A 72089-nucleotide genomic window follows, 5' to 3' on the forward strand; every position below is an offset into this window, starting at 1 on the left:
TACATGGTGAACCCTAACATATTTTTTTTGTCATTACTCTCAGCAAGCCGCTGGTTAGCATCCTTAGATAGTTCATCAAGGATTGAGACACCCTCCTCCGAAGTTTTCTTCATTAATGGACCTCCACATGCAGTACTCAGAGTTCATCCCGAGGAGGGTGTTAGTCCATCCCAAAAGTCCTGGAGTTGCATCCACAATTTGATTCCATTATGCTGACACCTTCTCACTATCTCCTTGAATCTTTCCCAAGCTTCAAAAAATGTTTTAGTGTCCTATTGGCAGAAGTTGTGGATTTCTCTTCTAAATTTTCCTGTTTTTGTAGCTGATAAGTATTGTCAAGAAACGTTTTCGTCATATCTTCCCATATCCTGATCGATCCAATTGGTAAGCTTTGAAGCCAGTGCTTCACGTCATCCTTCAGTAGAAAAGGGGAATGCATTTAAGTAGATAGTGTCTTTGGACACTCTATTATATTGAAAGGCATTCATGATTTACTCAAAGTCCATCAAGTGAATGTTCGGATCTTCATTCACCTTCCCTCTAAAGGAACAATTGTTCTGGATGATTTGAAGCAAGCCTTGATTCAACTCGAAATTGTTTGCTGCTATGGGTGGAGGTCTGGAACTTGACAGTCCCTGATTATAGACTAGTTTGGCATAGTCAACTAATGATCTCTCATGCTTGGAGCTGTATTTCCAAACTGGTCTTCAACCAGGGGTCAATTTAGATTGAATCTTCGACCCCCATCCTTTTTGACAGTCTCATCAGCAACTCTAAGGGTTGTTTCAACCGCTACCCGTGCAGCTTGTTCTCTATATTGTGCTGCCTCTCTTGCAGCTAAGTCTAATCTATCATCATTATTCTTTGCCATGTGTTCTTGAGTTGAAGGTTGCCCCAAGAAATTTTTGGTGAATCCTCTTTTTTTTCTTAGTTGTCGTAGGTGTTTCTCCTACTCTGGTTCATAAGGTATCACTTCCTTTAAAGAAGATCGAGTCATACACCAAAGAGGTTAGACATGTATCCTGTACACAAATGAGAAAACATGAAGGATACCAAGTGAGAAAATTATGTCTTCTTGCCTTAGTTGCTTCTTAAATCTTTCGTAGGTCAGAAGTCCCTTAAAAACGTGTTATTAGTATATTTATATCGTGTAGAAGTAGGCGCGTACAAACCTACCCTTTCCAAGACGAACTAGGATAATACTCTAGGAAAAATGCACTGGCACGCCTCCCCCAGGTTGCACTATGCAGCGCGCCAGTAGGGATTTACAGAGACAAGTTTTTTGACAGACTTATCCCAATTGCACAGCCGCGCGTGCCTAGCGACGCCCCATGTGGCTCAGTAGTGCTTTATTCTTAAAGTAACTTTTTTCTTCTACTTTTTGATATCCAGACTTAGTCCTCGACCCTCGAACGCGATCCCGATTTAATTTCTTGGGCTTTTACTAATACTTCAAATCTCCAATTATTTAATTTAGCTCAAAATTATTTTTAAACTCGGAATCACTTGCTGCAAGGCATAAAATACGTAATAAGTGTAATTTACTAGTAGTTAAGCTCAAACACAAGTAAAATGCAGTAATTAGAGTGCAAGTTAAGGCTAAAACACGAGTTTCTAGCCAACCATCACTTCTTCACCTTTATTCGCCCAAACTCTTTCGTGCTAGTATATTTGTTCTTGCTGCAAGAAGTAAGAGAGTAGTTGTCAGTCTTGAGGATGAACATGACAGATGATGGTGCAACTGGTATGTGGTCGTTTTAACTCATGAGTTGGTAGGGGAGGAGATTATGTCTTTCCCTAAGAAATGAAACTTTAAACGTAAGTACATGCCGATGTTCCTCCATTTTGTTTCGTTTTAGTTAGAGCTTTACTTTTTCCCTCACACATATTTTTTGTAGCTATCATGAAAGTCATTGGTGAGATTTCAGACTTTCGTGAATAGGTTGCACTAATGCTATCTTCTGCTCCCATGGATCTAAGAACTTGAAAGTTTCTTTCCAAGAAATTTAGATGGGAGGTATAAAATCACGATAAATTTCTTTTTCACCATATGTATTCTTTGTATTTGCCTTCATCATTTTATATTAAAAAAATTCTAGCCATTTGAGCAGTGGAGTTGGGATCGGGTATGAAGATTTCTTTATTCTCGAGGTTTAGAGACGAGATGTTCTTGCTGGCGGACTATTCCTTGGTTAGGACTGTAAGGATATGTAAGGAATTGGTTAGCAAATGGTATATGTAATGGGTAGGTTGCTATAGACTTTTGGAAGGTTGTATACCTGTTTGGGAATGATCGGAATTGGTTTGGGAGATATTTGTAAGCCTAATGAGAATGTGTATTCTATATCAGATCGGGTTTTCTTATTCTTACGTAATTGCTACCATGGGTATATCATCGAACAAAATAGATGTTATTTATGCCCTGGTTTATGTTATATGTTTCTCTCTTATTTTATAATGGGTTATGAGGTTGCATGATTATTCGCATGCATGTTGTAATCCTGTTTAGGCCTTATGGTGATGTGGGCGAGATGACCCTCGTGATGTTGATTCGCTTATTTCACCCTATCTGTGCTAGCCTCCTCTTAATATTGTGTTATATCTATTCACCTTTCCACAATTATATTTGTGCACTCTATTGTGTTTGATGTTGATGCACATGTGTTTAGTGAGCATGAGCACCATGGCTCGAAGGGTATCTCTATGTGGATTGATATATTTTGGATCGGGTTGCGTGCTATAATGGAGCTATGTGGGATATCCTTCCTTGTGTTTATTTCGTGTTTTATTTTTCCTTGTGGGATGAGCTCATGAAATTATGTTTTGGTTGTTATATAAGTTGTACTTGTTGGATAGTCCTCGTACCTTGCTTTCTTTCCATATTTGGATATATTTAAGTTATTGCTTGTTTGGTGTACAGACCGTGTTGTGTGAGGACCTATGTAATTTTTGGTGTAACTTGTCGGCTAGGCTGCTTGAATTGGATGAGATGAGGTTTTTGGACCTGAGATTTGCACTATCGTATTGGGATAAGAAATGTTTGGAATAATGATACCATATTTTCGCTCAGAATTTGTCAATTGTCCTTGTCGGACGAGAGAGCTTCTTGACTGATTTATTTCATGAGTAGTTACAAGTTTTTACATGTTTCTTTTATCATTGGTAGCATTGTGAAGGTCCGTAACAAGATTTTATTTGATCTGAAGCATATTATCAGTATCGGATTTGGAGATGAGCAGCTATTGTGTCAGAAGTTATTGGTGTGAGTATATGGGTTATGTGTCACATCATGTCATTTATCTTAGCAGTGTATTGACGACTTGATGCATCTTGTTGTGATTGATACAATGTGTACATACAAGGATAAGAACTTATAATGGATTCCGGTTGTTGGAAACGAGATTCTAAGATTTTTAGATTGAGGTTGAATTAATGATCTTCAATTAGGTTATTTCGTTAGGCTTATATGGATTAGAGTGATGTGGAATCACTCATGGATATGTGTATGGTGAGTTCATGCAGTGATTTGATAGCCTTGGAATGACTCTTGTCACGTTCTAAGACGAACGTATGTTTAAGTGGGGGAGAATGTAACGACCCGACCAGTCATTTTGAATATTTGCATTCAATCTGGCAGTTTGAGGTTATGAGTATCTTTGTATAGTTTATTATACTTATTGTATCGCCGGCTTCAGTTTTCAAGTGGTTCGGGATTGATTTAGACGGATGATTCCCACTAGAGAAGCTTGAAGTTGAAAGAGTTAACCAAATTAACTTTTGCATATTTGACATCAGATCGGAGTTTTTATTGTTCTAGTGGATCTGGATTGTGGTTTTGGATTTGAACGTATGCCCCAATTTATATTTGGATGTTTCTAGAAGGTTTTGGCTCTAATTGGCAAAAATTAGCAATTTGAAGGTTTGGGAAGTTCATAAGTTTGACCGGGAGTTGACTTCGATGTTATTGGTTTCGGATTATTGTTCCGAAAGTTGAAATATGTTTGTTATGTCATTTGGAACTTGTGTTAAAATTCGAGGACATTTCGAGTTGATTTGAGATGGTTCAGCACGCGATTTGGAAGTTAAAAGTTCAATAGTTCATTGATTTGATTTGGGGTGCGATTCGTAATTTTAATATTGTTATGCGTGACTTAAGGACTTGAGTAGATCCGTATTATATTTAGGGACTTGTTAATATATTGAGGTGGGGTCTCGAGGAGCTCAGGTAGGTTTCGAATGGGTTTCGGCCCATTTTGGACCATGTTAGTTCTTCTGGTTTCTGCTGATTTCTGGTGCTTCATTTCTTCTTTGCATTCGCGTCCCTGTCTTCGTGTTTGCGAAGTGTTAGTGGTTATCTCCTTCGCATTCGCGTAGTGTTGAGCTGGGCAGGTCATGATGGATTCCTCTTCGCGTTCATGCTGGTGTCTCCGCATTCGCGATTGTCTGGTAGTTGTGCTCTTCGCGTTTGCGAGGGTTATTTTGCGAACACGTAGCATTATTTTGTGGCAGAGTAATTTGTTCATCGCAAACGCGAGGTTTATTCCGCGTTCGCGAAAGGTATCCCTGTTCAGTGATTATAAAGTACTCTATTTTAAAGGTTTTGGTCATTTTATTACATTTTGAGTTATGAAGCTCGGATTTGGGCGGTTTTAAGAGGATTTTCACCACGTGGATTGGGGTAAGTATTTTGACTCAGTTTTGATTATATTACACGATTCCATCTTCGATTTTGAACTTTAATTTGATGAATATAAAAGAGAAATTGGAAGGGGGGAGAGGTTTGTCAAAATCTTTCTAAATTGAATATTTGAGATATGAACATTGATTTGGAGTCGTATTTGAGGGAAATTAGTATGGTTGGACTCGTATTCGAATGGATTGTCGGAATTTGTGAGTTTGGTTGGATTTTTGGGTGCGGGCCCGAGTTGACTTTGAGTATTTGATTAAAGATTCGATCTTTATCGTTTGGGTTTGCTTCCTATGGCATTATTTGATGATTTTGAGTTGCTTTTGGCTAGTTTCGAGCCGTTTGGTGGTCGACTTGTGTGGGATGACGCTTCTAGTGTATCAATTTGGCTTGTTTAAGGTAAGTGTCTTTCCTAGATTTGTTGAGAGAATTTTTCCTACTAAATGATATTGTTTGCTACATGCGGGAGTGATACATATACGAGGCGATGAGTGTATATGCATGTTCCAGGATTTCCTATGCTCGAAAAGGGGAAATTATATGCTTTCTTTGTGCTTTGATGAATCAGGTGATTCTTTGACTTATACTTTATTTAATTCCATGACTAGGGTTGTATTGTGGTCCGGGCCAAACGGGCCTAAACGGTCCTGGGCTTGAAGCGGGTTGGGCTGAGGCGGTCCCGGGCCAAACGGTCCCAATGTGTGGAACCGGCCCACGGTGGTCCAAAGCCCACATGGTCCCGGGCTAAATGGGCCGAGCCCGCGGTATATATGTATTATATATATATATATATATATATATATATATATATATATATATATAGTTTATATGTATTAGATATATAATATATATACTATATCAAATTTAAACACAAAATAAATTGCAAAGAAATATTCAAGGGAATGTCTTATATATTTTACTATTACGACATTAACAAAGAATGACAATATCTTTCTTAGTCTTCCTCCCCCAATGGAATGAGCACAACAAGGTACTAATACCACCATTAAAAGGAAAAAAAAACTAAGGAAGATGTGCCAAAATACAAGTTACATGTTAGTCTATGTATTATCTCTAACAAATCTCATAAATCCTTCAAGGTCCGGAGGAATTTCCGTTGGTGGTGGTGGAAAAGAAGCTTGTTCATCACCGCTTCCGGGCAAAGGAGCATCCTGCGCAAGTTCCGCTAGCATTTCTTTATAAGTTTCATCTATGTCCGGTTGTGATTCTGCAAGTCCAAAATTGCTTCTTTCCGAGCGGATCCAATCTCTGAAGAGTACTAATTTTTCCAAGCTCTCCCTCATAGAAGTTCTATGATCACCGATTTGAAGTCTCGCTTGACTGAATGCGCTCTCCGATGCCACTGTTGAAGCTTGAACACTTAAAATATCTCGAGCCATCTTTGAAAGAACCAGGTAGTGTTTTTCTTTGTCCTTCCACATTTCCAAAACATCGAAGGAGCCGTCAGGATTCTCTAATTCAAGTCCCTGCGACAAATAAACTTGAAGCTCATTTAGTTGTGAACTATCACCAAAATTATCACCTTGAGAACCCCTGAACTCCGTCCAAGAACTAAGGGCTTTTAGGCCCGCAGTTCTTTTAGATGCTTGCGAACTAGACGAAGTAGGAGTTGGAACATTTGGTCTAGCTTAATCTAAGGCAAGTTGATAAGCATTATAAATTGTTTGAGCATTTATTTTAATTGAGGCTTTTGCATCTCCAAGTGTAGCAAATTCCTCAGTTGAAAGTGATAAAGCGTTATAAATTTTTGAATACCGAAAGTGAGGACCTCCTAATTTTATTGTAGGATTTAACAATGCAGCAACACCAAAAATAGGGGGGATAGGGAAAAAATATTTTTTAAACTTAGCTTTCATAGAATTAATAGTTTCTTGATAAATTACTCCACCCTCTGAAAATTGAGTAAATAAATCTACAAGTGCTGCAATATAAACTAAATAGTTAGAAATAGTAGGATAATATTGGCCAGATAATTCATTTGTAGCAATATGAAATTGTTCTAAAAAGTCTACAAGCATTTTAACATTACTCCAATCTTGATTTGTAAGGTGCTCATCATCATCATCATCACCATCACCTACACGAGCATTATACGTTGCGCTTATTGGGTTCCTATATTCATATGCAACAACTAAACTTTCATACATGTAATTCCATCTAGTCGGACAAGGTTTAGGAACCTTTCTTTCTCTAAGGCCAAATTCATCACAATTTTTAAAATAGTCTCTAAGTCTACTTCTACGGTTTGAATAAAAAAGCCAATTAAGAGCCATTTTAACCTTTTCAATTTCTACATTTAAAACTTTCATACCAGCACCGATGATTAAATGGTAAATATGACAAATACATCTAACATGAAAAATATTACTAAATGCAGGATTTAGTGTAGTTGTAAGCAACCCTATAGCGTTAGTATTACTAGAAGCATTATCCATTGAAACCGACATAATTTTATCTCTAATGCAAAAATATCTACAAATATTTGCAACTGTATTCGCAATAAACTTACCTATGTGGCGTGAATTTATTATTCTATAAGCAATAATGCGCTTTTGCATTATCCACTCCTCATCTATCCAATGACTTGTAATAGTTAGATAATCACAGTCATTACCACTTCTACCAATATCAGTAGTAATAGCAATGCGACAATCTATATGAGTAAATAAATAGCGCAAATATTGTTCATATTCATGTTTATATTTATAAATATCGCTCTTTACGGTTGTGCGAGGCCATCCTTTATAAGTAGGATTAAAAATTCTTCTAATATAATGCACAAAATGAGGGTTAGAAGGAAAACTATAGGGTAAGCACATAACAGTAACCATTTTTGCCAATTCTTCACGATCTTTATTTGGATCATAATATAAAATGTCACCGGTAACAGTGTTAATTCCCGGTTGAACTAGATTTGACCCTTGTACTAGGGTTAACCATACTATCTACACTTGTCCCCTCTTGCGCAGCTTTCATTCGTAAAAATCTAGCTTTATCTCTAGGGTGCTTCAATATGTGTCTAGTCAAACTACCCGTGCCGCTACGGTCTCCAGTAAATTTATGAACTAGTTGAGACCCACAAGTTTTACACTTAGCCTTATTTTGTTCTCTTAGTTGAGTAAAAAAGTGCCAAACAAGAGATGTTTCAGGCCGTTTAGCAGGTTGTCTATTAAAAGTAGGGGTTACTACAGGAGGGTCAGGCGGGGCATCATTTGGGTTATTAACAGGACTAGTAGGTGTATCATCTAAATCCGGTTGCGTTTCATCTAAATCATCATTTTCCTCATCATTTTCAAAGATAGTTTCATTAGGATAAAGAGCATTCATAACTTCTTCATTTAATTGTTGACCCGGTGCAACATCATGGCAAAATTGACTATCGAAAAATTAAAAATAAGGGTTATCACTATCAAGAATAACAGGTGGAGGAGGACGGGTAACAGGTCTGGGTTGGGGAGCCGGGGGAAGAGTAGTAGCTTGGCTACTAGATTCCCCAATTTTAGATTTTCCCTTACCTTTACCACCAAAAAAAATTTCAAAGAAAATGTCATATTAATTATAATTATACTAAATAAAACTAACAAAACTATAATATTAAAACTTAAGAGTTGGAACGAGTTTACCGAATTGACGAACAACTTCTTGAAAATTGAATATCGTTGAAGACTTGAATACTTCAATTCACCAACTTCACAATTTTTCACGAAATTGCAATAATAAAGTAAGCAATTATAGAAGAAAATTAGAGAGATATTGATGAATTTGTGAGTAAAAATGAAAGAATGGGCAGGTATTTATAGTTGAGAATTGGAAAAAAATGTAATTATAAAAAGTTTGGGGTTAAAGCAAAGTTTGGAGGCCAAATAGCTATTTTTTAAAGTGCATAACGGACCAATTTTGAAGCCCAACGGTCAGATTTCAAAATCTAGCCGTTGGGCATTTTTGAAAAAAAGAATTTTTAAAAAAAAAAAAATAGCCGTTGGGCCCGATTGAACCGGCCCAGGCCCGCCTGCCGGTCCCGAGTTTAACGGTCCCGGGCTCATGGGCTATTTGTGTTGAACCGGTCTGCCGCGGTCTTTTGCACCACTTAAGCCCAGGCCTACTTGAACCGACCCATTAGGCTCGTTTGGCCCGCGGTCCTAGGCCGGTCCCGGGCCCAGACCGGCCCACAGTACAACCTTATCCATGACTAATAAACTCAATTAACTATGTTATAAATCATGTTAGAACATGTAACATCGTAAAAATAATTTAATGTATTGTTTTCAGACTGTTTACTTTCTTAATTGATCGTAGTATCATGAACACCCATTTATACATGTTATTGTCTTGCTACCTGATATTCTTTATCCGTAATATATGTAAGGATTGGGGATTAGGGCTATGTTTGGCATGATGATTATTTCCGTGCGGTTGATATGATGCTGGCACGATGAATATTTTCATGCGGTTTGAAATGAGATTGGTTTGTTGGTTATTACCGTGCAAAAAGAAAGGAAGTTGGATTTTTGTTATGATTACTCATTCATTAAGCACTTACATGTCCTTTACTTTGGTTTCTATTAGTGTTTGCTCTTTCGTAGGATACCTTCCATTTGGGTTCCTTATGTAGTTATCACTATATTTTCTCTTTGGTCCCTACTGTATAGCTATGTCTTTACCTTGTCTGTTACTGTTGCACTTGCAATTTCACTTAATTTACTTCTATTACATGTCCTCTTCGAATTCATAATTTTGCTTGTTGTTAGCCTATACTAGTTACATGCTCCTAATTGTCACGTGATTTACTTGTTAAATGCCTTAACTTGCTACATGTTTTCACTCACTACATGTTTTAGCTTACTATATATCTCCAGTTACTATATACTCTTCTTACCATATGCCTTCACCGATTAAATTCATTTTCTTGCTACATGATTTCATATATTGAATGCCTTAATTTAATCCTTGTTCTTACTTACCATACGCCTTCACTGATTAAATGTTTTTACTTGCTACGTGCTTCTACCTGCTACATGCTTTCATATATTGAATGCCTTCATTTGATCCATGTTCTTACTTGATAAACATCTTTGCTCGTTTCATGTATTATTACTCTCAATTGCTTAACCGGATTGGGTGACTTGTGGATTGGTTGTATGATATACCTTGTGGAAGCCTTGTCGTCATATATGGTGGATTAGTTTTTGATATTGGACTGCTCATTCTATCTTTTTGAGTTGTATTACCTAGTCGGATACTGTATATTTGTTTTCTTAGTGTTACGTTGTGAACTTTTCCCGTGTTTGGTTGTTGTTGTGGTTTCATATGATATTGTTGATATTGTGAATCGGGTTGCATAACGCAACGATATTGAAATAAATTGGTATTTTTAATCAGGTTGTACGCTACAACGATATTGAAATGAATTGATATTGTGAATTAGGTTGCACGCCGCAACGGAACTGAAAAATGATATTATGGTAATTCTAGTCTTTGAATCTTACTATCGTGTGGTGTTATGAGACTAAGGAGTGATGATATTCTGGGGCCCTCTATCATTTGTATTCTTTTTTCATTCATTGCGTGATTATGTGTGTATCTTTTCTCGTATTTGCTCTTTCTGCGTATCATCTGCACATGTACAAATATAAGTAGGTATCTTTTAACTAAAATTCTCGTCACTATTTCACCGAGGTTAGTTAAGATACTTACTGAGTACATGGGGTCGGGTGTACTCATGCTACATTTCTGCATCTTGTGTGCAGATCTTGAAGTGATGTAGTTGTGGAAGACGAAGTTGTGCATTGAAGACGTACCCGCGTTCCAGATTCGAGTTGCTTTTTATTCATGGTAGCTTAAGATATAAGTTCTGTCTATGTAAACTTCAAACAATTATTGTATTTATTCTTCCAAATTATAGTGGCTACTTGTGCCACCGGTTCTTGGGGTAATTGTATTATATTGGGTTATAGTTTCTATTATATACATTGTTGATTTCTCAATTTAGTTGTAATTTATATTATTTGACTTAACTTGCGAGTTGTGTTAGGTGCGATCACGACTAGATAGATTTTGGATAGTACATCTATCTTTTCTTTTAATTCCCTTTTACTGTTTATTGCTTTTCTTAATCAGAAATATCCAACAAATATCAAAGAGAGTAACAAGAATCTAATTCTCCTTTGACTACTGCTTTATCGAAATCCAGTTATTCCAAAATTCAGGAACTCCGTCACCTTCTCCATCGCCGGCTAAGCCGCCGTTAATGCCACCTCAATTTCCTCCACAGAGTTCCTCTGATCCCGCAGGCGGCTCTGCTTCTTATAAAAGAAAATCACCTGCTCAATGTGCACTGGCAAGAACAGCTAGCTTGTCACCAAATAATGTTCAAGAATTAAGTGACGCTTTTAATAACAATGGAGAATCTCCTAATGCCTTGAGGTTAAAGAAAATGAAGGATGGAATGAGAGAAATGATGCAATGGTGTGATGTTATGATTCAAGAAGAGAGACAGAGAGAGAAGCAGAAGCAGCACCGTGTGAGGAAGCCGTGTGGGTGGAGAGAAAAAGAAATTGTCTGATTCTGCATTTCAAAGTGTCCATCTGGTAAAGGCTATCAGTTTCTTATGTGGAAATAAGTGCTACTACATATTGTCAACTTTCTGAAAACCTTTCTACTCAATTGCCTTGGTGGTTTAGATGATGATTGCGTCAAAAAAGCACAAACAGTATCAGAATCACTTATCATTAGTAAGAACTAGTTAGGCGCCATTCAATTCAGAAATATTTTAGAGGTGTCAATTGACCTATGTGATAAAAGATATTCTACAGTTTTTTTGGTCAATGTATGAACTTGTTTCATTCCTTTTTACATTTGTGATTTCAGGATTTGTGGATATGCTTGCATAAAGAAAAACTGCTGTTGTAGTAAGAAAAATGTAACAGAGTTCTTAAGGAAGTACCATACACTTAAACATAGTACCAAACTAGTTTAAGTGATTTGGTATAAACACCACGTGTGCCAAACTAGTGCAGAACTTGGTTCAAGAAATTAAAGGAAGAGGGAAAAGAACAAAAGGCAGATCAATTTTTGCAAGAAGAATCTAGAGAGGCTAGAGGTTTGGAGACAGGCCCTTGAGTCTAAAGGCTTCAGGTTGAGCAGGACGAAGACGGAATACCTCGAGTGCAAATTTGGGGCCGAGCCGACGGAAGCTGGAGTGGAAGTGAGGCTTGACTCTCAAGGCATTCCTACGAGGAGTAGTTTCAAGTACCTTGAGTCAGTTATTCAGGGGAGCGGGGAGATCGACGAGGATGTCACACACCGTATAGGGGTGGGGTGGATGAAGTGGAGGTTAGCGTCGGGAGTCCTGTGTGACAAAAAGTGTCAACGTTACTAAAAGGTAAGTTTCATAGAGCAGTGGTTAGGCCTGCCATGTTGTATGAGACCGAGTGTTGGCCGGTTAAGAACTCACACATCCAGAAGATGAAAGTAGCAGAGATGAGGATGTTGAAGTGGATGTGCGGGCATACAAGGATGGATAAGATTAAGAATGGAGGACAAGATGCGGGAAGCAAGACTCAGATGATTCGGGCACATTCAGAGGAGGAGCACTGAGGCACCGGTGAGGAGGTGTGAACGACTGGCTGTGGTGGGCACGAGGAGAGGTAGAGGGAGACCTAAGGAGTATTGAGGAGAGGTGATCAGGCAGGACATGGCGCGACTTAGGATTACTAAGGACATGGCCCTTGACAGGGAAGTGTGGAGGTCGAGCATTAGGGTTGTAGGCTAGGGGGAAGTTGTGAGTATTTCTACAGCGCACTAGGGTGAGACTAGCCAGTTAGGAATTAGTCTTAGGATGCTACTGGTTAGCTACTGATGCAGGGCTTTATCTGCTGGATATTATTATATCTTCCATCTTTTTCGTACTTTCTATATTTCTTATATTGCTTGTTATTTTATTATGAGTCTATTGACAGTACTAATATATCGTCTCTTGTTGCTTTCTTGAGCCGAGGGTCTCCTGGAAACCACCTCTCTGCCCCTCGGGGTAGGGTAAAGGCCTGCGTACATATTACCCTCCCCAGACCTCACTTGTGGGATTATACTGGGTTGTTGTTGTTGTTGTTGTAATCTTTTTTTTGACAAGTAATTTGCAAGAAGAATCTATTAGAAGAAACATCCCTTGTCTGACTTTCAATGCACCATAAAAGAAAACAGACAAACAAAAACAAAAACAAAAAAAAAAAAAAAAAAAAAAAAAAAAAAAACAAGAATATGAAACCATTAAACAAAAAAACAAAAAAACAAAAACAAAAAAAGAGCCCGGGCGTCTCATTCTACTTTCTATTCCTACCTACATCTTTCAATGCAAATGTTGCTATCACTTTCTCACGTTCCACTCCCACCCTTTAAAGCGCGCTAAGTAAGGCATGCTTGGAGTTCCTTTCTAAAGTCAAGCTTTGACCAATATGCTAGAACCTAGCTACAGAATTTCACAGTTCATCCTTAACATCATCAATGGTGCTCTCTGGGCTTGAACTGGCGTCAGACTCTGTAGGTTTCTGTGTTGAGGCCGGCTTTTGAATCTTGAAGGGGATAGATGCGTTCTTTTTCAGGAATTTGTAGAAGGCCACCACTGTACGGTCTGTGTCAACAGTAATCTGTAGAACAGGATGATCATTTAAAGATGAATCATCCATCGTTTTTAAGAAGCGAAATGGAATGGAACATATACTAAACAATTTTGGAAGCACTTTAATTTATACTCACTGGATCAAAGCTCTTGTTGCCAGCTGGGAAAAACAGAAGTGTTGGGAATCCATCAGACTGCAATAAATCAAATAATCATTAACCCAATGTTCGAACAACCACAATAACCCCCTCCCATCGCACCTTTCAAAGGATAATTGAAAAGAATAAACAATTGACACTCTTTTCCTCCAATAGCTTGACTCTTTTCGAAGACCAAACATGTGAAGTTTTTATGCATGGTGGTGAAACTTAAACTTAGGACCTATGCATAATATTAAATAATGTGACCATATTATCTAAGTGTTTAAGTTGTTAGCGACTTAGCGGCCACACTTTTAGTTACTTACGTCATCAACGAACCCTTAGTTTTGTAGAAATTTTCTTTCTTACAGATAAATGTTGGTATACACACGAAAGGATGCAGTATAACTTGAGCATGCTCGCAAACATATCCATTCAACAAACCAACTATGTACTGGGATATAGAATCTGGCACATTCCGTGCGGGACACGAGTACATAACTGAAGTCAAAACATGAAGTCGCAAAATGTACCTTGGCTCGGGGGTGCTCATTTGTGGTACCATCCATCTTGGCAATAACAAGGGAGTCGATGCCTCTTAAATGCTTGCCAAGCTTGTTGTATATGGGTTCTAGTGATTGACAATGCCCACACCAAGGAGCATATATCTGTTTTGAATCACAAATCAAAATTCTCCATTAGACATCCAGAACAACCTCAAAAGTTTTGGATGTTGCACATCCAGTTATTTGCATCATTGAATAATACATGCACTCATTCAAAACAAGACGACTAGTACCTCAAGAAGAACATCTTTTGACTCATCCAGAACAATTTCGTCAAAGTTATTGCCAACCACAACTTTGACATCCCCGTCATTCTGCATGAATGATCAAAGGGTTTGAGAAAACAAAGCTCAATCTGAAGCTTAATGTTGGAAAGTAGTGAAAAGAACTAGAAGACTTACGGTCTCAGGGATTGGGTCAGATTTATAAAAGGGCTTTAGGTTGTCTTCCAAAAACTTCTCCCCGAATGACTGCAAAACAAATAACAAAAGAATACATACAGGATTAGATAGAAAGTCGAGGATTAGCTGAGAAAAACCTTGCTAACCTAAGGTGATCTCTCAAAAAGGAGCAAAATCCAAAGCTCCAAAAATGAATTCCACTGCACCCCTCCCTCCCATCAATGCCAAGCTTTACCATTCACCAACAAAGATTTCAACGGCCAAAAAATTTAATTGTTTCAAGAGTATTATTTTCAAGAGTATTATCCAACTCGTCGAGGCTAACATCATAAAATCAAATTTTCAAGTTGATGAACTGTTTTACTCTATGTAACTTTGAGAAGGAAAGGCCTATCACTCCAACTTTCTGATTTATTCAATCTACTTTCTCCCCTCCGAACCCCTCATTTATAGTTTTATTTCAAAAGAAAACAATATGTATAACTGATTCATAAACACATTTGATCTAATTTGACACATGGGGAAGTAACATCCAGAATTTGTCACACGGTTTATCCAAAAGTTTGGTTCTAAAGTTAGCAGTGAACAAACCCTGACACTGTCCAAGGTTATTTCACCTTCCAGTACAAACTTCCTCCCATCCTCATTTCCTGTATATGCAAGAACCTGCACCAATTCTCGAGTTAGATGCTAGGAAGTTTATGGAAGTTCGAAAACAAAATCTTCTGCAAAATGAGTAAACTAAAAACATCTTACTCTTGGGGCATCACCGCTAACACCAAAGTACTCTGAAACGGGTTTTCCAACATCTTCATTGTCGATTTCAACATACACAGAGATAAGCTGCAAGGTTTTTGGAAAAAAAAAAAAAACAGGAAAGACTTTTGAGTCAGAGAATTGGCAAAAGCACACTATGCAGACAGCTTCTTTATAAAGTGACTGGCTGCCCTAAATAAAGGCTTTTCTTTCTTCTGAGCATGTTTCCAAGTATCAGAAATCCCTTTTTCTCTTTCTTTGTATACATGAGACATTCATAAATGCCCATAATAGTGCATATCTGAAAGAGGTGGTAAGATTCTCACCTTTCCTTTAAAAGCTTTCACAGCCTCTTGAAATATTGGCAGAAACTTGTCTGAATCTTTGGAAGTGGCAAAAAGTATCAACTGTGAATAAGAAAGAGAACATGTAAAACAAAAGAAAGAAAAACCATCCAAGATCAGCCTTCTATTGTTAGCTTAATGATCACCTGCTTCTTAATGGGATTTTCGAATATCTCTGAGGCACTTTCCCGAGTAAAATAGGTGACAAGAGGAAGTTTATTCTGAAAAACAAACTCAGCTATTGCTGACTTTGTGAACTCACCGCCTGCAAGAAAGCATGACATTGGTAAATACTTCTCTATTGAAATGATTAATGCTACATAACTGCATTAGCCAGACTAACCGAAGTGGTTGATATTTTCGGCTTCCTTCTTAAGTATGACAAGAGCTGGACGTTTGGCTTGAGAATCAATGTGGAAGAGCTTTGCCACATCTGGACTGGTAGTCTGATAGAAGTTGACATCATCTTCTAGTGCAGCAGCTGCAGCAAGCTCTTCACTTTTATCACCCTGCAAACATGTAAAATGATTTTTTTAAAGAAATTACCACACATATATGCTACAACAGTATGCTAAGAAATGCTGCCAATTACGAAAAAATAGAACTCAACTGCCATACATTTCTTTTTATTTTGCTGGTGTTCCATTTTTATCCTTACGAATTATAATTCATGTTTTTCCCTCTAGCTGGGTTTTCCCCATAAAATTAAAATTGAGAAAGTGGTATTATAATCTTCACTTGCATTATCACAGTATCACCTATATAACTGGAAAAGACATCCCAACTTTTTATATCACTGTATTACATGCCAAAAGTCGCTAAATTCGGCTTCCACATATGTTCTTTTTACTCTTTGGTATAAATCTTCTTTTGGTCCCTTTAGCTAGGTTTTGAATCCCCAACAAATCAAAATTAAGAAACCCACATCCACCTTTGTTACCAGTGATATATCTAGTAGAGTATATAGCAGGTGGATATGATGAGATATCAGCAAATTCCTCCAAAAAAACCTAAAGTCGAGGAATTCAATCAATTCTAAAGTTAGTTCGCAAGCTACAGCTACTACTCTCTCCATCTATAAGATTTTGATGATTGAATCTAAAAGCAACTTTAGATTGGGTAAGAGAAGTAATACTGTACTAATTAATCACCATAATCTGAATTGCGTTTAGGTCCCATCATGCTCAATAACGAAAAGAAAACCAGCCTGGATAGAGGAATTACCACTAAATCATTCAAATAAGCCAACACTACTTTTTTCTCATCTTTCAAGATACGTTCTGCCTCCTCTGCCGTCGTTATATTTGATAGAGCAGGTCCAGTCTTCTTTTTTATCCATGAAACAATAGCATCCCTGCAATGAAAAACAAATGAAAATCCACTTCGGAGTACAACAAAGTAGAAAGAATGTTAAGATAACAATACTGACCGTATGGAAGGAAAGAATTTTACTTTTATATGTTGTCAAAATTTATTTACACAATTAGGTCACTTAAAAGTAATTACAACTAACTGTTTATATCAAGTTAAAGTAAGTACAACTAACTGTTTATATGAAGCACCAATTTGTAACTTGGAAATTATGGTAAACAACATGATACAACGAGTCAAATTACATGTATGTTGTAAAAATCTTCAAAATTCTAAGCAAAGCCAATGCTTAGAATACGTATTAAATGAGATTAATCAACACTTTCGACCATATAGTAATTTAATAGGTTTCCAAGTTCTTTCAACGAGTTCAGGACCACCAGTCAAGAGCACATCAGCAGTTCATTTCAGCACTCACCAATACTTCCAATGAATTTACAAATGAAACTAGACATTGTACAAATTTAAGATCCACTCTCACAATAAGTTACATTGTAAGAAAAATTTAAAGAATATAAATAGAAGTACAAGTCACTAGCAAGAGTAATAGATAGCAAAGAGGAACATGTTAATTCACCAAGCAAGCCGAAAATTGAGAAGCCACACACACAAACACGCAAATTCAAACACGACAGAATCAAGTGAAAAACCAACTTACTTGTTTCTTTCACCATTGTAAGGCTTGTGAAGGCCATCAGTGAAGAAGAAAACAGCGGGATAGCCTTGAACATCATACTTCTGAGCCAGCTCAGCTTCCTCAGTGGCATCCACTTTAGCAAGCATCACATTCTCTCCTTTCAGCTCCGTCGCGGCCGCAGCATACTCCGGCGCGAGTGCCTGGCAGTGACCACACCACGGCGCGTAGAACTCAACCATAACATGTTTATTCCTCGCAATAAACTCACTGAAATTCCCTTCCTTCAGTACTGCAACATCCTTCTCATCCACTGCCGGCGGCTCGTACGCGTCGTATCCTTGATCCGAAGCATCAGAATCATCCTCAAGATCGTCGTAGTTCTCAAAATCGTGGCGGTCGCCGTACGGATTGGAATCTGAATGAGCATCAGCAGCAGAATCCTCTTCTTCGAGGAAACTGAGATCTTCTTCTTCTTCAATTTTTTCGCTGTCTAAAGACGACGCCGTTTTGAGGAAAATGAGATTGAGTAGAAGAATCGAGAGAATTAGATATTTCTTCATCGCCATTTTGGTGAAGAAAGTTGAAACTGAACAAGAAGAGAAGTAAAGAGGGAAAGTCTTCAGTTGTGTACTTGTATAAGACTGGTAAACTATACGAGTTGTACGTTATTCTTATGTCATTGTACGTTGATCAAGAATTGCCGATCCCACATTATTACACCGAGATTTTTGCGCTGATGAGGTCACACCGAACGTAGGCACGTGTCACAATTGGGTTGGGTCTTGTGAAATAATTGACTAATAGGGATTTGACACATCAGAAAAATGAGGTGGTGAATTAAATTGTTGACTTTTGACTCTTTGGATATAGTACAAGTGAGATGCGATCGACGAGTAAAATATTGACACTATGACTAGGAGAGATCTATATGCCATATCATGTTTGACATTTTAATGTGCCAGTTCTTTTTTCTTTTCTTTTTTATGTCTTTATTCAATATAATTTTAGGGAAAAAATTGTGTTAATTTTCCATTTAAAGATCAATGGAAAAGGAATATTCCAAGAAAAAAAATACAAGAATTGATTAGTCAAGCATCAAGGATTAAGGAGTCCGGAACCAAAATGTTATTTTTTTGGACTCAAACTACATAAATAGGTGGTAAAAAAAATGACTTTTTTATATATAGCGTCATAATACCTGGCGCTATATACTAACAGTAACGGAACCGTTAAGGTATAGCGCCAGGTATTGTGGCGCTATACTGTAAAAGCTGACATGGCCAGGTATAGCGCCACAATACCTGGCGCTATATGTCACACCTCCTTTTTGCGCGCCCGCCCCGAGGGGTAAGATGCGCGAGTGGAGTTTTTCCAATTTAAGTGACAATATTCGAAATTGGATTATTTATTTAATTCAGAGTCGCCACTTGGGAAAGGTTTGGTTTTTGGTGTCCCAAGTCACCGGTTTATCTTGAATCCCAAATCGAGGAAATTTTCGACTTTTCCAAATGAAGTCTGCGAACCAGAAATTCTAAGTAAGGAATTCTGTTGACCCGAGGGAAGGTGTTAGGCACCCTCGAATCCCGTGGTTCTAGCACGGTCGCTTAAATTGTTATAATGGCTAAATGTCTGATTTAAATACATGTTGTGGCTTATGTGCTTTTATTAAGATTTAAACCGCTTTTATTATTATCATTTATTTTTATGGAATTGCAACGTCATGAAAATGCATCTCGAACCACGTCACAATCAATGCACCCGTAGTTGTTAACACATTTCGACTCTGTTGAGACTTGGATTTGGGTCACATCAATGTGCATCCGAATTTAAGAATATAATTTACTTAAACCGTGCCTAAAGAGTCTAACGCGTTATTATATTGTAGAAAGCCATGAAATTTATTAAATGGCCTATCTTGAGTTCTAAATAATTATCATGGTTATTTATGGAGGGCCCCACAATTTTTGCATTTTTTATTTGGCGAGGCTCAACTCTATTTTTAGAAAGGATATCCTAAAGTGGCTACATTTCTAATGCATTTGTCTCTAAAACTAGAAGAAAAGGTACGTGTTAATTCAACTATAGGCTTTTGCCTAATTCGGATTCTTATCAATTTCTGATTGATTATTTACAAAGTGGAGGGATGTCATAACTTATGAAACATACTTTAATTGGACAAAAAAAATTACACTCGAGATTGACCCAACATTATACTTGTGTCCACACGTTTCTTGAATTGAAATTTACTAGACTGATTGGGGCTGAATTAAAGGAATTAACTACTAGGCATTGTCACTAATGGGATTTGAATATAATATTATGTACTGCCTAACGAGTTATGATAAAAGAAAACTAAAATGAACAAAGAACATTTGTGTAAGGTGGAAATATTCTATTCTATGCATGTCGTTCAGTTGAACGGGAATCCAGTCAAAATCTATACTAATTCTCCATGCCCTCTCTGTATTGTATCGTTACATTTTTGTACCAGCAAACAACTACAAACTAAGAAGCTAGAGGCTAAACTTGATTGAGTATTATCTAACTAATCTTTCATTACTGAATCACACTAATCAATTTATACAATCTGAAGTCAGTATATCACAAGCATTACAAAACAGATATCTAAATCTTCTTCAGGAAACTCCTTTCATTTCATGCTTTTGAATTGTTACAGTTAACACCAAAGTTGGGTTTGAAATGTGTACCTGGAAATACTGAAAATGCAAAGGAGAAGAAGAAAAAGATGGGGAAATCAGCAGCAGCAAGAAACAAAATAGCAGCAGCAGCAGGGCAAGATAGCAGCAGACAAAGCAATACAGCAAGAAACAAGCTCGAGTGCAGAAATGCAACTATGGCCAATAAAAAGCAGTAGCCAAATGACAGCAACACCCAGTGGAGTAGACTCAGGACTCCAGACAGACCAAGCCAGTAGTGAACCAAAAATACTCGACTAGTAGACACAACTGGAATTTCAAAGAATCAGAATTGATTTTGAACAAATTGAACAGCTGAAACCCGAACAATAATAGGAGGAAACAGTTTCTGATTGTTGATTGTACAACTTCTATCCTTTCCCCTCTCTCTATCTGTGTTTGTGTTTTTCTTTTTCAGCTCTTAAGGTTCAATGTGTATCTCCCCCTCATTTTGTATATCTCCCTCCCTTTATAAACCTCAAAACTATCTCTTTTAACAGCCTGTTTTCAGAATACCCCAGTACCCCTCCCATGTGCCTTCCATTTTCAATTCCAACTTTAGCTAATTAAGTATTAAACCCCATCAACATTCCCTGGCAGATTTAACTTTTAAAAGGTTTAAATACTTCTTTAAACTAAAGCCAAGTATGGGCAGTAGGATGTATCTGACAGCATATGCTGTCAAATTGTTTAGAGCTTAGCAAAGACCTTTATGCAGGCCACAGGCTGTGCACAAAGCACATGAGGTGCACCAGTGCACATGCTGTGCACGAGTGCACATGCCTCCCAATTCAGAATTTAAACCAAACATCCCTTTTTACATTACTGATCAATTCAACAGCTATAAGTAACAAAATTGGTTCTTAATTGATTCAACAAATGTTTAACAGAAGCAAATCGATTTACTATGCTCAGACAGTTGAAACTAATTGACGACTCATGTCGACTCGACTATATTAGCATTAACATACACAATCGTAGCCAAAAATCAGACATTCAGAAGTATGGGACACATGACTCGACTTATACTGATTAAAACAGAATTGTACTTTGAGGAATCAGTTAGTCAGTACAAATTTGGAATACAACCAATACACATGCCTTATCAGAATAGGAGGGGAGGGATTCAGACAAACACAGAGGTTCAAACAAAGTGGAAAACAAAAGTTGATAAAATTAAAACAAATATGAACAGTCTTTTAAAACAAATCACACGGACTAAAAACAAATAAAGGAAAGAAAGCAGACTCACCTTAAACTTGAAAAGTTAAAAAGTTTGAACCCGGATTTGGACAGACCTTTCTTAAGGCTGAACGGACTTTAATCGAAGTGTTTCTCAGATGAGAAACACTTCGATTAAGGTCCATTAGACCTTAATCTCTTTGGCTCGGACTGGCATGGGCCAGTGATGAAGGAACACAAAACTTTCAAAACTTAGATCTGGGATTCAGGCTTCCCTGATCAGATTCGGACCAAACCAAGTATGGTTTGGTCACGAGGAGGGTCTGGGGAGTGTCTGGTGTGAAGCTTGGGTTGGTTGGTGTAGATTAGGTTCCGACTCGAATCTTCAAATGAAGATTCGAGAAGGTGGGGTAGGATTCGAAGTGTGTGGTTGGTAGATTTAGGTTCAGGATGGCATGGGGGTTCTATGGTGTTCAGGTGGAGGTCACCGGCGTTCAGGCCGCCGGGTTTCTGGTGAAGGTGTGCAGGGGCGGCTAGGGTTTGAAGGGGATGGGTTTGGTGAAGACGAAGGCGGGGGTGTTGGCTAGGGGGGGCAGGGTATGGTGAAGGGTTTATATAGTTAGTGGGTGGGTGAACCTCGACCGTTAGATCAATCTGGATCTACGGTCTGGATCTGAAGGCTTAAATGGAACGGTGTCATTTTGAGGGTTTGGGTTGGGGTCGGTCCGGGTGAGCCGGGTCGGGTTTATTGGTGGGTTATGGGGAATTGATCTTGGCCGTTGATCAATTTGAGATCAACGGCCCAGATCAACCTGTACCAAAACGACGTCGTTTGGATTCTCTGGGCATCAGGTGGTCTGGACCGGGCAGGCCTTGGTTTTGGGCTGTTTGTTTGGGCCAATTTGTTAAAATTGGCCCAAGTCCGGAAGGGAAGGGGTCCTTTCAATATATATTTTTTATTTATTTCCTTTTCCTTATTTATTTTAAAACAAAACTAAGCCAAAAAATCAAATTAAAATTAAACACACACTCAATACAATTATTTGCACACACACTAAAATATTTCAAAACAGGTAAAGTCAAACAAAATAAAATCACGGACGAAGATGCCTATTCGTGATTTTCTATTTAACGACCGGATTACGGTTCGAATTATGCAGGACACATATATTTTTTTTGAATTTTATTTTAATAAAGTAAATAAATAAAAATGGGCCGAAGTCACAAATAAATCAACAAGGTGCCGCACAGAAATCCAAAAATTGTACAGCAGGGCCAATTATTATTTTTTATTTCTTTTTGGAGCGATTGTCGTGCGAAACAAAAATCACGTGCTCACAGCTGCCCCTCTTTGTTCGGAAACACGAAGGGTTTTCGTGCAAAGATAAAGTGAGCGTGTATGAGCGATTTTTGCCTATAGACCACTCCGTATGAAGCATGTTTTTTTGAAAGATCTGACCGAATCTTGCTTCAAAGATTTCCTACATATCCTGGGCTAAACAGGAATCAGGTCAATGTAGTTCGGGAAGTTTTGGTAGCTGGGACTACCATGGGATTGCAATGCTTGCTGCTACTGCTGCTGCTGTTGTCACTGCTACGTTACTGACCGCCTTATTACAACCAAATGGAAATTGGAAACTGAGCTAACTACTTATGTGTATGTCAACTGCTAGTTACAAGATTCCTATCTATGATTCTTTTACGACTTGATCTTGGGTCTTAGCTGATTCTGCTTGTAGACTCCGATCTGAATCTTGATGCTTGCGAGTTGTGGTGACCTGTTTAATCTCTGTGATACTGAGTGAGGCGCGACTGGCAGGGTTCAGGACCTTAATTAAATGCTGGAGTCAATCCGCCTTCCATTTACTCCGAATCTTGGGACATCTCTTTTTCTTCTTTGATTTTGAGTTGAGACTCATCTCGTGGGTCATTTCGATCCGTGTGGCTCGAGGTTAGACCTGCGGGGAAAAAAAACAAACGAACGAACGAAATTTTCTGCCCCAGTTTCACTAGGAAAATTTCGTTAACTATTCACCAGGAAGTTCATAAAATTGATGAAAGAGGATATGCATGCTCAGTTCAGGGTTGGAGCCCTAACACCGGCTAGCTGGGGAGAGGTTCGGTTTGGGGTTTAAAACCCTAACGCCGAACAAAGGAAGAATTCAGTTTAGGGTTTAAAACCCTAATGCTGATTGCATGGAAAAGCTCAGTTTAGGGTTTAAAACCCTAATGCTGGCTGGAAGGAAAAGTTCAGATTAGGGTTTTAAAACCCTAATGCTGACTAAAAGGAAAATTCAGTTTAGGGTTTAAAACCCTAATGCTGATTGCATGGAAAAGCTCAGTTTAGAGTTTAAAACTCTAATGCTGGCTGAAAGGAAAAAGTTCAGTTTAGGGTTTAAAACCCTAATGCTGACTAAAAGGAAAATTCAGTTTAGGGTTTAAAACCCTAATGCTGATTGCATGGAAAAGCTCAGTTTAGAGTTTAAAACTCTAATGCTGGCTGAAAGGAAAAAGTTCAGTTTAGGGTTTAAAACCCTAATGCTGACTAAAAGGAAAATTCAGTTTAGGGTTTAAAACCCTAATGCTGATTGCATGGAAGAGCTCAGTTTAGAGTTTAAAACTCTAATGCTGGCTGAAAGGAAAAAGTTCAGTTTAGGGTTTAAAACCCTAATGCTGACTAAAAGGAAAATTCAGTTTAGGGTTTAAAACCCTAATGCTGATTGGCTGGAGAAGCTCAGTTTAGGGTTTAAAACTCTAATGCTGGCTGAAAGGAAAAAGTTCAGTTTAGGGTTTAAAACCCTAATGCTGACTAAAAGGAAAATTCAGTTTAGGGTTTAAAACCCTAATGCTGATTGCATGGAAAAGCTCAGTTTAGAGTTTAAAACTCTAATGCTGGCTGAAAGGAAAAAGTTCAGTTTAGGGTTTAAAACCCTAATGCTGACTAAAAGGAAAATTCAGTTTAGGGTTTAAAACCCTAATGCTGATTGCATGGAAGAGCTCAGTTTAGAGTTTAAAACTCTAATGCTGGCTGAAAGGAAAAAGTTCAGTTTAGGGTTTAAAACCCTAATGCTGACTAAAAGGAAAATTCAGTTTAGGGTTTAAAACCCTAATGCTGATTGGCTGGAGAAACTCAGTTTAGGGTTTAAAACTCTAATGCTGGCTGAAAGGAAAAAGCTCAGTTTAGGGTTTAAAACCCTAATGCTGACTAAAAGGAAAATTCAGTTTAGGGTTTAAAACCCTAATGCTGATTAGCTGGAGGAGCTCAGTTTAGAGTTTAAAACTCTAATGCTGGCTGAAAGGAAAAAGTTCAGTTTAGGGTTTAAAACCCTAATGCTGACTAAAAGGAAAATTCAGTTTAGGGTTTAAAACCCTAATGCTGATTGGCTGGAGAAGCTCAGTTTAGGGTTTAAAACTCTAATGCTGGCTGAAAGGAAAAAGTTCAGTTTAGGGTTTAAAACCCTAATGCTGACTAAAAGGAAAATTCAGTTTAGGGTTTAAAACCCTAATGCTGATTGGCTAGAGATAAAGCTCGAGAATACTACACGATCTATTTTTGAGTTTTCTTGTTTCAATAGAAGATAAAAGGGAGTTTTGCGGGAACTTACCTTTTGAGTGAATTCCTTATTGCCAAAATGTTTCTTGTACCCGTGTACCTTCTTCTTTGGGCGACACCCGCTTCTTGCATGGTTGTCTTGGATCATTCCTATTTCAACTTTTCAGACAAAGAAAAATTGTTAGTTCGGAAACGACGGTTGGTTCGGTGACCTTGATCGTTCCCAATTGCTTTGTTGCGTCTCTATTTCTGTTGCGAAGTCCCGCCATTGATTTGATTCGAATGGCGAAACCTTTAGACTGCTCAGGCTTGTATTTCCGGATTCTGTGATGATTTGCCTCGTAAGGCCTCTTTTTTTTCTTTTTGTCCCGTTTTGATTGAAGGTTCTCAACGGGGATTTCATTGGAGGTGTTCTGTGGGAACTTGTACAAAAGGAAGCTATGTGGGGGGATATTTACAAAATGGATTCTTTGTGCGGATTCTGTACAATGGGGTATGCTGGGTTTTTGTTTCAAAACGGGTTTCCCAGGGTTTGTAAGCTTGTTGGGGAATATCTACAAAAGGACTTGCTGGGGATGTGCTGATGAAATTCCAACGGGAATTTTTTTTTTTTTTTATACTGGGGAGACTTTGTGGGAGATTGTACAAAAAGAGAAAGTCTCTGGGGTTTTGTACAGGGGGAGACTCTGTGGGGATTTGTCCGAAGGTGGACTTGCTGGGGAAGATTTCAAGATTCCTCTCTTTCTTCCTTACTCCGGAACACCATCAAACGTCATGATTCATCATGCTTGGGTAATCATATCAACGAGATGAGGTGCTTTCCTTCATGAGACGGGATTCCGTGCAAACAAACCTGCCACCTGTCCTTTCCGGTGTGTCCTGAACTCGGGGTTAAAATGCAAAAGGGATTCGAAAAGAAACAAAGAAAGGGGAAAACAAATCAGAAAAGGAATACCCTTTTCGGGATGAGAAAGACTTATCTGAGGAAGATAACGCTGGCTTTAAATGACATGACATGCTTTTGGACTGGACGTCTGACCTTCTAAGAGCTTGCATTTTCCTGAACCAGAACGGATCTGTGATTCCAAACTGGTGGCACTCTGCCGAAACTTTCTTGGGATGGCGTCATTCTTTTTCGGTCAACAGCGCCCTTTGCGGGTTTTCGCTTGCTGACCTCTCTCATTTCTCTTCCTGTCATCGCTTGATAGCACTCTTTGCGAGTTTTTACTAAACAAGCTCTCTCATTTTGGTTTCTCTACTCCCGTCGCCTCGTGGTGCCCGAAGGTTTTCACCGCCGAGACTCTCTCATTGTATCTTTCTCAATTCAGAGTGTGCTGGTCTTCATTTGTGACGCTTATTGGTTCCCCACCGTATTTGGTAATTGATTTGAAGGCTTGTGCTTGGTAAAGAGAGGTAGTGATACTAACTTCTCAACTGCTCGATGTGCCCCGGTTTCAATTTCAGGGTGGATGGGATTTTATTATTGGTGTGAATGGGATTTTATTGTTGGTGTGACTGAACCTCGGGAGAGGCTGCCTACGTATCCTTTCGGAATCAAGTCAAACGTAGTTCAGGCCTCAATCAAATTTTGTTTTTGTTTTCTTTCTTTGTTTTTTTTTGTTTTTTTTTCTTTTTTTCTTTTTGTAGAGAGGATTGGGTAGTGTTTGGGGAGTAGTGGGGAATAAAACCTTCGCCATTTTCAAATGTGTCAGGACCACTGGAGTATGATTTAGACGTAGTACCTCTTGACTGCATCTGCATTTACTGCTGTGTCGGGGTCATTTCCTTTGATATCACCTAAATACAATGCTCCTCGCGGCAGTATCTTCCTTACAATGTATGGGCCTTTCCAATTTGGGGCAAACTTTCCTTTTGCTTCTTCATGATGCGGCAGAATACGCCTCAGTACTAGCTGACCTACTTCAAAATTCTGGGGTCGGACTTTCTTGTTGTAAGCACGGGCCATCCTTCGTTGGTATAACTGTCCGTGACAAACTGCGGCCATTCGCTTTTCATCAATCAACGTCAATTGCTCCAATCGAGCCTTGACCCACTCGCTGTCTTCGATTTCTGCTTCGACAATAATTCGAAGTGAAGGAATTTCTACCTCTGCCGGTATTACAGCCTCGGTCCCATAAACCAAAAGATAAGGAGTCGCTCCCACCGATGTGCGTACCGTAGTGCGGTACCCCAATAATGCAAAAGGTAACTGCTCATGCCACTGTCGGGAACTTTGGATAGTCTTCCTCAAAATCTTCTTGATGTTTTTGTTTGCTGCTTCCACGACACCATTGGCTTTCGGCCGATAGGGAGTGGAATTCCTGTGCGTTATCTTGAATTGCTCGCATACATCTCCCATCAAGTGACTGTTCAAGTTCGCTGCGTTATCTGTAATGATAGTCGCAGGAATACCGAAGCGACAGATAAGATTTGAGTGTACAAAATCCACCACATCTTTCTTAGTGACCGACTTGAGAGTGACGACTTCTACCCATTTTGTGAAGTAATCGATGGCAACCAGTATAAACCTGTGTCCATTCGAAGCCTTTGGTTCAATTGGTCCAATGACGTCCATGCCCCAAGCGACAAATGGCCAAGGCGCAGACATGGGATGCAGTTCCGTGGGAGGTGCATGAATCAAATCACCGTGCACCTGACACTGATGGCATTTCCGAACGAAGCCAAAGCAATCCTTTTCCATGGTCATCCAGTAATAACCTGCTCTAAGGATTTTCTTTGCTAAGACATACCCGTTCATGTGAGGTCCGCACACACCTGCGTGTACTTCGTGCATGATTTTCCTCGCTTCCTCGATATCGACACATCTTAGGAGATTGAGGTCCGGGGTCCTCCTATATAAAATTCACCGCTCAAAAAGAAACCACTTGCATGTCGCCTAATGGTCCTCTTTTGATCTCCAGTAGCGTGCTCGGGGTATTCTTGTGTCTTCAGGAATTTCTTAATGTCATGGTACCAAGGATACGTATTTGATCCCGCCTCGATTACACTACAGTAACCGTGTCTTTCCTTGATTTGGATTTCTAAAGGATCGACGTGGGCGTTGCCCGGGTAGGGTAATATTGAAGCCAAAGTAGCAAGTGCATCTGCCAGTTCATTGTGACACCTCGGAATATACCTGAACTCTATTGAGGTAAAACGCTTGCTGAGGTCCTCCACATGTTGTCGGTATGGGATAAGTTTGACATCCCGAGTTTCCCACTCGCCTTGAGCTTGCCGGATGATCAGGTCAGAATCTCCCATAATCAGTAAGTTTTTGACATCCTGATCGATTGCCATATGCATGCCCATAATGTAGGCTTCATACTCAGCTGTATTGTTTATCATTAGAAACGCAGTCTAGCTGTGGCGGGATAATGTTGACCGGAAGGCGAGATCAAAATTGCCCCAATCCCTACACCCTTGGCGTTCACGGCTCCGTCAAAGAACATTTTCCAAACATGTGCTTCCTCCGAGATCACTTCTACGGTGTTTACCTCTTCGTCTGGAAAGTAGGTATCCAATGGCTGGTATTCCTCATCAACCGGATTTTCGGCCAGATGATCTGCTAACGCCTGGGCTTTCATCGCCGTGCGGGTGACATAAACTATGTCGAATTCCGTAAGCAAGATTTGCCATTTAGCCAGTCTCCCAGTAGGTATTGGTTTCTGAAATATATACTTCAAAGGATCCAACCTGCTTATGAGGAATGTAGTGTGGGCTTGGAGATAATGCCTCAGCTTTTGTGCAACCCATGTGAGAGCGCAGCATGTCCTTTCCAAGAGAGTGTATTTGGCCTCGTAGCCGGTGAATTTCTTGCTCAAGTAGTAGATTGCTTGCTCATTCTTTCCGGTTACGTCGTGTTGCCCGAGGACGCAGCCGAAAGAGTCCTCCAAGACTGTTAGATACAAGAAAAGTGGCCTTCCCGGTTCTGGAGGGACCAAGACCGGGGGATTCGAAAGGTACTCTTTGACTTTATCAAAGGCTTCTTGACATTCAGTTGTCCACTTAATCGCCGCATCTTTCCTTAACAGCTTAAATATGGGCTCACACGTGCTTGTCAGCTGGGCAATAAACCGACTGATGTAGTTCAACCTGCCCAAAAGACTCATCACGTCTTTCTTTGTTCTTGGAGGAGGCAAATCTCTGATGGATTTTATCTTAGTTGGATCTAGCTCGATACCTCTCCTGCTTACGATGAAACCCAAAAGTTTGCCCGACGGAACTCCGAAAGCGCATTTGGCTGGATTTAGCTTAAAGTCATACTTCCTTAGCCTCTCGAAGAATTTCCTCAAGTCTTGGATGTGGTTATCCTGCGTCCTGGACTTGACTATCACATCGTCCACGTACACCTCTATTTCCTGATGCATCATGTCATGGAAAATGGCGGTCATGGCCCTCATGTAAGTAGCCCCAGCATTCTTTAGACCAAATGGCATGACCCGATAACAGTAGGTGCCCCAAGGCGTGGTGAAAGCAGTTTTCTCGGCGTCCTCTTCATCCATCAGCACCTGATGATATCCAGCGTAACAATCTACGAAAGATTGTATCTCGTGTTTGGCGCAATTATCAACGAGGATGTGGATGTTAGGCAGCGGGAAATTATCTTTAGGACTTGCTCTGTTCAGATCTCGGTAATCTACACATACCCGAGTTTTCCCGTCCTTTTTCGGTACTGGAACCACATTCGCCAGCCATGTTGTATATTGGACTACCCGGATCACTCCCGTTTTCAGCTGCTTGGTGATCTCCTCTTTAATCTTGTCACTGACCTCAGTTTTGAACTTTCGTTGCTTTTGTTGAACTGGAGGACAATCAGGATGAATCGGCAATTTGTGAACCACTAGATCAACACCTAGTCCCGGCATGTCATCATATGACCAAGCAAACACGTCTTTGAATTCAAGAAGAAGTTGAATTATCGCCTCTCGCGTTTTTTTGTCCGTGTGAATGCTTATCTTGGTCTCCCGGACTTCTTCCGGGGTTCCTAAGTTTACCGGTTCAGTGTCATTCAGATTTGGCTTAGGTTTATTCTCGAAATATTCCAACTCTCGGTTTATCTCCCTAAAAGCCTCTTCCGCATCATATTCTGGTTCTGGGTTCATTAATTCGCAGTTAAATAGCTCATTGTGATCTGGGCGTGAAGTCCGCAAGTATGTCATATTTAAAGCCGCATTATTAGGACTGAAAAGGAAGATAAGAGGAAAAGTAATAAAAATCAGAACAAAAGAAAGAATAGGAAAGCAATGATGATTTTTTTGTATTTTTGTATATATTCTTTGGAAAGTTGGAAGACAACAATGTTTACAATCTAGGAATTCAAAACAACAACTGAAAAGAAGAAAACGTTCAAGTTATGTCCCGGAGATAACTTGTGATACAGGAAAGGTGGCAGGGCAGGTCTACCCAGACTTCCGTCTAGTCGGGAATGGCGTGGCCTCCCAGTTTTGAAGTTGGGCGTTCGGTCCCATGTACAGCATCTCTGCAGTGCTTGTGCCTTCACCTGGTTGAACCATGTAGACCTCGTAGAGCATTTCTCTCATCGCCCCACATATTTCCTCGATTTTCTCAGCTGTGAAGACCTCATCATCTTCTTCTTCAGCGTACCTTGGCCTGACGAAAGTTGCATATAAATCCGGCAGTGATTGAGGCAACTTCCAGCCCTCATTTCTCCTTTTCTTTGCCCATTTTTCGTCTGTTGGAGTAGGTTTGAAACCTAGTCCAAAAGGTTTCTTGACGACTGGTAAAGTAATGGGTTCTGTTATTCCCTAAAGGGTTCGTTCAAGTCCCTTCCCTGGCCTAAATCTGTGCCGGATCATCTCTTTGGCCACCATGACCGAAGCTTTAGACAAGAAAGGCTGGGGGCAAGGTACTCCCTCTTCGTGCTACTCCGCCAGTACCACCTCGAAAGCTTGATAGACCGTATGTTCGCTCCCTTCTCTTGGTTCAAGATACGGGATGGATGGGTCCCGATAAATGGCATGTTCGTCTTCCCCATGGACCACGATCTCTTGGTCTTCGTACTCGAACTTCACCATCTGGTGAAGAGTGGAAGGCACGGCTCCTGCCGCATGGATCCAAGGTCTGCCAAGGAGGAAATTGTAGGATGTGTCCATGTCGATCACTTGGAAGGTTACTCGAAATTCGACTGGTCCTATGACCAGCAGCAGGTCTATTTATCCCATGGTATCTGTCTTGATGCCGTCGAAAGCTCTTACGCAGACATTGTTAGGTCGGATTCTTTCGGCCCCAATTTCCATTCTTTGCAGCGTGGAGAGTGGGCAAATGTCAACGCCTGATCCCCCATCCAGCATTACCCTCTTTACATAGTAGTCCTCGCATTTAACTGTTAAGTGCAAGGCCTTGTTGTGTGCTGCTCCTTCCGGGGGTAAATCATTCTTGCTGAAAGAGATTTGGTTGACGGCGAAGAATCTTTCTGTCATCCGCTCTAGTTGCTCCGCCGAGGTTTCGACCGGTACATATGCTTCATTCAGGGTTTTCAGCAGGATCTTTTGATGCTCGGTTGACCTCATTAATAATGAAAGCATGGATACTTGCTCAGGGTGCTTGCGCAGCTGATCTATCACTTCGTAGTCCGGCATCTTCATTTGTTGGAAGAACACTTCCGCTTCTTCAACACTTACGGGCTTCTTTGGAGGGAAGCGCCTTTGTGTGGCGTTGTTCAGTTCTTGGGTATTTGAGTATCCCCCAATGAAAGTATTTTCTGGAATGTCTCCCATGACCTCTTTACCTTTGTACATCACCAAAGTCTTTTGATAATTCCACGGCACTGTGGACGGGTTGGTCATTGGCTTTTGTGGCACGCGTCCGATAACCACTGGCTCATTCAGCCGAGGTGGTTGAATCGTCCCCCGGACCACATAGGCCCCTTTCGGCACGTACGTAGGCTTTGTCTTTTTGATCCCGAAGTTCTGCGTCTTCTCGGCTTGACCTCGTGGTATGTAAAGAACTCCACCCTTTGCTGGTACCACTTTCTTTTCCACCTTCTTTTCAGGCTTGCTTTCTGCAGCCTTGGCCTCATCCCCTTTTTCTGATTTCTGGTCTATTTCAGGCCTCTTCCACGTGTCAACAATGGCAATTATGGCTTTCAAAGCAGGGTCGAACTCTTTGTCCTCACAAATCATGCCGATCAGTGGCCCATTATTGTGAGCGGGCAACGGATTGTTAGTCACATTTGGGATCTCTTCGTCCCTTAGCACTATTTTCCCCTGCTCTATCAAATTTTCGACCACTCTTTTCAATGACCAGCAGTCATTTGTATCATGTCCCTCGGCCCCTGAATGATAGGCGCATCTGACTCCGACTTTGTAAGAAGGAGATGTCGGGTTTTGCCTCGTTTGGGGAATTGGTTGCAAGAAACCCAACTGGACTAGCTTAGGGAACAATGTAGAGTATTGTTCACCGATGGGCGTGAAAGTCCGCCGTCGAGGTGGCTCCTGGGGGCGGTAATTATTCTGTGGGGGTTGTGGGTTATAGTGGTTGCGGTAAGGAGGCTGATTTCTGGGAGGTGGAGCTGGGCCTCGGTTGGCTTGTTGTGGTGGATGGTTATAAGGTTGGGCATTCATGACCATATAAGGTTGATGAGCATATGCCACATTTGAGTGGGGGTAGTAGTGTTGTGGGGCCCTTTCCGGAAAATGGGGCCTGGGATGACGATACTCCCTTGCTTCAGAGGCTGCCATAGCCGTTTCTTCCTTCTTCTTTCCCCTTGTCGTTCCTCCAGACCCGCTTTGGACGGCCTGAGAGGTTGCCCTTATGGCTGCTTGACTCAAAATCCTTCCCGTTTTCAACCCATTTTCCACCATCTCTCCAATCTTGATCGCTTCCGCGAATGGCTTACCCATGGCCGACATCATGTTTTGGAAATAGTCAGACTCTTGAGCCTGGAGAAAAGTAGTGACCATTTCCACTTCATCCATGGGAGGCTTCACTCTCGACGCCTGTTCACGCCACTTGATAGCATATTCTCTGAAGCTTTCCGAAGGTTTCTTCTTTAAATTCGACAGAGAGTTTCGGTCTGGCGCAATGTCTATGTTATACTGGAATTGTTTTACGAAATCTCTGGCGAGATCATCCCATATATGCCATCGGGACATTTCCTGATCCATATACCATTCCGAAGCTATCCCTACTAGACTTTCCCCAAAATACGCCATCAGCAGTTCTTCTTTTCCGCCGGCTCCCCGTAATTGGTTGCAGTATTTCTTAAGATGTGCGATGGGGTCACCGTGCCCATCGTATTTCTCGAACTTGGGGGTCTTGAAACCCGTTGGCAGGTGCACGTGAGGGAACATGCACAGATCGGCGTAAGAGACTCTCTTTTGTCCGCTCAATCCTTGCATATTCTTCAAACTTTGTTCAAGGCTTCTCATTCTCTTGGCAATCTCATTTTGCTCTGCAATTCTGGGGTTCTGATCCTGTCCCGGTGCAAGCTCGCACTGAGGCGGTAGAGTATTAGTACTGGTAGCGAACCTAGTTGGTTCCATTGAGAGCGATGGTGCTTGGAATATAAAAGAGGATGAGTCAAAGCTTGGCTTGTACGTGGTGGGCTGTGCCTTAACCGGGCAAGGCGATGCAGTAAAGATGTTCATGCTTGCATCAGTGGATGACATTCGGGGATGAGGCTCAGAGGGTGATCCAGCAGAGAAGGCTGAGGTGGCTGGGTACCCGAATGGGGTAGCATGATAGTTTATGGGGACATTAGACATTCCACTTGACCTGGAGAATAATTCAGGGAATCCGGGGACGACACTTGGCGGCTCTTTCCCATTATTCCAGTCGTCCAACATTTCCAACATGCGGAGCCGTAGGATTCTATTTTCTTCCGCAATCGCGAATTCAGGTGTGAGGACGGCTGAGATCGAGCTTTCCTCAGAAACAGGGATTGTTTGCAATGGAATTTCTGAAGACATTTCCACACTTCCTTTTGACCTGGTGAAGTAAGTGTGAGTACTGCTTCTGGTCCTAACAACAGGTAGTTGAACACTTCTCCTTGACCTCGTAAAGTATGAGTGCGAGGCCAGACTTTCACCAAACCAACCGTCTTTCCAAAAACCCTGAAAAAATGCTCAATGACAAACGCACGGTTAATTTGCAGCAAATAACAGATAGTTAATCTCACGTTGGGCATGATGCACCTATACAGTTAAGTGGATTACTATATGTTTGCTACGAGAGCATGCGTCATTCCGGCATTTTTTTCTTTTATTAGTTTTTCCTTTCTTTCCTTTTCCCTTTTCTTTTTCTCTTTTGTTTTCCTTTTATTTTATTTATTTTTTTTATTTTTGTAGTAAAAGAAATGCGACCGGATCCGATGAGGATTGCCTACGTATCACGATGCCTACATGAATCAGATCATTACGTAGTTCGAAAAACACAAATGAGCATAAAAGAAACAACCTCTTTATTGTTGAAACGTTCTATTACAAGCTACATTTTGCAAAAGAAAGAGCAAACTTTGAAAATAAACCTAGACTCAAAATAGACTGAAAATCACCTTGATGAATAAAACAGGCAGAAGATGCTAAAATACAGATTTGACCTATGAATGCATTATGGTTTTAAAAATTGGTTTCCGCGGGGCATCGTTCGGCCTCGCCGCGGTCCTAGGCATGAGATCCCTCTCAAGTTTCTCCAGCTCGTGCATAGTCTGCTTGACATAAACCATTACTGCCGAGGGGAAGGTAACACTGGACATGTTCTCACATCGCAGACATCGTCTGGTGATGGCATGGGCAATGGCTTTGATCCTATCTCTGGTTTGCTTCTTTTTATGAGTAGGCGTTTTATCTGATCGCTGCATATCTCGAATACTTGAATATCCTGTATATGCTGATGCTCCAATCGCCGTACTTCCAACTTCATCTGGGCTATTGAGTCATACCAGTATCTGCTCTCAATTTGGAAATCCTTGGCCTGACTAGCTGCTTTGATCTCAAGTGCTGCCATCTCTCTCTTTATCTTAGCAACAGTCTTCTCGTGGTCGCCTTCCAATTGATTCAGGTATCTGCGATGCTTATCTGTTCTTGTATCCCACTGTGCTTTGAGCTCTGCTATGACGTTTTCAGATTTCTCCAAACCATCTCGCCACTCTCTGATCTCGCTTTTTAGCCTTTTTATCAGGTGCTCGTCTGATCGACGCCTTGGCTGTTTATCTGCATCCAACCCTATCTGTTTGATCTGGGCTTTGAGCTTTTCATTTTCTTGAATCAACCTGTTCCGCTCTCCCAGATCGGTAGCAACTTGCACGTTGTGTTCATATTTCAAGTTTTCCACTTGTTGCTTTAACCTGCTGATTTCGGCGCAATAGCCTCTTTCTTTCACTAACCAATCCCACTGCTTTTGTGATGATTCGGTAAAATTCCGGATGTGGGGTCTCTTAGCTGGCCTTTCATGCTCGAGTTCCCTTCTGTACCATGCAAGGTAACCTGGCGCCGTTTCTCCTTTGGCTCGATCCCGCACGCAAGTATCTGATTTCAAAAGTTGACCCTCATTCCAGATTTGGCGAATCTTTGCTTCTGGGAACTGTCCGTTAGGACTTATCTCAACTGTTTGAGCGCTAAGATCTTCCTCATGAGGTACTGTCTGGCATCTTCCGAATTGTCTCAAAACTCGGCCGGGTGCGTAAGGTTGAATGCTCTTAAGTCCCATCAGCAAGAAATGAGTTTTAGCCGCCGACATATATAAGATCTCATCAACAGGCAACCATCCCAACGTCCATTGTATTTGGCTGGCAGTAAGAGCTTGCAAGAACGAGGTCCATGCCAGGACTCCTTTGGGCCAAATGATCTCTTTGGTTCTCGTGTAAGATTCTTCTATGCGGGTCTTTTCCGAGGAACCATGGCTCAAAATCTCGGAATGATGGCAGAGGTGTTCGGTCATCCATATCTGTAGGAGCAAACTACAACCTTCGAAGAAACTTCCCCCAGCTTTACAGGCTGTGAGAGCTCGAAAGATGTCGGATACCACCATAGGCGCGAGAGTACTGTCACTTTGCGTGAGTAAAGTGCTGACGACCCCAGATATCTTCAAATCAATGTTTCCATCTTTCCTCGGAAATACCAGAAGACCCAGGAACATTATCATGAACGCTACCCGTCTGTGCTCGTCCCACTTCTGACAAACTCCTTTGTTGCACAGTTTGTTGATTGGATTATTGAATCCCCCCTCGTGACCGTACCTATCATATATGAAGCATGGAGTACAGAATCCGGCTGCTAGATCCGGGTTGTGGACTGTTCTAGGTATTTTCAATGAATCCAGGAACCGATGTACCGTGACGACTCTTGGGGCGACCAAGTATTTTTCCCTCAAGGGAAACTCAGTATTCCCGATGTATCCGGCCATTTCTTCCAAAGTCGGGGTGAGTTCAAAATCAGAGAAATGGAAAACATTGTGCGCCGGGTCCCAATAGGTAATCAAAGCTCTTATGATATCTCCCCGGGGCTGGACTTCCAACAGACCCACAAGACCTTTCAGTTATTTCTTAACCTCATTTTTTCCTTCCACACCTAGATCATTCCACCATAGCCGTAACTTGACAGGGATTTTGGTCATTATTGAAAAATGTTCATTTTGCATCGTGCTCATCCTGCACATTTATTAAGGTGATTTTAACAAAACGACTTGACTCAAAATATTTTAAACAGAGGGGATCAAGTTTTGAACACGGCCTTTAAACACTTCGGGGATGAAGAGTTTTATGGCTGTGCGGGTCAACTGGACAAAAATGCTAAACAAGACCCAAAGGTGGCTATTTATGCAAAGTCAGCCTTCCGGCGTGCCTTTCGGGAACATTCGGCTATTTATGATAAAACAACGTCACCTGACTTATTTACGACTCTTTTAAAAATTTGACACATCTTTTATTTATTTATTTACTGATTTTTGGCTATTTAGAAAAATGGGGTTGAACCCGACGAGGGTTGCCTACGTATCTCATATCCGGTGAGAATCAAACCGGCGTAGTTCGGGATATCGTAAAATAGGAAAAAAATCGAATAAACCTAGAAATCAGGAATGCGTATTTTTTACATTTTTTTTTGAAGAGAGATAAAGATTAAAGAAACTATTTATTTTTTTATATTATTTTTTTTAGGAAAAATTTGGACTATTAGTCTGAATTCATAAAAGGAGCACTACGAAAGAAACAACACATTTCTTGAATTATGAATTTTCGATTTTTTTTTACTTTTAGAATAAATACCTTTTCTTTCTTTTTTTTTGATTTTGAAAGTGATAAAAGAAAATTTTTATATATATATTTTTTTAATAACTCTCAATAAACAAGACAGTTTTTTTTAGAAAAATTCCGGCGAGGTTTTGACACTACTTGGACATTGGTTTTATTTTCCAAAAATAAGCAATTATCTCCCCTACGCTGCTATTTTCCCCTTTTTTAGGAACCGGTCGACATGCGGAACCGAAGCAAATAAATGCACAACACAGATAGGAATGCAGCATGATGGTCTTTTCCATTTCAGGTTGCCTGTCCTAGACGGACCCAACCCCTGTGTTGAGTCCCCTAAGTCAAATGCAATATGATGCAAATAAGCGTTCCTACTAGGGATCCGGCATGAAGTTTCGTTATACTAGGTTTAAACCTTGGTATTTGTTCTAGACTGTGTACCCGAGCGGACAACTCGAGTCGAGGAGGGGGCTACGTACCGGGGACCCGCGAGATCGTCCGGCTTTGTAACTTGTCTGACCTCTTTCTTATTTCAGGTATTGACACTAACAGAATAGGGAGTCTCGACCAGCGAGCTTCTCCCCGGAGGTAAGAAAAGAAGGGTTTCGGCACAGTTTATATACAGTTCAGATAATATCAAAAGCGGTAAAAGACAACATTTAGCACTTTTATGCAAAACATGTAATAAAGATCAGATAATAAAGCCAAATATAACAATTATTCTAAGCTCGAATTCTTGGACCCTGAACCAGTGGTTCTGGGTCATTATCCCCAGCACAGTCGCCAGAGCTGTCACACCTCCTTTTTGCGCGCCCGCCCCGAGGGGTAAGATGCGCGAGTGGAGTTTTTCCAATTTAAGTGACAATATTCGAAATTGGATTATTTATTTAATTCAGAGTCGCCACTTGGGAAAGGTTTGGTTTTTGGTGTCCCAAGTCACCGGTTTATCTTGAATCCCAAATCGAGGAAATTTTCGACTTTTTCAAATGAAGTCTGCGAACCAAAAATTCTAAGTAAGGAATTCTGTTGACCCGAGGGAAGGTGTTAGGCACCCTCGAATCTCGTGGTTCTAGCACGGTCGCTTAAATTGTTATAATGGCTAAATATTTGATTTAAATACGGCTTATGTGCTTTTATTAAGATTTAAACCGCTTTTATTATTATCATTTATTTTTATGGAATTGCAACGTCATGAAAATGCATCTCGAACCACGTCACAATCAATGCACCCGTAGTTGTTAACACATTTCGACTCCGTTGAGACTTGGATTTGGGTCACATCAATGTGCATCCGAATTTAAGAATATAATTTACTTAAACCGTGCCTAAAGAGTCTAACGCGTTATTATTTTGTAGAAAGCCATGAAATTTATTAAATGGCCTATCTTGAGTTCTAAATAATTATCATGGTTATTTATGGAGGGCCCCGCAATTTTTGCATTTTTTATTTGGCGAGGCTCAACTCTATTTTTAGAAAGGATATCCTAAAGTGGCTACATTTCTAATGCATTTGTCTCTAAAACTAGAAGAAAAGGTACGTGTTAATTCAACTATAGGCTTTTGCCTAATTCGGATTCTTATCAATTTCTGATTGATTATTTACAAAGTGGAGGGATGTCATAACTTATGAAACATACTTTAATTGGACAAAAAAAATTACACTCGAGATTGACCCAACATTATACTTGTGTCCACACGTTTCTTGAATTGAAATTTACTAGACTGATTGGGGCTGAATTAAAGGAATTAACTACTAGGCATTGTCACTAATGGGATTTGAATATAATATTATGTACTGCCTAACGAGTTATGATAAAAGAAAACTAAAATGAACAAAGAACATTTGTGTAAGGTGGAAATATTCTATTCTATGCATGTCGTTCAGTTGAACGGGAATCCAGTCAAAATCTATACTAATTCTCCATGCCCTCTCTGTATTGTATCGTTACATTTTTGTACCAGCAAACAACTACAAACTAAGAAGCTAGAGGCTAAACTTGATTGAGTATTATCTAACTAATCTTTCATTACTGAATCACACTAATCAATTTATACAATCTGAAGTCAGTATATCACAAGCATTACAAAACAGATATCTAAATCTTCTTCAGGAAACTCCTTTCATTTCATGCTTTTGAATTGTTACAGTTAACACCAAAGTTGGGTTTGAAATGTGTACCTGGAAACACTGAAAATGCAAAGGAGAAGAAGAAAAAGATGGGGAAATCAGCAGCAGCAAGAAACAAAATAGCAGCAGCAGCAGGGCAAGATAGCAGCAGACAAAGCAATACAACAAGAAACAAGCTCGAGTGCAGAAATGCAACTATGGCCAATAAAAAGCAGTAGCCAAATGACAGCAACACCCAGTGGAGTAGACTCAGGACTCCAGACAGACCAAGCCAGTAGTGAACCAAAAACACTCGACTAGTAGACACAACTGGAATTTCAAAGAATCAGAATTGATTTTGAACAAATTGAACAGCTGAAACCCGAACAATAATAGGAGGAAACAGTTTCTGATTGTTGATTGTACATCTTCTATCCTTTCCCCTCTCTCTATCTGTGTTTGTGTTTTTCTTTTTCAGCTCTTAAGGTTCAATGTGTATCTCCCCCTCATTTTGTATATCTCCCTCCCTTTATAAACCTCAAAACTATCTCTTTTAACAGCCTGTTTTCAGAATACCCCAGTACCCCTCCCATGTGCCTTCCATTTTCAATTCCAACTTTAGCTAATTAAGTATTAAACCCCATCAACATTCCCTGGCAGATTTAACTTTTAAAAGGTTTAAATACTTCTTTAAACTAAAGCCAAGTATGGGCAGTAGGATGTATCTGACAGCATATGCTGTCAAATTGTTTAGAGCTTAGCAAAGACCTTTATGCAGGCCACAGGCTGTGCACAAAGCACATGAGGTGCACCAGTGCACATGCTGTGCACGAGTGCACATGCCTCCCAATTCAGAATTTAAACCAAACATCCCTTTTTACATTACTGATCAATTCAACAGCTATAAGTAACAAAATTGGTTCTTAATTGATTCAACAAATGTTTAACAGAAGCAAATCGATTTACTATGCTCAGACAGTTGAAACTAATTGACGACTCATGTCGACTCGACTATATTAGCATTAACATACACAATCGTAGCCAAAAATCAGACATTCAGAAGTATGGGACACATGACTCGACTTATACTGATTAAAACAGAATTGTACTTTGAGGAATCAGTTAGTCAGTACAAATTTGGAATACAACCAATACACATGCCTTATCAGAATAGGAGGGGAGGGATTCAGACAAACACAGAGGTTCAAACAAAGTGGACAAACAAAAGTTGATAAAATTAAAACAAATATGAACAGTCTTTTTAAAACAAATCACACGGACTAAAAACAAATAAAGGAAAGAAAGCAGACTCACCTTAAACTTGAAAAGTTAAAAAGTTTGAACCCGGATTTGGATAGACCTTTCTTAAGGCTGAACGGACTTTAATCGAAGTGTTTCTCAGATGAGAAACACTTCGATTAAGGTCCATTAGACCTTAATCTCTTTGGCTCGGACTGGCATGGGCCAGTGATGAAGGAACACAAAACTTTCAAAACTTAGATCTGGGATTCAGGCTTCCCTGATCAGATTCGGACCAAACCAAGTATGGTTTGGTCACGAGGAGGGTCTGGGGAGTGTCTGGTGTGAAGCTTGGGTTGGTTGGTGTAGATTAGGTTCCGACTCGAATCTTCAAATGAAGATTCGAGAAGGTGGGGTAGGATTCGAAGTGTGTGGTTGGTAGATTTAGGTTCAGGATGGCATGGGGGTTCTATGGTGTTCAGGTGGAGGTCACCGGCGTTCAGGCCGCCGGGTTTCTGGTGAAGGTGTGCAGGGGCGGCTAGGGTTTGAAGGGGATGGGTTTGGTGAAGACGAAGGCAGGGGTGTTGGCTAGGGGGGCAGGGTATGGTGAAGGGTTTATATAGTTAGTGGGTGTGTGAACCTCGACCGTTAGATCAATCTGGATCTACGGTCTGGATCTGAAGGCTTAAATGGAACGGTGTCGTTTTGAGGGTTTGGGTTGGGGTCGGTCCGGGTGAGCCGGGTCGGGTTTATTGGTGGGTTATGGGGAATTGATCTTGGCCGTTGATCAATTTGAGATCAACGGCCCAGATCAACCTGTACCAAAACGACGTCGTTTGGATTCTCTGGGCATCAGGTGGTCTGGACCGGGCAGGCCTGGGTTTTGGGCTGTTTGTTTGGGCCAATTTGTTAAAATTGGCCCAAGTCCGGAAGGGAAGGGGTCCTTTCAATATATATTTTTTATTTATTTCCTTTTCCTTATTTATTTTAAAACAAAACTAAGCCAAAAAATCAAATTAAAATTAAACACACACTCAATACAATTATTTGCACACACACTAAAATATTTCAAAACAGGTAAAGTCAAACAAAATAAAATCACGGACGAAGATGCCTATTAGTGATTTTCTATTTAACGACCGGATTACGGTTCGAATTATGCAGGACACATATATTTTTTTTTGAATTTTATTTTAATAAAGTAAATAAATAAAAATGGGCCGAAGTCACAAATAAATCAACAAGGTGCCGCACAGAAATCCAAAAATTGTACAGCAGGGCCAATTATTATTTTTTATTTCTTTTTGGAGCGATTGTCGTGCGAAACAAAAATCACGTGCTCACACTCCACAATATTAGGTAATTACTTTTTACCTTCAACTTAACCTATATTTTTTTTATACCCCTCCGTCTTCTTCTCCGATTCCAACTGCCATTATTTTAAAACCCTTCCCCTCTTCTTGGTCCCCCACCGTTTCTGCCATTTTCTTTAAAAAAAAAATTGGGTCCCCCGACACATAAAACTCGAAGAAAAAGGGTCCCACATTCGAGTAGAGTTTCGTGCTATTGTTGATTCACAATTTCGGAGTCAAAATTTCAATCTTTTTACTTTGCCAAAATTCTAAATCGAGGTATTTCGATTTATTTTAAGTTGAAACATTTATAATAATGTATATTATTTGATTTGTATGTGTTCTATTTCGGTTTGTGTTTTTTTTCGAAACTAGCATGTTAAATTTATCCGGATTTAATATTAGTGTTTTCTAAAAAATATAAATTAGTAAAATAAATTTGTCTGTTAATATCCTGATTTATATATATGTTTTTTCATTCCGTTTTGTATTTTATTTGCAATTAAATTTATTTGTTGTTTATGCTTAGTTTAGGTTATTTTTTAGCGTAGTAAAATCCAGACCTTTTTAGCGTAGTAAAACGGAGACCCTTATAGCGTAGTAAAATTTAGAGCCTTGTAGCGTAGTAATGTGTAGTATTTTAGCTTAGAATTCCTTTTGTTTAAGTATCTTATACTTGTAGTTGAAAATGAAAACTTTGTACAATTAAGTTAATAATTGTATCAACACACATAATTAGTAATTTGTACAATTAAGTTATTAAAAAATATGAATTTAAATTATAATAAAAATACATTATTTTGTACAAATTATATATATAATTTGTACATATATATATATATATATATATATATATATATAATTTGTACAATTAAGTTATTAAAAAATATGAATTTAAATTATAATAAAAAACACATAATTATTAATGATAGTTTACAGTTGACGACATGGACGCGACTATACATCCCGGCCCCCGGACGTTGGATCTATTAGCCCTACAGCCCCAGCATAGATCCGAGTATATATGGGACGGACAGTTGCTTACGCAGACTTTCCGGGCTAGGAGAGTGGATCTATTGTGGGAGTTTTTGAGTCCTCCCCGCGTTCTACATCCCCGCGTGGTCCATTACTTGGAGGAGATGGGATTTTATAGGATTATTAGGATTGACCGGATACAGCTCGACTATGCTTTGATCACGACCTTGATTGAGCGGTGGCGACCGGAGACACACACTTTCCATTTGCCCATCGGCGAGGCCACCATCACACTCCAGGATGCTGAGATTTTATATGGCTTGTCCGCTGATGGCTTGCCAGTTTTACTGCATGCGACCATGAGATATTATTCGCGGCAGGCATATTGGGATATGTTGCACATGCTCACGGGTTTCATGCCGGAGGACGAGGCTGTAGCGTCTGGGTCCAGTCGTATACAGTTGGTCCCCATTAGAGACCACCTGGTGCAGATCTACCATACTATCATCGATGAGTCTGCGGAGGTGGATGTACAGCGATATACGAGGCTGCTGTTGCTCCTTCTATTTGAGGTTGGGGGGGTCTTGTTCCCGAACACTTCGGGGAACCTAGTGAGCCTCCGTTTTCTGCATCATATTGCCCGGTTCGAGGATACATCTTTGTACAGCTGGGGTGGTGCTGTCATCTCATATCTGTACAGGCAGATGTGTCGGGCTTGCATCGGCACACAGAGAGACGTTGGTGGCTTTCTGCCGCTTCTACAGGTGACACCATATTCAAATAATATGTCTATTAGTTACAATTCTACCAAGTTATAGTTAATCTTATACTTTACGTCAACTTTGTATGTTAGGTATGGGTCTGGGAGCAATTTCTGCAGTTTCGGCCACCTCTACCACAGCTACCGGCTAATGTAGAAATTCCGCAACTCCCTCTAGCCTGTAGGTGGGTTATGCGTCGTACTCTTGCATGAGAGTATGATGCCCATCATAATCTCCCCCTCTGCAGGGATGTGTTGGATCTGCTGGAAGATACACAGGTGAATATCTAACCAAACTTACTTGTTATAGATTAACATAGTGATGCGCGCTAACGGTTTGTGTTCTTATTTGATAGTTCATCTGGACGTCGTACACCGATGAGGTGATAAGTACCCTGCCAGCGTATTGCAGGTTTGGCCAACATATTTGGAGGGCTTCTGTCCCGCTCATATGCCTCGATATTGTCGAGCATCATGCCTCCGAGCGGGTATTTCGTCAGTTTGGCCTGCCGCAGCCTATACCGACTCCGCCTGCATGGCATGCTTTACATTATGAGAGGGATGATCGGTCCAGGGCAGACGACACATTTATGGCATGGCTTAACGAGCAGTTGGGTACCTAGAACAGGCGAAGGGACTTGACCCCACCTCCGCAGCACTTTCCTATTCCACGTTATATGGCATGGTACCGCACTGTTTCCCAGCTTTTTATCGGGAACCCAGTTCATCAGGCATACGGTCGGTACGTCCCATACGCCGGGACACACGAGGCCCTGGTATGTTTTCTGTTATTATTAGTTATATAGCTATAATTTAGTGCCATATATGTAGTTTATATTATTTACTTTGTGCAGGCGATTGGATTGCATACCGTCTATCATATGGGGCAGCAAATGCAGAGTTATGTCCACGATCCTGTGGCCATGCAGGAGTATAGTCGTCGATTCATGGATGTGGTTGCGTAGACACTGCAGCGAGCCCGATCGGATCAGCGTTTGGCACACGAGGCTGATTATATGGACCCAATAACGTACCAGCGAGGTCGTGGTATCCCACGAGCTGGTGGTGTCGGATGACGTGGTCGTGGGCGGAGAGGAGATGGTCCCTAGCAAGGGGGCGTTGAGGCTCCTACTGATGATGTTGTTGCTGATATGGCAGGTGTCATGCATGAGACGGACATGCCGTCTTACAGCCTTGGAATTTATCGCACTCCAGTGCCATCGCAGGTGACCCCATCGGGTCAGTTATTGATCACGGGTTCGGATATTCAAGGGGTAGATACTTCCCAGGCCCGTCTACCACTGTTAAGGATCGACCGACCCGAGATTTTTATAGTGGGCGCCGACTGAGTTATGGCTCCACATCACATGCGCAGGTATGAGTTTATTAGTATTGAATTTGAATTTGTGTTAACTTTAACTTATTTATTTTCTTTAACTTTATTAATTTCCCTTTTAAGGCTTCATGCGATGCAGCGACAGATGACTACATTCAGGATCTAGAGACAATAATGGTAAGACAATATAAATTGTTGTGAATTGTTATGTAGTTTTCTATACTAAGTTTCATATTATTATGTAGCCTTCTATTGGAGCTGACAGCACCACCGATACATATCATCCTGCGTCGCATCCAGCTATAAGGAGACGACTTGATGATGATGATCTTGATAGCGTACCCAGGCGGGAGGGGATGCGCCTCAGGCCAGCGGCTGCATTGAGACACACCGGATGCAGGACACATTGACATGGTGTAAATAATATTTTTGTATACATTAAAAATATTATTTAATCGAATATGCGCATTACTTTTTTTAGTTCTCCATTCGTTTGATAGTTTCATAAAATAAAATTTAGTACAACACAAGCACTTAAACTTAACTTCTACTTCAATTAAAATAAAATTTAGTACAACACACAAGGAAAACATTACTACAGTACAAACACAATCACAAACACAAATATAGCAGGCCAACATAATAAAAATACATGAAATATGAAAAATACACTAAACACATACATGGCAATGTTTAGCCCCGGTTGCTATTTATTCTCCGCTCCAACCACTTAAATCGTTCTTCCAGTTGTTCTTTTTCTTCTTCTACCTCTTTCAGTTTCGCCTTCACCTCCGCAAGTTCCAGTTTATATTTTTTTCGATCCTTTTGTGCTTCACAATTCCATTGTGTTTTCCATTTTTTTTCTCCCACCTCCTTCAGGTTCGCCCTCAAGTCTGCAATAATTCTATTGCTTTCTTTTTCATGTTCCTGTTGTCTTAAACACATATTATGAAGAAATTGGAGTTGTTCTCTGTAACATTCCTGATAACATGGTTTATCAACCCATTCTTAAAAATCACAAATAGGTTCGCCGGGAATCTTGTAAAACTGGTTCATACAGTGCCAGTAGCGGTGTCCAACTTCACCACCTTCCCAACAATTTTGCATCAAGCATGCTTTTCCACAGTTGCACTTTGGTGGACGAAGAGGTTGAGTCATTTGTGTAATATTTGTTTTTAGTAAAAAAAACCTTACCTTTAATAAAATATTTGCTTTTAGTAAATTTTGAGCACACAACATAACAACAATGAGCCCGTTATTTATAGGCGAGACAACACCCACATAACGTACTATCTAATGGCGCTATACTTTGCGTGTTAAATATCATGATGTTGACAAGACAACTTTATGTCAGCTGGTCGGCTTTTTCAGTTCGACAAGACAACACACACATAACGGACTATCTAATGGCGCTATACTTTGCGTGTTAAATATCATGATGTTGACAAGACAACTTTATGTCAGCTGGTCGGCTTTTTCAGTTCGACAAGACAACACACACATAATGGACTATCTAATGGCGCTATACTTTGTGTGTTAAATATCATGATGTTGACAAGACAACTTTATGTCAGTTGGTCAGCTTTTTCAGTTCGACAAGACAACACACACATAACGGACTATCTAATGGCGCTATACTTTGCGTGTTAAATATCATGATGTTGACAAGACAAATTTATGTCAGCTGGTCAGCTTTCTCAGTTCGACAAGACAACACACACATAATAAATATACAGATAATTTTATTAAATTATTATTTAAATAGGTAAAATGGGAAAGTACAAATAATAGTTAACAAGCATAATTTTATTTCATAAATCTTGCAACATAGATATAACAACTAATTATTACAACATCAACTCATGGGTAGTTAGGTACACTAGAAGAACACCCACCACGAGCTTGATTAGTTTTGCCACCCAAACCAGCTGAAGGACATTTACGACGGTCGTGTCCTGTTTGCGAGCATATACCACATTTGCGCGCATAAACGGTGTCACTAACATCCATTTGGTTCCGTATACGTGTTCTCTTCTGCACCTGTCTTTTACGCAAATAGGACTTGTTACACACCATTTTAAATGGTTCCGGAGGCCAATAATGCTCAGCACCCACTGGCTGCAACTGACCACTATATGTGTTTAGGTACTTGGAAACACTATATTGTTGATCAACATAGTTGGTCTCCGCATAACCAACACGTTGAAAACACTTGATGGCATGTGAGCAAGGCATGTGGTAGATGGACCATTTCCCACAGGAGCATAACCTTACAGATTCATTTACAGTATGTACATTATTACCCCGATTATTATGGATAGCGGTGCGAACTTCAAAAACACCTCTTTTGTTATCATACTGCAAAAATAAATGTCAATGTGCTCGTCGTCTGTATTTCTCAAATATCTTCATAGGCACTGGCATAAATTCAACACCTCTCTCCATCAATTCCGTTGCAGCTGCAGACCATTGAACAAACCTCTCCGCCATCTGCTTGAACGACATCCGCACCATGGCTGTGACGGGCAATCCTCTTGCCGACTTCAATAACCCGTTGAAGGACTCTGACACGTTTGTAGTAAGAATTCCCCATCGTCTGCCACCATCCGCATGCAACGTCCACTTTTCAGGGTCATGTCGCATTAACCAACGATAGGCTGCCTCGTCTTCTTGCCTGATAGAATCCATATGCCTCCGGAATTTATGCTGTTGGTTGTCTGTTGCTGCCATCCACATCAAATCATGTAGATCGTTGTTGGGATGTGCTTTCTGGAAATTGGCCTTAAAGTGCCTCACACAGTAACGGTGGTATGCATAAGGTTCTTGCCATGCAGGCAAGTTCTCCACAGAACTTAATATACCACCGTGCCGATCAGATATTAGACAAATACCTGAACGCTATTTGACAACGTGCTCTTTCATGTGGTTCAAAAACAGCGTCCACGTCTCTGTGCTTTCATTGGCACAAACAACAAAAGCTAGAGGAAATATCTGTCCATTAGCATCTACTGCCACAGCTATTAATAGCTTGATATCGTACTTTCCATAGACATGAGTTCCGTCTATGGATATTACTGGCCGGCAATGCGAGAAACCATCAATTGCTGGCTTAAACACCCAAAACACGTAATTGAATATGTATTCTGGTGTTCCCGGACTCTGCTCAAGCTTCCATTCAACAACTGTCCCGGGGTTAAAGTGCTGCAGTGCGGCTATGTACTTTGGCAGAGATGCAAATGACTTATCCCAATTACCGTAGACAATTTCAAACGCTCGTTTGCGCCCGAGAAATGCTTTTCTTTTCGTAATGGTATGGCCATATTCCTGGTGGACCAATGTAATGCACTCTTTGATTGTATACCTTATGGATGCTTCGATATGCGGAATAAGTACAAGAGAAATCAAGTCAATATCCAAGTTGAAGTGATTCCCGTTGAATGTGTCCATTTCGCATGTGTGGGTGGGAATGTATTTACCCACTTTCCACATACCTGTCTTCTTCTTGGTCGCACGCAACATCCAATTACATGGCTAAAACCACCTGGGGCAAACAACCTTGTATACCATCGGACTTGACTCTCATACCTGCATCTCACGACACTCTTTTACGTTGTGCATTTTACAAGCCCTGCTTAAGCGCGTTTTATCAGGAAAAAGCATCCCCTTTGCAAGCACCGTTGGTCTAGACTCATTCCACATTGCTGTCCGAATTTCATCAAAATCCCTTGTTAGAGCTTCCACATCCGGCACAGTTGGCAAGTTATCAATGTAAGGAATCTCCCTTGAATGAAACGACACTTCGGACTCATACACTCTTCGTCTAGGGGGTCTCTCTTCAAATCAGGTCCTTCCTCCTCATCCTGCTCATCACCATCCTCACGAAAAAGGGTGTCTCGTCTCCGGATTCATCGGCATTGTTATCGTAATTACTGTTCTGTTCCTCACTCTGTGCATCTGCTAGATCCCGATGTAATACGTCGTTTTTGGTCAATTGAGTGAGTACGGGTGGTTCAACTTGCTCATTTTCACTGCACAACCAACAAAAATATAAGCTACTAAATTAATAAATGATTTCCATATGGCTATATCACTTCACTTACAAGTCGTAATGTGATGAAATTTCATGATGGGTGTTTTCAATTAAGTGATGACTACCGGATAGGCCACTTGTATAATTCATATCTGGCCGGTACCCCTATTAAATATATGAGCGTTAATACAAATTCAATACGCCAAAAATATACATAATTAACACAAATGAAAATTGAAGTTTACCACTCGTCTTGTGAATTATGGAAAGCATGGTATAAATTATTTTCTCGCTGCTCATTCGCCGGCGGTGATAAGTTTAAATCAAGGAAAACTCTTTCATCCAAAACCTGTCTGGCAAAAACTGCTCCATAATAACCACCCGATGACTGGGGGTTATCTCTGCTACGCACAACCTCGTTTTTTGACTTCGACCTTCACGTACATCTCCAACATTGTGATACAAGAAATTCCCGGCATTTGTCCGGAGTCCTCAGAAAATCACTCAAAGTTTCATCATCGTCGATGTTAAACTCCGAGTAAAAAGCAACCCCTTGCGGAGTGGGAGAATACGAATATCTTCTGGTTACTTTAAGTATCATTTAACGTTTCCTCACACTCAGTTTTTTGCATAACAACGATATCAATTTATCGTACTCTATTGTAAGTGGCAATTTAACATGACACTGAGCAGGTAAACTGTAGCCCACAGAGTTATTCTCCATTACAACCTCATCCCCCCCCCAATATAATGAAACTCTTATTCTACGCTCTCCAGACATAATGAAAAAATGCTGGAGAATTTAAGAACAATAAACGTTTCAACAAGAGGTAACAAAATTTTTGAATGAATTTCTATACAATCCTAACCTCTTTATATAGGAAATGGCTAGCCGGAATTTTTTTTTATATAGGTATGACGCCCAAAAAGTTGGCACTATATGCTTTTGAATTATTGAAGTCACGAATTATTGGTGGGGCCAGGAAATCTATGTATAGCGCCACTATACCTGGCGCTATACATTAATGCTGTATATATAGCGCCAGGTATTGTGGCACTATACCTGACCATGTCAGCTTTTACAGTATAGCGCCATAATACCTGGCGCTATACCTTAACGGTTCCGTTACTATTAGTATATAGCGCCAAGTATTATGGCGCTATATATAAAAAGGTCATTTTTTTACCACCTATTTGTGTAGTTTGAGTCCAAAAGAACCACATTTTGGTTCCGGACTCAGGATTAAGGGTGACAATGGATAAGACAAATTAATTATCCAATTCAATTCAATTCATGACATTACAAAGCGATGGTTAGACCGGCCATGATGTATGGAACGGAGTGTTGGCCTGTTAAGAACTCCCATATTCAGAAGATGAAAGTAACAGAAATGAGGATGTTGAGATGGATGTGCGGACACACTAGGATGGATAAGATTAAGAATGAAGATAGTCGGGAGGAGGTGGGCGTGGCTCCCATCGACAAGATGCGGGAAGCGAGACTCAGATGGTTCGGACACGTACAAAGGAGAAGCTCAGATGCTCCAGTAAGGAGGTGTGAGCGTCTAGTTTTGGAGAGCACGAGAAGAGGTAGAGGACGGCCTAAGAAGAATTGGGGAGAGGTGGTCAGGCAGGATATGGTGAGGCTTCAGATTTCTGAGGACATGGCCCTTGATAGGAAGCTGTGGAGGTCGAGTATTAGTGTTGTAGGTTAGGAGATAGTTGAGTCTTTCCTTACTTCGTCCCTTTGTGAGGCCAGTCTGGTAGTTTTTCTAGTCATCTAGTGATAATGCTATGTCTTACTACTATTTTACTACTATTTCGTTTATCATAGCGCCTGGTCTATACATTATCTATCGTTTTTCCTTTGCATCTACTTTCTCATTTTCATGATGTTATTTTTCCTATGTTTGCTATTGAAGGTACTAATATTGTGTCTTTGTGTTTTCGTCTTCTTGAGCCGAGGGTATTTTGAAAACAGCCTCCCTACTTCTTCGGGGTAGAGGTAAGGCTTGCGTACACACTACCCTCCTCAGACCCCACTAATAAAATTTAACGGGGTCGTTGTTGATGTCGTAATTCAATTCATGACATTTTCAACACACAAGTTCTACCGTCAAAAATCAAGTATAGAACTTGTGTGTTACGTTACTTGTTGCACATAGACATCGTGATTAATTTACGTCACAAGCTGGTTAAATTTGAATGAAACTAAAAATGACTAGTCTGGAGAGAAATATTGGGATCATTCCTGAAGATGGTGAAGTTTTTTATTAGGCCTGTCAACTTTCTGTCAACGTGAAATTTTGTCCAAAACTTAAACTTCAAGTTCTAATAGTCCTTTTTTCTTTAATTTCGACCGAATATTGTTCAAATGCCAACTTAAAATTGACACTAACCCTTACAAATATGACGAAGTTAGGAAGATATATCATAGCCATTCCTCCTTTATTTTTTTCCTTTTCGCAAAGCATAACTTTTTTTCATAGGTACTATCATTTGACAATCACTCGTAATCAGCCCCTCGGGTATAACATGAATCAAGAACCGCCCTTCGGGCAACAATATGAATCAACAATAGCCCTTCGGGCAACAATATGAATCAACAATAGCCCCTCGGGCAACATTATGAATCAACAATAGCCCTTCGGGCTACATCACATCACTCACACTGGGTACTCGCGCTTACTGGGGGTGTACAGACTCCGGGAGGGGCCCCTTACGGCCCAAGCGCAATAACAAGTCATCTCGTGGCATAATCAAACAGGCTCTCGGCCTTATATCAAGCCACCTCGTGGCGTAACAACTCAGGCCATCGGCCCCATAATCATGAATCAGTACAACACCACTGCGGCGCGCAACCCGGTCCTATAATATCCTCGCAACATAGACCCTCGGCCTCATTCAGTCAGAAATCTCTCATGCCACTTGAGCAACAGTAAAACATGATGCTCAGCCCAAAATATCATTTAAAATGTCAAAACGGAGTAATTATGGCTGAGTTATAAAACAGTAGAATATAGCATGACTGAGTACAAATATGAAGTCAAAACAGTGAGGAATAGTAGTAAAAATCCCCTAAGGGTCCAAAATAGTTGGCACGAAGCCCAAATATGGCATTCAGCCCAAAACATGGTAATAATTTCCAAAACACAATGATATCAAACAGTTTTCAATCAAATACGCGACTTAACAGTTATATGGGACGGACTAAGTCATAATCCCCAATAGTACATGACCCCACGCTCGTAATCTAGGGTGTGCGTCACCTCAAAGTAGCACACCGATGTGAAATGCGGGATTTCATACCCTCAGGACAAACATTTACAATCATTACTTACCTCAATCTGGTCCAAACTCTAGCCTGTGATGCCTTTGCCTCTTAACTCGGCCTCCGAATGCTCCAAATCTAGCTAAAAGTAGATTCATACCATCAAAATATGCTAAAGGAACAAAGCCCACTCGAAAATATCTAATTTATACCAAAAAATCCGAAATTGGCCAAACCCGGCCCCCGGGCCCACGTCTCAGAATCCGATAAAAATCACATCAATAGAATCCTTACACTCTCACGAGTACGTAAATACCAAGAAAATTAAAATAGGACCTCAAATGGCCCCTCAAATCCCCAAAAGATATTCTCAAATTTTCTTCCATTTTCCCCCAATTTTCACTCTAATTTCACAAATTAAATGATGAAATTCAAGACTAAATCATGGAATTAAACCAAATATGAATGAAGAATACTTACCTCAATTGCTCCACTGAAAATCACCTCAAATTTCACCTTCTCCCGAGCTCTCTAATGGTTTTTGTGATATTGGACTTAAACCCTCGATTTTGAACTTAAACATTCTACCTAGTTATTTCCTTCATCGTGATCGCGGAAATTGCCTCGCGATCGCGAAGCACAAATGATGACTGATCCCAATAAACCTTACGCGATCGCAGAAACACACGCGCGATCGCGGATAACAAGCTCACTAAACAACACGAACGCGGCCTACACTACGCGATCGCGTAGAGAAATTTCCTTCACCTCACGACTGCCCCAAATCCTTCTTCGCGAACGCGACCTCAGTCATGCGTTCGTGATAGCCAACTCGACAGACCCTCGCGATCGCAGACCCCAGTTGGCGATCGCATAAGACAAATTTCCCAGCTGCCCTCAACAGACCTATGCGATCGCAGACCCTTCTACGCGATCATAGAGATCAAAAGTCTGCAACAGAATTGAAGCCAAATCTGCAATTTCTCAAACATACAATTGGCCCTTTTAACCAACCGAAACTCACCTGAGGCCCTCGGGACCTCAACCAAACATGCCAACATAACCCATAACATCATTCAAACTTGTTCCAACCTTCGGAACACTCAAAACAACATCAAAACACCAAATTTACATCGGATTCAAGCCTAAGAATTCCAAAAACTTCCAAATTCCACTTTCGATCAAAAAGTCTATCAAACCTCGTCCGAATGACTTGAAATTTTTCACACACATCACAAATGAAACAACGGACCTACTTCAACTTCCAGAATTCCATTCTGACCCCTATATCAGAATCTCACCTATCAACCAAAAAATGCCAAAATTTCAATTTCGTCAATTCAAGCCTAAACCTTCCACGGGCCTCCAAAATACATTCCGATCACGCTCCTAAGTCCCAAATCACCTAACGGAGCTAACCAAATCATAAAAATTCCTATCCGAGATCATATACTAACAAGTCAAAACTTGGTCAAACCTTTCAAATTTTAAGCTTCAAACTGAGAACTATTCTTCCCAATTCATTCCGATTACCCTGAAAACCAAAAGCGACGATTTACATAAGTCATAATACATCACACGGGGCTAGTCATGCCCGGGAACTGGCGAGCGAAGTATAAAAGCTCAAAACGACCGGTCGGGTTGTTACATCCTCCCCCACTTAAACATACGTTTGTCCTCGAACGTGCCCAGAGTTGTTCCGAAAGTCATCAAGTCGCTGTGAAACCTTACCATGCACATACCCGGGGGTGATCCCACATCACCCTATCTCATATAGGTCCGATAACACAATGTAACTGAAATTTCACAATCCAACCTAGCCCATAAACTTAGAACCCCATTTCCACTTCTGAAATCATCTACAAGATCAGAATCTCACATCTATACTCTGAATAAGCCCGAACCAGCTGTAATAACCCATACATGTGACCTCAGGTGCAATTACATATACCACATAACTCAAACACTTGTAGAGATAACTTTTAATCACAGTAGTTGCTCAAATCATCCGAATTTCGATAATAAACCTCTTATCAAATAAAGCCTCATTCGACCACTTCCGTATACTGCCAATGATAAATGAAACACGTAGAAAGTCATAACCATTCCTTAGATCAACCATTCTAGAATCCACTTCTCCTTTGGAAAGGACCATAGCAAATTTCTAGGCCGAACATCGATATTATCCTTCCAACATGCTAAAATCGAATCCATTTGTGTTCATTCTAGATCCCAACGATCTCATTTAATCCAACATAGCTACTATGGTGACATGACACATCAATATCATCTAAATCAAAAACTCGTGCAATCCGCACACCAAATAACAACAATCCGAACATACCCAAATCATGAAAAAAATACTCAAATGAAAGAGTTGTACCGCAAGCTCACCAGTACCACCACACACAATGCTGAGAACCCATCACACATTGTAGAACCAGAACATACGAATCTAACCTGAAAGATCATACCTCTACATAACTTGCTACAATATGTGACCCTATCCAAACACTGGTCCACATGAAATACCTCAAGTCACTATGCTCAAAATCGACAACCACGTGCAATTTGATGTCTAGAACCAAAAGCAATTCATCATAACCACAGCGAAGCAATTGACATAACATTACACAAACCCAAAAGGACACAACCGATACGCCCTCCACCGAGTAATACCCAATACTCTTTCTACCCGAATTCCACTAAGAGACCCCAATAAAACTGCACCACATGTGCCTATAACCAATAAATCCCAATGCCTCGCAACACGGAAAGATAACTCATAGATCTCCCCAGATTACTAATAAGCTTAACAACAATCGAATCAACACATCCCTCAACAATACAACTCGGGGTCAACCAAGCCAACTCAAGTTAGATCACACATCCACATTGGCCCACCAATGAACCCCTTATCAAGGAGTTCCTGAAGCTGCTCCTTCAATTCCTTTAAATTCGCCGTAGCCATACGATATGGTGCCCAACACCAAACCACTACCAAAATCAACAACCCTGCCCGGTGACATGCCGAGAGGAGGAAACACATCCGGAAAATCTCTCACCACAGGAACTGAATCAATGGTAGGAGTCTTTGCACTGACATCCATCACGAAGGCCAAATAAGAAAGACAACCCTTCCCGGCCATCCGCTAGGTCTTCAAACCACCCTACTGAGAACATAATTCGTCGAACCTCGCCACTTAATTAGTGGTATTCCCGGCATAGCCAACGTCGCCGTCTTAGCGTAACAGTCCAGAATAACACGACACAAAGATCACCAGTCCATACCCAATATCACACCAAAATCTAGCATATTAAGCAATAAGGTTCCACTCGGGTCTCCAAACCTCCAATAGTTTCCACACAAGATCGATATACGCGGTCCACAACCACGACCTAACCTGTTTATGAGAACTCCAAGTCCATAAAGCACACGAATCACCATATCCGATCCTAATTCCACCGTCCGAATATACAACACACCTTTAATACCCAATCATCCTATAAAAGGTACTCCTATAATTATTCTGTGCCACCAAGCAAACTCGAATATCAGCAGTCGATCCAACAAGAGAGTGCCGCAATACTAATGAAGTATCATCAACTCAATCATATTGCCTTTTTCTAAAATGTATACCCTCATCAGGCCACACCCATTAGTAATATCATTTCCCTAATCATCTGAAGCTTCCCGTGCTGCCTAAGAATTTTATGGCCTTCCTTTTAGAACTGAACCGTGACCTTACACATGCAAATCTCAATCTTACACAACATACTGCATATACCATACCATCCTAGGATAAACATGAGAACTTCATATTCCTTCCGAGCCACAAGCAACTACGTTCTCACTAGCCAAGAACTTTCAATTGATCCCATCCAAAAGAAAATCACTATACATCCCATGCTCCTCACGCTTGTAGAAAATATACACCTCTAACCATGGTAGGAACCATCAAGAACTCTCCGAATTCTATTTGCACAAAACTAAACCGTTAGGACTGAATCCTTCTAAATCAACCAAGCTACACAAGACACTAAAACCCAAGAGCATTGCCGCAAAACACCTGTAGAAGCTCATTACCTCGTAAGCATCCAAAGAACTAATCATATCCTTACCATGCCGATCCGGCCTACTATCAAGCTATCCCATCTATCCAAGTTCCTTCTGATTTACCTTCAACTCGATACTTCTTCTTGATATAACACCACAATTCCTCAACCCACACTCACCACGCGAGACCCAAGCATAAAACCACACCGCCTAAGGCTCATAAGCCGATGAGTGCTCTCTTAAATATTCCCAAATGCACCACATTCAAAATACCTACCCGGAAGTGATTCCCTGCGAACCCAAAGCCATTAACTTCACCTTCTTGATATTGATATATACAGAATCCCATAATGATATAGAAATACCACGAGTCTTAACACCCTCCAATGCAAACCTCAGTTTCTAGCCAAATATACAACTCAAAAATCTCCAATTATTACGTGTAAAATCTTGAAACCACTAGAACCACTCTCGAGAGTCATCCACTCTACTCAAACTGCAATTAGAGCGATCAAACGGACCGGATAACCCGTTATCCATTAGCACTCCGACACCGCAGAATGTAACCTCACCTTAATACAACCATGCAACTTCATGTTCTATGCACCGTATATCCTTTACCAATAACAACTCAAGTCATTCCATGATTCTCATACACTAATAAAGCATAACATAACCTTTATTGAAATTTCCTTTACTCGAGCCATCCCCAGTCTCAACCTTTGTAAGCCATAACTAATTCACCAGTACGCCTCAAACTGGAACAAATATAGAACATAACCGTGCAATTAACTAATCAATAGCAGACTCGCCCACTTGGCTCAATGCTATAGATCAAAACACACAATAACTCACAATGCATATGCTCTATTACTGCCATAATACCATAGTAAGATTAAACTCAATCCTTCATAAGCTCGTGCAATAGAGACCATCTAGTACTTCAAATCTTCTGCAAATCTCGCATTCACCTCGTAACAGTCAAGCCCACTCTCTTAAGCGACCAAAATTCAAATTGCAACACATATTTTTCGCTAGTTAACAAAGATCTTCCAACAAACAGCATAAGGATCGCACAAACTTCAGAACACTCCACAGGAGATAATCCACCTGCTTCGCCTCAAACTAACATCTCCTTATACCCTTCCGTCGTCATAAATATTACAGTCACTTAATCTTCCTGAGTTTGAACTCTCACAACGTGAAATTTACTTCACTTCCCAACTAGGCAACATGAAAAGGTCCTTCAACACGCCCACAACTCGGGCTAAACATCAAATCATGATGGAAATCAAGCACTGGATAGTTCTTACTACCCCCAAGTAGACCTTTCTTGTCTCGTTCAAATCATGTGTACACATCTCGTAGTCACATAATACTCATCACATAGCTACCCAGTCATCACTCCCACTAATAGGGACACTATCGGACATACAAATCCAAAAGCATGTGCTCACACAATGAATGCCTCAGGGCTCAAGATGTAGGCAAAACTCGGCCTCAATTCCTCCAGACTGGCCCAACATCAACACACAGAGATCACATTTCGCCCCTCGATCAGGGAATCATAAGCCATCGATGCACATCTGATACTGAGCGCTCATGCGCGCTTACGAACGCGTGGAAGGAATTCAAAGAGTTACATTTCAAGCTGAATCAAGGACGCATGATAAGAATTCAAGAATGTGAAGTTTTTCCTAAAGGTTCTGTAGGATCAAGGACGCATGATAAGACTCTACTAAATCTGCTCATGACTTGTGAGACCTATGTAACCTAGGCTCTAATACAACCTTATCACGACCCTAAAATCGACACGGTCATGATGGCACCTATCGAAACTAGGCCAGCCGACACAACTCCCGAATTAACCATTTAATCGACAAAAAACATTTTTAAGCCTTTAACTAATCAGATATCTCATAATGTAAGTCTAAATGAACAGTGCTGAATAAATACACAAGCCCGACATCGGGGTGTCACAAGTCACGAGCATCTACTAAGGTTTGAATACAACGAAGAGTCTAAAAATGTACTAAATACAGTCTACGGAAGAAAAGAGGGAGAAAAGCAGTGCTACGAACGTCGGGCAGCTACCTTGCTACCTCCGATGACTCTACCACTGAGCAATCAGCACCCGCTATCGGGTTCAGAAACACATAAATCTGCACACAAGGTACATGGAGTAATGTAAGTACGCCAACTCAGTAAGTAATAAAAGTAAATGAAAGCTGAGCAGTAAGAAAACACGTAAACCACGTCAAATCGCTACAACAAATGCAGGACATTTCCAACACAGTACAGAAATTGTTTACTTCAAAAATCATGCTTAGTTTCGGTAAAACCTTTTAAAACAACTTTCAATAGTTTCAAACAAGTGATAAAATAGTGAGTAAAAAATGATAGCAAACGTAAACAGCCTCTCGGGCAAAACATGTATCATAAACCGCCCCTCGGGCATAATATCAATAGAACCAGCTCCCCAGGCTACCTCACAATCACTCGTAATCAGCTCCTCGGGCATAACATGAATCAAGAACCACCCCTCGGGCAACAATATGAATCAACAATATCCCCTCAGGCAACATTATGAATCAACAACAACCCCTCGGGCTATATCACATCACTCACACTGGGTACCCGCGCTCACTGGGGGTGTACAGACTCTGGGAGGGGCCCCTTACAGAGTAAATATGGCTGAGTTATAAAAATAGTAGAATACAGCATGACTGAGTACAAATTTGAAGTCAAAACAGTGAGGAATAGTAGTAAAAATCCCCTAAGGGTCCAAAACAGTTAGCACGAAGCCCAAATATGACATTCCGCCCAAAACATGGTAATAATTTCCAAAACACAATGATAACAAACAATTTTCAATCAAATACGCGACTTAACAATCATACGGGACAGACTAAGTCACAATCCCAAATGGTGCACGACCCCACGCTCGTCATCTAGCGTGTGCGTCACCTCAAAGTAGCACAACGATGTGAAATTCGGGGTTTCATACCCTTAGGACAAACATTTACAATCATTACTTACCTCAATCCGGTCCAAACTCTAGCCCGCGATGCCTTTGCCTCTCGACTCGGCCTCCGAATGCTCCAAATCTAGCCAAAAGCAGATTCATACCATCAAAATATGCTAAGGGAACAAAGCCCACTCGAAAATATCCAATTTATACCAAAAATTCCGAAATTGGCCAAACCCGACCCCTGGGCCCACATCTAGGAATCCGATAAAAATCACATCAATAGAATCCTTACACTCTCACGAGTACGTACATACCAAGAACTTTAAAATCGGACCTCAAATGGCCCCTCAAATCCCCAGAAGAAATTCTTAAACTTTTCTTCCATTTTTCCCCAATTTTCACTCTAATTTCTCAAATTAAATGATGAAATTCTAGACTAAATCATGGAATTAAACCAAATATGAATGAAGAATACTTACCCCAATTGATCTACTGAAAATCTTCTCAAATTTCACCTTCTCCCGAGCTCTCTAATGGTTTTTGTGATATTGGACTTAAACCCTCGATTTTGAACTTAAACATTCTGCCTAGTTATTTCCTTCATCGCGATCACGGAAATTGCCTCGCGATCGCGAAGCACAAATGATGACTGACCCCAATAAACCTTATGCAATCACAGAAACACACACGCAATAGCAGATAACAAGCTCACTAAACAATGCGAACGCGGCCCACACTACGCGATCGTGTAGAGAAATTTCCTTCACCTTACTACTGCCCCAAATCCTTCTTTGCGAACCCGACCTCAGTCACACGTTCGTGATAGCCAACTCGACAGACCCTCGCGATCGCAGACCCCATTTGGCGATCGCATAAGACAAATTTTCCAGCTACCCTCAACTGACCTACACGATCGCGGACCCTTCTACGCGATCGCAAAGAACAAAAGTCTACAACAGAACTAAAGCCAAATCTACAATTTCTCAAACATGCAATTGGTCCGTTTAACCACCCGAAACTCTCCCGAGGCCCTTGGGACCTCAACCAAACTCCGCCAATGGAAAGAACTGATCCCAAGACCCTCCAAACTCAATCAGACACGCATGGAGCATATCCTCAAGAATCAGAGTAGTGCGCTCGGACTATCCATCCGTCTGAGGGTGAAATGTTGTACTCAACTCCACCCGAGTACCTAACTCATGCTGAACAACCCTCCAGAACTGTGATGCGAACTGAGTTCCCCTATCTGAAATGATGGAAACTGGGATACCATGCATACGAACAATATCCCGGATATAAATCTCCACCAACCGCTTCGAAGAATAAGCAGTACAAACAGGAATGAAGTGCGTGGACTTGGTCAGCCGATCCACAATCACCCAAATAGCATCGAACTTTCTCAATGTCCATGGGAGCCCAACTACAAAGTCCATGGTGATCCACTTCCACTTCCACTTCGGAATCTTTATCTCCTGAAACAACCCACCCGGTCTCTGGTGCTCATATTTTACCTGCTGACAGTTGAGGCACCGAGCTACAAATCCAACTATATCTTTCTTCATCCGCCTCTACCAATAGTGATGTCTCAAATCCTGATACATCTTTGCGGCACCCAGATGAATGGAATACCGCGAACAATGGGCCTCATCTAGAACCAACTCCCAAAGCCCATCAACATTGGGTACACAAATCCGACCCTGCATTCTCAATACCTCGTCATCACCAATAGTCACATCTCTGGCATCACCATGCTAAACCTTGTACTTGAGGACAAGAAAATGAGGGTCATCAAACTGACGCTCCATGATACGATCAATTAATGAAGACCGAGGAACCACGCAATCTAGGACCCGACTGGGATCTGAAAGATCCAATCTCATAAGCTGGCTGGCCAAGGCCTGAACATCCATCGCCATAGGCCTCTCCGATGCTGGTAAATAATCCAAACTCCCCAAACTCTCTGCCCGACAACTCAAAGTATCAGCCACCACATTGGTCTTGCCCGGGTGATACAAAATAGTGATATCATAGTCCTTCAGCAACTCTAACCACCTCCTCTGGTGCAAATTTAGATCCTTTTGCTTGAACAAGTGTTGCAAGCTCCGATGATCAGTATAAATCTCATAAGGGACACCGTACAAATAATGACACTAGATCTTCAGAGTGTGAACAATGGCAGCTATCTCGAGATCATGGACAAGATAATTCTTCTTATGTACCTTAAACTGTCTGGACGCGTAGGCAATCACCCTACCATCCTGCATCAAAACCGCTCTAAGGCCAATCCTCGAAGCATCACAATAGACAGTATAAGACCCCGAACCTGTAAGCAATATCAAAACTGGGGTTATAGTCAAAGCTATCTTGAGCTTCTGAAAGCTCACCTCACACTCTTTCGTCCACTGGAACGGAGCACCCTTCTGGGTCAGCTTGGTCATAGAGGCTGCAATCGATGAAAACCCCTCCACAAAATGATGGTAGTAACCCGCCAAGCCAAGAAAACTACCAATCTCTGTAGCTGAAGATGGTATGGGCCAACTCTGCACTGCCTCTACTTTCTTCGGATCCACCTGAATACCCTCACTCGATACCACATAGCATAAGAATGCCATGGAATCCAACCAAAACTCATATTTCGAGAACTTAACATATAACTTCTTTTCCCTCAGAGTCTAGAGCATTGTCCTCAGGTGCTGCTCATGATCTTCCCAACTCCGGGAATACACCAGAATATCATCAATAAAGACAATGACAAACGAGTCAAGATATGGCCGGAACACACTGTGCATCAAATGCATAAAGGCTGCTGGGGCATTGGTCAGGCCAAATGACATAACAAGGAACTCGTAATGACCATTCCGAGTCCTGAAAGCAGTCTTCGAGATGTCTGGCTCCCAAATCTTCAACTGATGGTAACCTGAGCGCAGGTCAATCTTCGAAAACACTCGTGCGCCCTGAAGCTAGTCAAATAGATCATCAATACGAGGCAAATGATAACAGTTCTTCACTGTAACTTTGTTCAACTAGCGATAATCAATACACATACGCATAGAACCATCCTTTTTCTTCACAAACAAGACAGGAGCACCCCAAGGTGATACAATGGGCCTAATAAAACCCTTATCAAGTAATTCCTGTAACTGATCCTTCAACTCTTTCAACTTAGGAGAAGCCATACAATACGGAGGAATAGAAATGGGCTGAGTGTCCGGCAATAGATCAATGCCAAAATCAATCTCTATCGGGCGGCATGCCAGGAAGATCAGCTGGAAACACATCAGGAAAATCCCCTACTACTGGGACTGAATCAACTGTAGGGGTATCAATACTGACATCTCTCACATAAGCTATGCGTCACACCCCTTCTCAACCATTCGTTGAGCCTTAAGGAAAGAAATAACTCTACTGGGAGTGTGATCTAAAGCACCCCTCCACTCAACATGCGGTACACCTGGCATAACCATCGTCACAGTTTTGGCGTGACAATCAAGAATAGCATAATGGGGCGACAACCAGTCCATGCCCAAGATAATATCAAAATCTACCATGTTGAGCAACAATAAATTGACTTTGGTCTCAAAACCACTAAGAGCAACCAAACACGACCGATAAACGCGGTCCACAACAAGAGAGTCTCTCACAAGAGTAGAAACATAAATAGGGGAATTCAAAGAATCCCGAGGTACACCCAAATGCGGAGCAAAATAAGAAGACACATAAGAGTAAGTGGAGCATGGATCGAATAGAACCGATGCATCTCTGTGACAAACTAGTATAATACCTGTGATGATAGAATTAGAGGCAACAGCCTCGATACGGGAAGGAAGGGCATAGTATCGGGCTTGGACTCCCCCTTTAGGGCGACCTCTACTTCCCTGACCTCCACTTCTAGCCGGCTGAGTAGGTAGGGTAGCAACTGGAGCTATAACTATAGCCTAAGAACTCTGCGGGGCACGCTGTGGCAGAGAAGTTTGTGGAGGTACACCCCTCCTAAGTCTGGGGCAATCCCTCACCATATGGCTTATATCACCACACTCAAAACAAGCTCTGGGGGGATGTGGTGGCTTTGACTGGCTTAGGACAGGTCTGCTGGACTAACCACTGAAAGCACCCCGCGTAGGAGGCGCACTAGATACTAGAGGTGCATAATAAGGCTCCTGAGTCTTATGAGGAGTTGGACTACCACTGGCTACTGGAAGAGCTGAATGAACGGGGCAACCCATATAACCCCTACCATGACGACCTGCAGCTGGGGCACATGCACCAGAATAATGGCCCGACTCTCGAGACCTCTTGGCCTCTCTCTCCTCTCTCTCCCTAGCATGTATACCCTCAATCCTCCTAGAAATGCTCACCACCTGCTGATAAGAAATATCCATCTCCAACTTACGAGCCATGATAGACCTGATGCTGGGAATAAGCCCCTCGAATAAACTAGCGAACCCTCTCACGAATCTAGCCAAGCTAGTGTAACAGACATCATACTCCAAGATAGTCATAGTACCCTAGCGCAAATGATCAAACCCTATGTGCCATGCATCCCTGAGGCTCTGAGGAACAAATTCTCTCAGGAACATATCTGAAAACTAGGTCCAAGTCAGTGAAGTAGCCTCATCCGAACTGTCTAACTCATAAGTGCGCCACCACTCATAGGCGGCTCCTCGAAGTTGGAAGGCAGTGAAAGAAACCCCACTCGATCCTGATATACCTATAGTGCGGAGGATACGGTGACACTCCTCTAGAAATCCCAAGGCATCATCTGATGCTAACCCATTGAATACAGGAGGATCATACTTCTTGAACCTCTCAAGTCTCTGCTGTCATCCTCTGAAGCCGCTACCCTGTCCTCGGGTTTACCTAGGACTACAGGCTGTACAGGAATAATCTCTTGTACCTGATCAACATGCACTCGCTGCTCAAGAGTACGGGCGGCGGGAGTCTGTGCTCCTCCCCCGGCTTGAGATATGGCTGCAGTAAGGGGGTAGCAACCCTGCCAGAGCCAAAGTGGTGTACATGCTCATGAACTGCGCAAGAGTCTCCTAAAGAGCTAGAGTAGTAGTAGCAGTAGGCGTATCGGGTGCCTGGACTCCGGCTGGAACTGTTGGTGGTACCTCAATGGCAGCTCGTGCGGGTACTCTAGCTGCACCACATGCACGTCCTCTGCCTCTACCCCCGACCTCTGATGGTTGTAGTAGGGGCGTAGGTGCCTGATCATCTCGAGTAACACATGTCCTCACCATCTGTGAGAGAATAGAAGATGGAAGTTTAGAATTTTGACATCAAAATCTCGCACGGCAAGGAAATCAAATGAAGTGGAATTTTCCTAATAGTTACATAACCTCTCGCAGATAAGTACATATGTCTCTGTACCGATCCGCGAGACTCTAAAAAATGGCTTGTGATTCATGGCTCCTATGAACCTAGAGCTCTGATACCAACTTGTCACGACCCCGGTTCGCCCTCCGTGAACCATCGTGATGACACCTAGCCTCTATGACTAGGTAAGCCGAACAATGCGGAATATAAACAACAATTGTGGAAGAAATAATTTAAAAATCGAAATAGTGGAAAAAACAGTGTTTAAAAAGCCACTCGGCATACATAATAACAACTCTCGAAACTAGTAACATTTCTCAAAACCCAGAATCTCATGATTGTAAGCACGTGATTTTTGACCCTCCCCGGGAATTTTTACGTTCTTAAGCTTAAATATCTAATTTAGGTCTAGTATAGCTATTTTAACTATTTTTACTTTATTTCGGTGCAAAAAGAAAATTTCAAAAAATATATATATAAATTTTAGTTTATGTATCTCTCATAAACTTGAAAATACAAAAAATGTACTTTATTTTGGTACTTTATATAAATTCGAAAATTACCAAAAAATATAGTTCTATTAATGTTTGCAGTCATTATAATTTGAAAAATACAAAAAATATTACTTCATATTTTTTTTGTCTTTATTAAAGAACGAAAATTACAAAAAAAAAATAGTTTTATTAATATTCTATAGTCATTTTAACTTTGAAAAATACAAAAAATATTACTTCATATTTTATCTTAATATTTAAAAACGAAAATTACAAAAAAATAGTTTTATTAATATTTTGTAGCTATTTTAAATCTTGAAAAAATATTTAAAAAGATATAGTTTTTTTAAATACTAGTCTTATTTTTGGTAGTTATTTTACTTACATAGGACTAGTTAAGCAACGTGTTCCTATTTCTCGGGTCCGGGCAAAAGAATAATATTCGGGTTCAAACTACCCGGTTTTAGGCCTAATTTTCGGACCTAGCCCATAATAAACCGTGTCCAGGACACGTGGGGAACCCCACCACGCGTGGGGGACATATGCCTTGAACCCCACCACGCGTGGGGCTCATTTTTATGGGCATTGTGTTACAAAACACGGACAAAAGGCCAAAGGAACAGGGGGAAGGACTTTGAAAATTTGGAAAACATGTACTGTTCACGTTTCTTCTTCCTCAAGAAGAAGAAGAAGAAGCCCTAGCTAACCCCCTCCGTCAACAACCAAACAGACCTCCGTTCAGCTCCCCGTCACCACCAAACAGACCCCAAAACCACCGTCAACCTCCCAGCTGCCCATCAACAAACCACTATTCCCTCCGTCACCCTCACAACGAAAACCAGCAAAACCACGTCCAAACGACCACCGGCTCTGACGACACCATCTCCCTCGCCGTCTCAAAAACCAGTCCGTCAAACCTCCATCCATAACCCAGCCCGACGAGCAGCAACAACGTCGTCACTGTCCAAACACCATATCTGAAAACCACCCTCAAACCTAACCCAAAACCACCGCGAAACCACCTATCGCAACCAACTCCCACCTCCCTCACCACCTGCTGAACCAACCAGCCCCACGACCATTTTTCTCCTTCGCCATAGCCAAGAACCAGTCCGGGATCCTCCGTAACCCCTCGACCCCATTCCCTCGCATCCAAACACCATAACCAAGCAGAAACCAGTAGCAAACCCTCCCTAACGCCTGAACCACCACCAAACAGCCCCGTTGGCAGCTCTTCCCCCTCGTTGTCGCTGCCCAGTTCGTCAGCCCCACGCACAGCCCGAACAAGAACCAACAGTTCCGCCATTTTCAGTCCAATGAGCAGCTATTGCTGCGTGCCAAGCAGTCGTTGCTGCGTTTCCGAGTTTTTTTTGTTTTCCGTAGAAGTCGACTTTGGGTCCGAGCTTTCTGTTTTTCTGGTGAGGTTGCTTTTGGCTCGTCGAGGTCCGGTACGTCGAGGTTGTTGTCCGAGGCATCAAGGCTCGCCTACGGTTCGTCGCGTTTCAAGGATAACGCTGCCTCACGGTTAGTTGTTTTTTTCCAGATTTGTTTAAGGCATTGTTGGCATTTTCCCTCGTTGCTTCAGTAGACTTTTAGTTGTTCCCTGCTCATATGTATATGGTTATTCACTTGTTTCGTTTGATATGAGCATATGGTTGAGATCCTGGCAAAAGGTGCATAATTATGCCTAGTTTTCTTTTGTTGTCGTTTTGTTTAAGTTTTGTTTCTGTTACTTGTATCATTAGGGAACATTGAAGTTAGGTTATAGATTTATTTTTACGCGATTTTGCTCAATAGACATAGTCTAGTGCCATGCTCTTAGGAGTTGCGTAAATATGGGCTTAAACCGTTGGTAGGAGTAATCCTTTGAAATCAGAATCCTAAGTGTGTCATTTTAGCAAATTCTATGTCCATCGCAAAGTAAAAAAGAAGAAAAAAAGAAAAATATAAATAAATAAATAAAATGAGGCGAGCCTCGAAAAAAAATGTACAAGCTGCGGGGCCCTCTAAATGTATATATTAAATACTTAGATTCCGGGACGGGCCGTTTAGTAAATTTCACGGCCTTACCCCAAAATAATAATGCGCTAGTTACTTTAGGCGCGCCTTTAATAATGTTATCTCCCTAAACTCGGGTGCACATTTATGTGACCCAAATCCAAATCTCAACGGAGTCGAAATATGTCTCTAGTCACGGGCGCATTGATTGTGGCGTGACCCGAGATGCATTTCCATGACGTTGCAAATTCTTTAAAAAATAAGAATGAGATGAGCCTCGCCGAATAAAAATACAAATTGCGGGGCCCTCAGTAAATACTTGTTTTAAAGTTATTTAGAATTCAGGAGGGCCGCTTAGCGAATTTCGTGGCCTTCCCAAAATAATAACACGATAGTCTCTTTAGGCGCGTGTTTAATAATCTACTTTCTTAAAGTTGGGTGTGCATTTCATGCGACCCAAATCCAAATCCCAAAACGTCAAATAAGATATGTTCCGGATTGTGGGTGCATTTCATGTGACGCAGTCCAAAGACATGTTTTAAGCGATGTTCACATTCTTAATAATAATAATTAATAAAGCGGTTAAAAGATAAAATTTGCACATGGTTCATAATTGTATTAAAAATCAGATAAATAAGCCGAATATAACAGTTGAGCGACCGTGCTAGAACCACGGAACTCGGGAATGCCTAACACCTTCTCCCGGGTTAACAGAATTCCTTATCTAGATTTCTGGTACGCAGACTGTAATATAGAGTCATTCATTTCCTCGGTTCGGGATTAAAATTGGTGACTTGGGACACCCTAAATCTCCCAAGTGGCGACTCTGAAATAAATAAACGAATCCCGTTTCGATTGTCCTTTAATTGGAAAAAACTCCCCTCGCGCCCCCTCGGGTGCGGAAAAAGGAGGTGTGACAGCTCTGGCGACTCTGCTGGGGACTGACCCAGAACCACTGGTTCAGGGTTAAGAATTCGAGCTTAAAATAATTGTTATTATTTGGCTTTATCTATTATCTGATTTTTACATCTTTGAGCCTAATGTGTTAAATGCTGCTTTTACCGCTTTAATATTATTTGAACTGTATATAAACTGTGTCGAAACCCATATCCTTTCTGAGTCTTCTGAATCATGAAGAAGGGTGTACTTCGTACGACTTCTTTTCTGTATAGTGTCAAATCCCAATTTAGAACGAGGTTCAGACAAGTTGCTAAGCCGGTGAAGCTTCTGTATTCCCGGTACGCTGCCCCCTCGGCTCGAGTTGTCCGCTCGGGTACACAGTCTAGAACGTATACCCAGGTTATAAACCCAGTATGACAAAACCGCTGCTGGAAATTAAACCCAGAACCACTGGTTCAGGGCTCAAGGATTCAAGCTTAGAATAATTGTTATATTTGGCTTTATTATCCGATATATATTGCATGTTTTGAAATAACATACTAAATGTTGTCTTTTACCGCTTTGATATTATCTGAATTGTATATAAACTGTGCCGAAACCCTTCTCTTCTTACCTCCGGGGATGTGCTTACTGGTTGAGACTCCCTATTCTGTTAGTGTCATACCCTGAATAAAAGAGGCTCGGAAAGTTTCTAAGCCGGCTGGCCTTTTGGTTCCCGGAAAGGAGCTCCTTCCTCAGCTCGAGTTGTCCGCTCGGGTACACTGTCTAGAACACCAACCCAGGTTTTTGAACCTAGTATAACAAAGCCACATGCCGGATCCTTAGTAGGAACGTTTATTTGCATCATGTGCATTTGACTTAGGGGACTCAACATAGGGGTTGGGTCCGTCTAGGACAAGCAACCTGAAAATAATAGACAATCTTTCGGCATCCTATGTGCTACATGTTGTATTTAGTCAAGGGCGTATGGGTCATTTGGTCATTTCCAGCATGATGTTATTTTAATCAAAGCATGGGGAACATTTGTGGAATCCAAGAAGCCTTGGAATTCCCTATGTCCCCCACGCTTGCTTTTGGGAAAGCACATGGGGAACATTTGTGGAATCCAAGAAGTCTTGGAATTCCCATATGTCCCCCACGCTTCATATGTTGGGAAAAGCGCATGGGGAGCATTTGCGGAATCCAAGAAGTCTTGGAAATCATTATGTCTCCCATGCCACATTTTTGAAAGAAATAACAAATATAAAAAAATAAAATTACAAATAAAACAAAGCATGAAAATTCAAAAAGATTTTGTATGCTTTCATTATTTTCCACAGATTTAAAAAAAAAATCGTGAAAAAGAGGAGAAAAAATGACAGTGTAGAGATATAACTACTTATTTTTAGAGAAAAATCAATGTCCGAGTAGTATCGAAACTCTGCTGAAATTTTGAGAAAATGAAAAATGTCTTGTTAGTTTGTTATATTAAAAGCAAAGGAAAAATAAAAATCATCATTGTTCTGTCTGTTTTTTTTTAAAAAAAATATTAAAGAAAATAGTTTGTTTTGCCATTAAATGAAAATGAAAAAGAGTTTGTTTTTTTTTAAAAAAAATGTTTTATTTTATTTTATTTTGTTTGTCTATGAAAATGCCAGAAATAAAAATAAAAAGAGTCCGGCGTTGAATGTGATTTTATTATTTGTTCCAAAAATAAGTATATATATAATCCAAAAAAAAATTCAAAAGAAAGTTCAAAATTCAAAAAGATAAAATAGAAAAACAAATCCGAAAATATTTTGATTCTTTTTTCGAAATTGAAAAGAAAATTCAAAATTCAAAAAAAAAAACATTTTGAGAAGCATTTCTTTTATTAAAAGCAAAATTCCGAAAAATATTTTCTTCTTCTTCTCTAGAATAAAGAAAAAAAGAGCAAATGAAAATTCAAAAAATATATCTTAGAAGTGTTTCTTTTAAAAAGAAAATCAATCAAAAAAAAATGCTTCCTTTCTTCTTTTAAAGTAGTTCTTTTGCCCGAACTACGCGGGTTTGATTCTCATCGGATGTGAGATACGTAGGCAACCCTCATCGGGTCCAACCCCACCTTTTGCAAAAAAAGCCAAAAAAAAAACAAATAATAATAATAATAACAAAAAATACATGTCAAATTTTAGTTTTTGTCATAAAGAAGTCGAGTGACGCTGTTTTATCAAGACATAGCCGAATGTTCCCGAAAGGGACGCCGGAAGGCTGACTTGGCATAAACAGCCACCTTTGGGTCGTTTTAAGATTTGGTCCAGTTGACCCACACAGCCTTAAAAATCTTCGTCCCCGAGACGTTGACAGGCCGTGTTTGCAATATTGAGTTTCCTATTTTTGAAAAACAATAAAAGAGTCATAACTAAGTCAGGAGATGCTGTTTGTCATAAATAGCCGAATGTTCCCGAAAGGGACGCCGGAAGACTGACTTTGCGTAAACAGCCACCTTTGGGTCATTTTGAGATATGGACCCACACAGCCTTAAAAATCTTCGTCCCCGAGGCGCTGAAGGGTCGTGTTTGCAACACTAAGTTTTCATTATAATTTGAAAAAAAAACAAAGAGTCAGCGGTCAGGTGAATACCGTTTGAATTTTGTCATAATAAGCCGAGCCAGCTTCGGCCGCGTCTTAAACCGTTCTTGCCGAAATAGCCTTAGAGTATCTTTCAGTTGTCGGAAGGTTATTTTCGTAAAAGAATGGACAAGTTTGTAAAGTGTCAAAATAATCCTCCCCGGCCTCAAAATTCATGTGAAATTCGGAAGGGGCCACATTTGCAAAAAAATAACCATTTGGTTGCATTTGTCAAACAGAGAAAGGAAGCTGGCCTTTTTGTTTTTGAGTTTGTAAAACTATTGATTAGAATATGTGGGTCGTTTGATTTTCAAGTTTGTAGGTCATCTTTAAACTTTTGAAACCCAGTTGGTTTTATTATGAAAATTGATAATTCAAAAAAAAAAATGTTTCATTGTTGTTACCTTTCATTGTCCGAACTACGCAAGGTCTGATTCACGCAGGGACGTGATACGTAGGCAATCTCCATAAGATTCGACCACCACTAAAATAAAAAAATAAAAAAAATATAATAATAAATAAATAAAAGAGAGTGTGGAAGATTTTCAGGGGGCACAATTGTCTAACTGCTTAGGCACATTGTATCTCTGATATATGATTGTCTGTCCAATGCCCTAACACTAACGTGATGGCTTCCCTTTGATGTGTCCATATATAGAAAGTGGTTGGTTGTGGTAACTCCTCCCTGCAAAGCAAAATCAAAGGACAATGGCTCAGAACCGCAGAACCGAGTGGGTCGGTACTGATGACCAACAACAATTGATTGAACGGAACAGCGGGTTGGTAGAAGAAGTGAGACTGCTGAGACAGCATGTGGCAGACATGTATCAGGCATGGATAACGGGAAAAGCACCACCCCCTCCACCGCCAAGTCTTTTGAGCTCGGTCATTTCCCAAGCACCCAACACCATAATGGAAGATCCCCCATACTCTCCATCCCAACCCACTTATGGCAGCTTTCCCAGCTACCCGAGTAGCTCCATCACTCCTCAATGCTTCTCCGCTCCCCAACACCACTTCTTTCCCCGCCATACTTCACTTTCCAGGCACCCGGCTCCACAAAATGCCTACCCACCTACACAAGCCTACCAAAAGCCACCTGGATCAGGTTTCTTGCCCTGTCAACATGCAAGAATGAAGAGGTTGCTGAAACGAGGAAAGGCTCTCGCCCCCATCGGGGTATCTTATGCCAGTCTGTTTGAAAGGCTAAGGCATGCTGGTTCGATTGAGCCACTCCCCGCATGTACTATAAATCCGCTTGCAAGGAGCTTTGATCCGGCAGCACGATGCGCCTACCACTCCAATGTCGTAGGGCACAACATTGAGAGCTGTCATAGCTGGAGAAAGGAAGTAGAGAAAATGATCCGAGAAGGGCGGGTTGCGATTAATAACAGTGACATGGAGCACTCGAACCTCCTCGAGAACTTGCCTACGGAGGTTGATGAGGTTGAAGCTGGTAATATTGATGCAAAGCTCAGTGGCTAAAATGCCAATTTTGATAAAGTGGGAGGACGTTTTGTT

General features: G+C 40.8%; 1 protein-coding gene across 1 annotated transcript; it reads right to left on the minus strand.

The window, feature by feature from the left end:
• Window positions 1-12946: 12946 nt before the first annotated feature.
• On the minus strand, window positions 12947-18153 carry LOC107771549 (protein disulfide isomerase-like 1-3). The gene is made up of 12 exons (XM_016590939.1): window positions 17559-18153; window positions 16754-16883; window positions 15873-16038; window positions 15676-15794; window positions 15512-15592; window positions 15186-15272; window positions 15021-15095; window positions 14430-14498; window positions 14262-14342; window positions 13996-14130; window positions 13460-13516; window positions 12947-13350 (listed from the first exon to the last, which is right to left on the minus strand). The coding sequence occupies exons 1-12, from the start codon at window positions 18101-18103 to the stop codon at window positions 13183-13185; spliced, it is 1713 nt and encodes a 570-aa protein (XP_016446425.1). The 5' UTR covers window positions 18104-18153; the 3' UTR covers window positions 12947-13182.
• Between the last annotated feature and the right edge of the window lie 53936 nt (window positions 18154-72089).

This window comes from Nicotiana tabacum, chromosome 11, assembly GCF_000715075.1.
Source record: "Nicotiana tabacum cultivar K326 chromosome 11, ASM71507v2, whole genome shotgun sequence".
Taxonomy (NCBI): domain Eukaryota; kingdom Viridiplantae; phylum Streptophyta; class Magnoliopsida; order Solanales; family Solanaceae; genus Nicotiana; species Nicotiana tabacum.

Excerpts from the sequence above, each read along its gene's own strand:
- LOC107771549 (XM_016590939.1), bottom strand. The coding sequence starts at position 18,103 with ATGGCGATGAAGAAATATCTAATTCTCTCGATTCTTCTACTCAATCTC. Across the intron at positions 15,273-15,511 it reads TGAAAGCTTTTAAAGGAAAG|CTTATCTCTGTGTATGTTGA; the intron begins GTGAGAATCTTA and ends AAAACCTTGCAG. Across the intron at positions 14,499-15,020 it reads TAACCTTGGACAGTGTCAGG|TCATTCGGGGAGAAGTTTTT; the intron begins GTTTGTTCACTG and ends TTTGTTTTGCAG.